Raw genomic sequence first — 72,089 nt, 5'->3', positions numbered from 1 at the left:
TAATGACTTTTGAATAAAGAACGACCGCCGGTTAAAACCTTCAGAATATTAATCAGGGGTAACATCTTCACAACATACATCAATAACACATTTGTGCAAAGGTGGGCCCTTTTTATGCATAATTACTATTTCGTTATCATGAGATTTAAAATAAAAATATTTTAGACAATAGCTGTATGGTTTTAATGGGGGCATAAGATGACAATAATTTAATCTTGAATAATTTGCAGATAATGTGAAAATAAATCTTTGATTTTTTAAATAAAATCCTCTATTTTTATTGAATATTCAGATATTGTTCCAAAAGGAAAACTTCGAGTTCATGGCAGCCCTTTTGCGTACTGAAAATAGATAATAAAATAATGTAACACATACATTTTCCGCGGAAAATCATTTTTTCTAAAGTTTTTACGTAAAAATAAAATCGGCAAATATTGCAATAAACGAAACAACGAGACCATTTTGACCTTAATATACAGGGTGTAACTGAAAAAGCGCCCACGGAGCAAGTAGTGTTATTCCTGATTAAAAATCGAGTCGAAAAGTCTTGAACGATTTTTTCCTATAATGCTTAATAAAGCTGTAATTATTGAGTAAAGTTGCGTCAATAAGCACCGACCTTTAGCCTTCTTATCGAAATTTTTTTTAAGGAAACGCTTTTGACGGAAGAAATATGATTTTTAATACAAATTAAAGTTTTTCGCATTATTACATAAGAATATTGCACGATAATGACATAACATAGCGCCGAAATGGCGGAGCGCTCACGCACACTGCCAGGTGAGCGGCTCACTGACATGTGCTCGTCTAAAGACGCTCGGTGCTTTACCGCCTTTTCGACTCGATTTTTAATCAGGAATAATTATTTGCTATTTGCTCCGTGGGCGCTTTTTTAGTTACATCCTATATATTGTTAAGGTCATCATTCTGAATAACACTCAAAAGATTTTATTCATCCCTCATTTTTTATTAAAAAATTATTAACAAGAAAGGTAAATAAGACACCACTTATCTGTGGTGTCACCACACAATTGAACCTTGCATCGCGTGGAAAGTCACAAACCCATGTGGAACGTCGCTTCGAATGAAAAAGTGTATGCGTGGACACATTGTGTTCCGCTCCCTTGCGGGGGGCTCCACTATCAAAAAATTAGACATATAGATTCCGATTGAACTTTGCTTTCCGTGGAAAGTCGCAAACCCATGTGGAACCTCGCTTTGCATGGAAAAGTGTATGCCAGAGATTCCGGCCTTTCAGTAGCATGCGGTAGCATGGAGGGGATAATAAAAAAAAACAAAACATGATTCTCTCTTACGCTTCTCTGTGAGAAAACAGCATGCTACCGCATGCTACTGGTACATGCGAAAGGTCGGAATATGGCATCTCTGGTGTATGCGTGGACACAGTGGGTTCCGCCCCCCTGCGGGAGGCTCTACTACCAAAAAACTAGACACATAAGTTCGGGTTGAATCTCGCTTTGCGTGGAAAATTGCAAACACGTGTGAAACCTCGCTTCGCGTGGAAAAGTGTATGCGTGGACACAGTGGATTCCGCAACATACTCACAAATATATAAAATATAATAATTGGGTTTAGTTGAGATTTTTCTTTTAAGTAAAAACTTTCGAAAAAATGATTTGTCGCAGCTGAAGTTTTGTATGTTACATTATATTGGTATCTATTTTCAGTATGCAAAAGGGCTGTCACGAACTCGAAATGTTCCTCTCAGAACAACAGCCGAATATTCTTATATTCTTATTTCGAGTGTTTCTTAAAATACTATAATAAAGAATTTTTCTCTTAAGCACTTTTCCAATTATAAGACTTGAAATAATTTCTTATTTTATTTAAATCATAAACTATCTTCTAAAATATTTGATGAAATTACTTCAATACTTTTATACACGAAATAATGAGAGGAATTAATTGGTGTAAAAAAGTTATTTTTAAGAAAAAATATGTAACTGATAATTACATATTTTTTTCTTAAAAACAATAGTTTTTTACATCAATTAACTTTTGTCATTATTTTATGCATAAAAATATTCACGCAATATTATGGCAAAATGAATATTTTATCGATATTTTACGAGATATAGTTTGTATAAAGTTAAAAAATTATTTTAAGCTTTATAACTGGAAAACTTGAGAGGAAAATACTGTACTATAATGTTTTGAAAAGCACTCGAAGTAAACTATAAGAATATGCAATGAAGTATAGGAGGGTGCCATTTAAAAAATTAAAGGTGATCTTTACGTGATCTCTAAATTAATAATCTCCAAGGTCAAATTATTTCGAAGAAATTATTATATCGAAGAAAAAATATGTAATTTGCAATTAACAATTACGTATTTTTCTTAAAAATAACTATATGTTTTCTTTACACCAATTGATTCTTCTCATTATTTTGTACATAAAAGTATTAAAGTAAAATAATCGAAAAAGGAATATTTTAGTAGATATTTTATGGTTTATGCAAAATTAAGAAATTATTTTAAGTCTCATAACTCGGAAAGTGCTCAATGAAGAAATACATTATTATAGTGTTTCGGAAAGGCCTCGAGATAAGCTACAAGATGTAATAAAAGAATATGTAATAAAAAATAGCTACAAGATGTAATAAAAGAATATGTAATAAAAAATAGGGGGCATACAAAAATCCCATTTAAAAAATTCTAGGTGACTTTGCTCTGACCTTGACAACGCCACCCAAGGTTAAACTCACAGTGCTAATAAATAGATCTTTTGAAATCCTACAACTTTTATCTGAAGCATGTTTTTCTGAAATGCTTAGTTTTTGAGATATTTCATCGTCCCGGTACTTTTTATTCACCCTGTATGTATATACATACATTGTATGTTACATATATTGTATATGTATATTGTATATATATATATATATATATATATATATATATACAATATATATATATAATTTTAATTGTATATTCATATCAATTTTTCTCTCATGTACATATATATTATAATTAAAAAAACATTTGTAATATTTATATTATGAGTGGTTCTATTTTTTCAATTTTCTAAATTTTTTTGTTTTTCATTTTAGACAAAAATATTTTAGATACAAATTGAAAAATTTTTAGAGAGTTATATTTTTAATCTAACTGAATATTTTTATAAATAATTAAAATAATTAAATAATTAAATAATTAAAAAAATACAAAATATCTTATTTTGATATAAAATACAAAATAAATCGCTGAATTTTTAATTATTTTATTTTTATAATTTTTTATGCAAAATGTTATAAAGAATTTATATAAAACAATTAGGATAATTTCATTTCAAATATTAAGTTATCTTCCGAATTTGCGAAATTTTTTATTTAGGAAAATTTAGTTTAATTCATTTTAAATCGCCCTTCAACTTTTGTCACAAACATGTTTTTTCAAAATAGAAACAAAAAATTTTAGGCTGTAATCGATTAAAATGGAACACTATATATATATATATATATATATATATATGTATATATATGTATATAATGTTTTTAATTATAAAAATTTATGCAGTTTACAAGAATGTAAACATATTTTTAAATTTATTTTATTAAGTGTAGTTTTTTCAACAATTCTATAATATCATTCATATATTTATAATTTAATTTTAATAATAAGACATTTTAATTATTGAAGCAAATCTCTCGACTGTTGAAGATTTTTTAAATCTTGAGCCTAGTGGTGATTAGTCCTTTCTCTATTTAAAAGCTTTACTGCTTATATATTTCAATGTGCAATGATTCTTAAAATATTCTTGAATGTAATCGTTTCTTATAGAAAAAAGTAAAGAAGAATAAAGAAGAATTTCTTATTTACTTTTTCCTTTTTTTATACATATTGTACATATTTTATACATATTTGTATACATATATCTCCATACATTTAATTAAGAGATTGTTTTAATCACGAAATAAACTATGAATATATAATATTATCTTTTGTAATGTTCCTGGAAAATTACTGTAACATTTCTCATGAAATATTAGAATTAGATGTTACTTATATGTGTACAATATTACGTTGCAAGATTGCAATATTGAAAAGTTCTGTATTGTATGAGGTTTAATTTTGTTAACATATTAATGCATGTGTTACAGAACAGTTCAATCGATCACTAATGATTATTAAAGTACAAATCTGCTAAGATATATTATTTATATCCAGATAGCAAGCACACGTCTTTTTGATGTTCTAAACTGGTCATTTTTGGTCATATGTCGTCAAAATGACTAATTTGCCACATAACTTTATATTGACGTCTTGATATAACATTATTTTAACGTTATTTCAGTCATGAACTGATGATTATTTTATTATTAATGTGATAGTTAGCACATTGATCCCATAAAAAAAATCTTTTAAAATTTTTTATATAAAATGACTTTCGTGATTAGACTTTAACAACTTTTCTTTTGAGACATGTGTTTACCTGTACACGACTCATGTTGCACTCAAGTGTTCATTAAATTAATGTACAGTGAAAATATTAACTACATCAATCGAGTGTAATTAAAGTGATAAAAAATATATACATTTTTTTATAATACAGTTGATTGGCAAAATATATTTTTATAAAACGCTGACAACGAAAGACATTATTTGTTAAAATTTTATATGATATTAGATGTAAGTTTATTTACGTTTAAATAAAATAATAATAACAAATATAAAACTTGAGACCTATTTTCTTACCATATTTGCGTTTTCCAGCGTTCTCGAATAAAGCAATTTAATCAATCCGAGACTCTTCTGAAGAATAGAATGACTTTAATTGTTCAATGATGCATTCGAATCGGTTAATCTGCTTGATTTGACAACGCAATTATGTTAAAAACTTACATTATTATGTTAAGAAAAAGATGTGTACATTTTATGAAGTCAAAATGCAGTATATGTCATGATATCAAGAATCTGTGACATTAGACCGTTATTTTACTACGTCATAACGTCAATTCGTGACGTCAAGAATAGTCAGTGAATGACCAATTTGAAACATCAAAATGACGTGTGCTTGCTATCTGGGTAATGCCTATCATATTTGTGTAATATTTTCAGGATATTTCATTGAGAGCCAAAGGATCATGCTCTATTAAATATATATATATATATATATATGAATATAAATAAATATTCCAATTATGAATGTAGAAACATTGCTATTTTCTTTGGATATTAAAACATGATGCAATTTTATAGCAAAAAATATTAAGAATATAAGAGAGAGAGAAAAAGATAGAGAGAGAGAGAGAGAAATAGAGAGAGAAAAGAAGAAGAGAAAGAGAAAAGAAGAGAAAGATCAATTCAATTCACATAAGAGAAACTTCAATAAATTACATTTCTAATATATTTTAATAATTATAATTCAAAGAATCATAATTTTGGAGTAAATTGTAAAATATCAAAAAATTGATGTTTTATAACAATTCGTAATAAAAAAGCGCTATCTGCAGAGATATTGCTATTGCTTTATGTATGATGCCTGAATTTTTTATTAGTATTTCATTCGATAATGAAATTCATCATCATAGAGTAAAGGAGAAATGGCGAATTATGATATTCCAATTAATATTCAAGAGACAAGTGTCTGTCATTATATATTTCTCTTCTGTCAGATTAAAAAGAAGGCAGCATTTTGTTAATTTATCGCCTATAATTCTTACTTGACAAGCAAGTGAAAGAGGAAACAAAGGATATCATATTGAAATTTTCGACTTACCTCTTCGGCAAATTCGAAATCCCCGTCGAATTTTCTCTTGCATTTCACTCCTATGGTTAAAAGCAGGAGTACCGTGGCTGTGAACATCCACGAAAACCGCATAGCTCCTGCCATCATTCTATCTTTTTTTATTCCTGAATGATCACTTATTTCATCGGGAAACGCGCGCGCGAGATCAGCACACTCGATATTACACACTTATATTACGCACGTAAGGAAAGAAAAAGAGAATATCTATGGACTGATTATATATATGTATGCGTTCGCGTGTATGAACGCAGCCGATGCACGCTCACGCAAAACTCAAACTCGCCGTATATACATCACACTCGACACAAAATGAAAACACGTAGCTCAATAGCCGAACAAGTTGTGACTATGCGAAGTGAGGCGACACCACTGCTGTTGTTGCACTATTACTGGCGCGCGCACATTTATTGGTCGGATTCCGACGAACGACGCGCGCTCGGAACAGTGCTTGGGAAGCAAGAGAAGGGGTCCGAGCGCGTGCTAGGTATAGACCGAAGAGCCGCCATCTCACTCAGCTGTTCTCGGATGTTTCCGCTGTTCACTGTATATCTGTTCGGCTGTCTTCGGCATGGTGGCGAGCAGGATTAGCGAACGGGTGGTACACTGCACCAGTCAATACCTCTAGCTGTTTAGTTCATCTACCTATCTCTACCTGATGTAGCTCACGGCTTGACAGACCAAGAGAAAAAAATGACTTATAGAATTTATTAGAGAAAAGCACTAAAAAAATATCTAGTCTTATTCCGAGAACTTCGTAATTAATCTTGTCATTCTTCTTAATTCTGATACAATTATCATATCGCTATTATAATTATGTTGTGGACTTATTATATACTTTTTTAAGAGAAAAGAGAGAGAGAAGCGATAATATTACATTACTTTCTCTTCTTATTAATCAATATAAAATATCAAAAGTCTCAAATATATTAATCAATATTTCACACACATATGCTACAATAAATTATTTATTATTTCATCTTACAACATTGACTCGTTTTGGATTCAAATACTAAATCAACTCAATGTCCCGGATTTTGAGAAGCTTTAGATATATTATAATATAAAATTAAAAAAAAAACATTTTTTGTAAGTATTCAATTTCATTTTAAGGCACTCACTTTAAGACATTATCTTGAAACAAAATCATCAAGTCTCTCAAAATCAAGTCTTTTTGTAAATATCAAAATGATTTTTTTAAAAACTTAGAAACAATTAGGAACACTTCTACATCGCTATATTCATCCTATCTGAGTAATCACATAAAGATAATTATGAAAATAGATTTGATAGTAAATAACTTAATATCAAGATAAAAGAGAAAATAGAAGAGGTAAAATATTTTTAAGCATTAGAAATAAAATCGTATATTTTCGATCATATGAATATCTTTCACAAGATTATATTATAAGTTCACAAGTAAAATGTGCACAAGTAATAAATAAATGTAATAATAACTCAATACAAAATCTATACAGCAATATTGAAAAAAAATAATAAAACAAGTACGTAAAAAATATGTTTAAAAAATTCGCTAATTGAAAATAAAAAATTGCACTCAATGTAAGATTAAATTTCTTTACATTATCATGTTCAACATTCAATGAAGTGCAAATGTAGTAAAATTGTTGTATGTTATACTTGAGTATATTTATGTATCTGTATTTGAATGATTGAATATTATTACAATATTTATGAATGTGGAATTTATTTTTAAATATATTTTTTTAAACTAAAATCTTTAAAGATATGATAACATCATATATATATAAAAGAAAGTAATTTTAAAAAATTAAAGAAAATTTAATGCATAATTATAGCTACAATATAACTATATAATTAGTAAACCAAGTGCCCTTCTTGGCTATTGTAAAGCTGAAGTGAACAAAGATATATATATATATATATATATATATATATATATAACTGTATAATTATATTTTTATATAACTATATGACTATATAATTATATTTTTATATTCATTGTGCTATTAAAAATAAACCTATTTAAAACAAAAAAGTTATTATATACCTAATAATTATTTTTTGTATATATAAATACAACAGAATTGAATATTGCAAAGATTAACACATAGCTATCAGTAAGCTATTGGTTAATTATAATTTCATACTTATAAATGTATATAACATATGTATAATATAATATATAAATATAATATAACACATATTTCTTTGTTATATATAGTTACATAGAACACGATTAAGTCAAAAACTCAATTAAGCAAATAAGATATAAACTAAATTTCTATTTAATTCATAATACTCAATATTTAATTTATAAAAAAAATAAGTTTTGATTTTTACTTCAAATAAGCAGTATTAATTAAACAATTTTCCTTTCTCAATTTTAAACAATTTGTTTAATATTTTAAATTCTCATAGTTAAGATTGTACCAGAAAAACTCAATAAAAAAACATATTACTTTAAATCTTATGATAATATCCGTTCTCCTTATAGGCTTTGTATGCATTCGTGACAGAAAATTAACAGTTCTTGATTTCGCCCCGTAGCAACACAAGCAAAGGAATACATATAAAATAATATTATATTCCAATAATATTTTATTTCAACATTGTTGTAATATTGCAAAATAATACGTATAGTACATTTCTGTATTATAAAAGTAACTTACATTATATAATACAGAATTGTACTAGACATATTATTTTGCAATATTACAACAATGTTGAAATAAAATATTATTGGAATATAATATTATTATATATGTATTCCTTTGCTTGTGTTGCTATGTACGCGGCGAAATATTATTTGTTATTATTATTGCAACACATAAAATATGTTTACTATAAAAGATAAAAAATTATTAAAAATAATAAGTATTTTATTAATTAATTAAGGTACAATAAAATATATGAAAATTATTACGTAAAAATATCATGAAAAAAATCTATATTATAATTACTCTGATAAGACACTTTGGCAATAAATGCACAATTATTGTTTCTTTCTATTTAATAGTTTCACAATAATTGTTGTAAGATAATTCTGTAAAATGCATATCTATTGTCAAAAAAGAATTTTGTATTTATAAGTTATAAATTATAAGAAAGTTTAAAAATAATTATTTTGCCTAATTATTATGACATTGTATTAAAAAATTAATTTCTCAATTTATACAGCATTTAAAAAGAAGAAATAATATTTCAAAACAATTATTTAATAACTTTGAAAATAAATACTGACTATTTAATAACTTTGAAAATAAATACTGATTTTTCAATAAAAAAAAAGATAATTTGTTTACCAAAAAATTCAAAAAATCAAATAAGAATATACATGCCAGCCAATTCACAAGTAAAAAAAGCGATTTTCAATAAAATTAGAATATATTGCAATACAATAATTTTATTCAAAATTGTGCTTTTCTATATACAACTAGCTGGAAATTTTCTCTATTGTCTTTTGAATTATTTTTTATAAATATATAAAAATAAAAAAAAATATATCATCGTCAAAATAGTAATCGCAATGTCAATAGTTTATTCAAGAATGAACTTGGTCAATAGCTTATTCAAGATGAACACCCAATACTGAGAGAATATAAAGAAAATGAACATGTATGAACGTATTATTAAGACGATTCGAGAAATCATTGAATAGTCGATTTTTGCATATTTATACCCTAAAATAAAAAAACCTTATAAAAGTAAAAAAATATGTCAAGTACATAAAAAAATCAAAAAATCTAAAAGAATGATAAAAATAAAATATTTAAAAATCGATATGAGGTCAATACTATTAGCCAAGTACATTAAATTGTGTGATATTAATTCGTAATCGATACTAAATGAGTTAAGATTACTTTAATTTCTAAAGCATTTTTTACATGATGTATATAATTTAAAAAAGTTTTACACAAATTCTATATCGCATAAATGACCTTCAGGTTGAAGTAAGATATGAAAACTTGGTGTGCCCCGTATTTAAATCATATAATTTAAAACAGGAAGAAGCTAGATTTTTGATGGGCCCAATGTAAAATTTGAAATTACACTACGGACCGCGCAGGCGCCCAATGTAAAATTTCGAACTTATATATCTTGTCTCCTCTGTATTACCTGGAAATCATCACATAGAGATTAGGCAAAGTGAAATCTCCTTTTTTTATGAGTTTTTTTATTTTCTCTGCAAGTAAAGTTTGATTGTTGTAAGCCGGATTGAAAAGCTTCGCAGGTCGTTTCTGGCCCACAGGCTGCCAGAGGAAAATTCGTAGTTTAAAGCTTATTTTATAAAAATGTAAATTGTACTTACTAAAGGAAAGAATTAACAAATATATATTGTATATATGTATATTGTATAATCAAATTTTTTATTTTATTCAAGATATGTAAACGACAGAACAGGGGGAAGCACGCCAAGTTTTCATATCTTACTTCGACCTGAAGGTCATTTATGCGATTTAGAATTTGTGTAAAACTTTTTTAAATTATATACATCATATAAAAATACTTTAGTAATTAAAGCAATCTTAACTTATTTAATATTGATTACGAATTAATATCACATAATTTATTGTACTTGGCTAATAGTATTAATCTCATATCGGTTTTTAAATATTTTATTTTTATCACTCTTTTAGATTCTTTTATTTTTATGTACTTGGCTTATTTTTTTACCTTTATAAAGTTTTTTTTAAAGGATCTCATTGCTTTTTGTAAAAATTTATATTATTTCTGTACAAAATATATGTTAGATTTTTGAAAGATATTTTTTTATATAACGTATTTAACGTATTTTTTTACTTTTATAAGATTGTTTCTATAGAAGGATATTACCCCCTTTTTGTAAAAATTTATATTATTTTTGCAAAAAATATATATGCATTTTTAAAAATCTTTTCTAAAAGTAAGTCACGTATTTTTACAAGGCTTTATTTTTTAGATATTAGAGTTCACTCCAAAGAGGTGGTTTTTAAATATTGTTATAATACGATAAATTAGAAGTCTTATCTAACGGCACAATTTTTATATTTTTGTGATACCATCTTCGAAATAGATTAGATTTTACTCTCAAAAGGTTTTTGAAATTTGTTATGTGATAAATTAATCTCTCACACGTATATACACATATATACACATATCACACGTATGTACACGCATGTACATAAATGGTTTTGTTTCTTAAAGCATTTTTGCACAATAAAGCGAATAATCATATATGCGCGGTATGAACGCAACTTGAGGGACAAAATCGCTTTAAATGTGTGCGTGCGAAGATATGTTCATGAGTCTGAACCTTATTATGAAGGAAAATAAAAAATGTCACAATTCTGACATACGATTATCATTTCTCGGGATTGATTGCACCGATTTTCAAACTTACAATCGAAAGCTTGTATTCACATTATATTAGAAAAATGTCATTAGATTTTTAATTATGGCTTTAGTTTCTGAAATATTTCAATCAAAAGTTTATTTGACGTCAATTTGACGTAAAATTCCGGATAAGCTACTTGGTAGCGCCGCGTCGAGAACAGTGACTCTCAATGGTCGGATCCAATTTTTTATCAGTTTTTTACGTACTTGGCGTCGCGACGCTACCGCGTCACTTGATGTATATGTTATATATACATTTATTAATTATCTATAGAGGATATGGACCTTCATGTAGATATTTAGACATTTATTACATATTAGATAAATTTTTCCGTGAATTTTCAGAGATTGTCAGTAGCATCATAAGAATCATTTTTTGCAAATGAACCTGGGGTCGGAAACGTGTCAATACATTGCTACGGCATACGGAGTGTTAGAAAGAGTCGGGACTTCGAAATATTACAAATAATAGAAGTTTTACAAAAAATTGTTTCAAACAAAAGTTGTAGGGTGTAAAAAGGTCTATTTACTGGTGCCATGTGTTTGACCTTGGATGGCGTCGCTAAGATCACGACAAGACCACCTTGAATTTTTGAAATGGAACCCTCCACAATGGTAAATGATGGTGGATCTACTATACCTATATATCTTGAATAAAATAAAAAATTTGATTATATAATATACATATATACAATATATATTTGTTAATCCTTTCATTTAATAAGTACAATTTATATTTTTATGAAATAAGCTTTAGACTACGAATATGCAACAGACAGCCTGTGGGCCAAACGACCTGCGAAGCTTTTCCATCTAGCAACAATCAAACTTTACTAGCAGAGAAAATAAAAAAACTCATAAAAAGGAGATTCCACTTTGCTTAATCTCTATGTGATGATTTCCAGAGTAATACAGAGAAGACAAGATATATAAGTTCGAAATTTAGCTACGCGCGTGCGCGGTCCGTAGTATAATTTCAAATTTTACATTGGATCCATCAAAAATCTAGCTTTTTCCTGTTTTAAATTATATGATTTAAATGCGGGGCACGCCAAATTTTCATACCTTACTTCAATCTAAAGATCATTTATGCGATATAGAATTTGTGTAAAACTTTTTAAATTATATACATCATATAAAAAATTCTTTAGGAATTAAAATAATTTTAACTCATTTAGTATTGATTACGAATTAATATCACATAATTATATTGTACTTGACTAATAGTATTGATCTTATATCGATTTTTAAATATTTTATTTTTTTCATTCTTTTAAAGTATTTTTTTATCTTTATAAGATTTTTTTTAGGGGATATCTATATCCACTAAGTAGCTACCAGAAATATCCACTAGATATATACATGTTATTATATTTACATTCACATACAAAAAATACGGGCCTCTAAATTTTAGCACAATTTTTTAACATCTTTTAATAACAATAAATCAGCAAAAAATCATCGTATTAAGACGAAACAAAACTCAAATTAAAGCCTGAACATTTTTTTAAAAAGCAAGAACACAAATTTGATTTACAAAATATATTTTACAAAAAATATTTTAAAATGATGGACATTGAAGATAGACTTTGAAAAATAAGAAACAAATTTTTTTTTTTAACTAGTACAAAAATTTTACAAAAATTTTTGTTTTCTGGTACAAAAATATATGGATTTTTAAGCTCATTTATTTCCTAATAAATTTCTTAATCAATTTTCTATGATCTTTTTTGATAAAGTTAGATCGTTTTGAGGAAAGATTTTAATCTGACCGTTTATCTCCATCAAGCATTTTGGATCGAGTTTAACACTTTAATTTCTTTAGTTTTCCATGATAATTTGTTTCTAAATTGCAGATTTTACGGAAAGATTTTAAGGAAAGTTTTATTTTATATCATTTTCTTCAATATGGTTTAACTTTATAAAAAGAGGTTGTAGGAAATTTATTAAAATATTTTTGTTAAGAAATAAATAAGCTTAAAAACATTTTTGTACCAGGGAGCCGATTTTCCTGAGCAATGCAGCACTTTAAAAAAAAATTTGTTTTTTATTTCTCAAAGTCTATCTTTAGCATTGGTTATTTTGTAAAACATTTTTTGTAACTTAAATTTGGTTTTTTTAATTTTTAAAAGGACTACTTAATTTGGACTTTATTTCATATCATTACGGTGATTTTATGTTGATTTGTTGCCGTTAAGAGATGTTAAAATATTTTGCTAAAATTTAGTGGTTCGTTTTTTTAAGTGTGAGTATATCCACCAAGTAGCTACCAAAGATATCCAATGAATATTCATATATAATATGAATATTCATATTTCCATGAGTTTCACGCCTTGTCGCTAGCTGGCGAATAGGAAAACGCCTAACTCGAAAGTGGGATCCATCTAAGACAGTATACATATAAGGTTGCGGCACTGGTCCCGCGAGTCATGACATATCGGTTAAAGAGCGTATTATCTCGAAGACTATTATAGCCGTATCTCTTCTATCTTTTGTGAGACTCCTCTCACAAAGCTCCCCAGAGCTCCAAAAATTAACCGCAGACGGATAAATTTTTTTGCCGAATTCCGTCATATATGTATCATAGAAGATAGAATAAATATAATAGAATAAATATCCATGCAAAAATAAATATCAATACATAATAGTAAATGTATCTATATTAATAATAAATGTATCTATGTAAATATCCACTGAATGTTATACGGATATCTACAGGATATCGGTTTATATATCCTGTAGATATATATGTAACTTCGAATTGCGAACATTTGGATATCTACAGCATCTTTAATGACTGTTTTTCTTATATTCATGAATCCTTATATTCATATCCTTAGTGACCATGAAGAATATCTAGTGGATATCTAATACTAATTATTTTCCGTATGGATAACTATATATCATATATTATAAACTTATGATTATGTGTACTTTTTCTCGGGACATATCAATAACGATAATATTTTAACTATTGCAATAAAAGATATTATCATTAATAGCTAACATATTTTATTAATGGATTTAAATATATGAAATTATATAAAATATATAAAATTACTTAATAAACATTGTTATATTAATATTATATACGAATAATAAGCTAGAGCAATGTTACAAGTAATTCTTAAATATCACTGGCAAATTATTGATAATAGTTAATTGTAATTTTTTACTCATAAATGTAACATGTAATATAATATATATCATTGTTATATTTAATTATATTCCATATAGAATTAATATAAAATATTGGTATATTACATAATTATTATAGTATTAAAAAATGAATAAAATAAATTATATGTATTTAATTTATAAAATGTAGGATTTAATTTACATAGAAATTTTAATTTTTATCGAAATAGATAATAGATTATTTTTTATATACTCGTTCAATTTCAAATAATCTGTTCCTCACACAGCACAAATGGCTATTTGCTGACTGATAGTCGATATTTTTTAGTCAACTCGAAGTTGTCTTTTTAAGTCGACATTTAGTTAACTATTTCTAGTAAGGTTTATTGTCGAATTTAACTATCGATTATGAGTCGACTTAAGATCGCCATTTTCAGAAAATTAAAAGTTGTCTTTTGGCAAAGGGAAAAGTCGATTAAATTAGGCATTTTAAAAGATTTGGTTGATTTAATTTCATTATTCTTTAATTGTATTATATGTAACAAAATATTATATAATTAAAGTATAATAAAACTTACACGGAAAAAATTCCAATAAATATCTAATAAATGTTTAAATCTCTATATGAAGTACATATCTTCTATAGATAACTAGTAGATCTATATATATCAACCACGTATCTACATTCATACACAAAAAATACGGACCACTAAATTTTAGCACAATTTTTTAATATCTTTGAATAACAAAAAATCATCGTATTAAGATGAAATGAAATTCAAATTAAAGCTTGAACATTTCTTTTAAAAAGCAAAAACAAATTTTAGTTACAAAAAATATTTATAAAATGACGGACGTTGAAGATAGACTTTGAGAAATGAGAAACAATTTTTTTTTACTGGTACAAAAATTTTATAAAAATTTTTGTTTCCTGGTACAAAAATGTATGGGTTTTAAAAAGCTCATTTATTTCATAATAAATTCATATTTTAATCAATTTTCTACGATCTTTTTTGATAAAATTATATCGTTTTGAGGAAAGATTTAAATCTGATGACTGTTTATTTCTATGTGAAGCATCGAGTTACACTTTAATTTCTTTTTTGAAAAAGCTTTCCATGATAATTTTTTTCTAAACTGCAAATTTTACAAGAAAAGTTTAAATTTATAACTTTTTTTCAAAACGATATAACTTTATGAAAAGAGATCGTAGAAAATTTATTAAAATTTGGATTTGTTAAGAAATAAATAAGCTTAAAAACATTTTTGCACTAGGGAACCAATTTTCCTGAGCAATGCAACAGTTTAAACAAAAAAATTTGTTTTCTATTTTTCAAAAGTCTATCAGCATTTGTCATTTTGTAAAACATTTTTTGTAACTCAAATTTGGTTTTTTAGTTTGGTTTTTAAGAGAACTGTTTAATTTAAGCTTTATTTTATATCAATACGGTAATTTTTTGCTGATTTGTTATCATTAAAAGATGTTAAAAAATTTTGCTAAAATTTAGTAGTCCGTTTTTTTGCGTGTGAGTGTATATTCATCAAGTAGCTAGTAAAGATATCCAATGGATAAATAGAAATATTCATATAGAAATATTTATACTTCCACGAGCTTCACGCCTCGCCGCTAACTGACGAAAAGGAAAACGCCTAACCTGAAATCCACTTTCCTAACGTGAATTTTACATTCATCTAAGGCCGGTATTCATAGCTGCATTGTAACTATTTGATTGATTGAATGAGAGTTCTTAAGATGATCTTAAATGTAAGACCAGACTATGACTGAATATCGGCCTAAGACAGTAATATAAGGCCACGGTACGGGTCCGAAAATCATAGCTTATCAGTCAAAGAGAGCGAATTATTATAGTCGCATCTCCTCTAGCTTTTGCAAAGAGTTCCAGTTCTCTTTAAATAATTAACCACAGACAGTTAATTTTTTATGAATTCCATATATATGTATCTATATGTAGAACATTAAATGAATATCCATCCAAAAATAAATATCAATATATACGTAATAAAAAATATATTTATATATAATAAATATTCACTGAATGTACAGATATTTACAAGATATTAGTTTACATATCCTGTAGATATTTATGAAACCTTGAATTGCGAGCATTTGGATATCTATAGCATCTATAATAGCTATTTTTCATATATTCGTGGATATCCTTAAGCTAATGAAGAATATTTTGTCGATATCTAATATCAATTATTTTCCGTTGGGAATTAAATCGATCAAGTTTTTGAGAAATGACATTAAAATAAAATTTAGCAGTTAATGAATATGACATTAAATTATCTTATAATTGCCATAAAATTGACTTTTAAATTGACTTATTAGCTGATTGACAGTCGACTGTAGTCAGGTCATTTGTCGTTAATCAACTTTAAGTTGACATTCAGTCTGACTTTGAAGTCGACTTTAGACTTTTTCTGCCGATTGACAATAAACTAACAGTCGACTTGATGTTGTTTGGATTAATATTCTGAATCTCTTGTTTAGGTTGCATTAAAAATTAAATGGATAAAGAAGAAATTTTAGTTGTAGCATGTTAATACCTGTTTTTTGTAGGCTTTATATCCATTTCATAATGACAAATTGAATACGAATTAGTTAAATCTTTTGCCGCATAACAGTAAGTGTAAGAAAAGGAAAAAAAAAATATATATATATATAAATTAAATATATATTATATATATATACATATATATATATATATATATATATATATATATATATGTGTGTATATATATAATATATATTTAATTTATATATATATATATATATTTTTTATATATATATATATATATATATATATATATATTGCGACGCTTTTTTCAATTGAAATTCAAAATGAATTGCGACACTCCCCGAGATGTTGGACGGGAGCGTGCGCGGGGGAGCGAAAACGCCGTCAAAAACGATAACGAAATTATTATACTCGCGTTCGGAGGAACAGGGGTGGAGGACGTTCTCGCGCGAGCCGCGGCGGAGCGGAGACCGTATCGATATATCGAAAGCTGGGCGCCAGATGCGATCTTTCACGCATCAGTTTTCGCGAAAAGCCGAAAGATGTTAAAAGAAAACGATAGCCTGCTTCGCCACAGGCCGACTAGCTCGCCTAACGATAGAGGGGAGGGGTTATTAGAGAAAGTTAATTGATTATGCGAGTCTTCGCGAAATTAACGGACGACAGACAAAACGACAATCGACAACCAAGCGAGACGAACACTTAAATAAATTACGCGGTTTAAACAAAAAAAAAGATAACAAGTTTATTACTAGAAAATTAAAGTAACACTACGAGTGAATAATTAACAAATCAATAACATGCATGGAATCAGTTTTGAACAACGCCTCAGCAAACAATAATAAGCGATAATTGAACTGAAATTAACCATTTCTTACAAAGATATTAGTTCGCTATTAATTCCGAAAGAAAACGAGAACGAATCATACAAATAACCCAGAAAACGACGCTTCACGATAAATTCGGGCGAAATACGGAAGCGGAAAAGACAATATAATTAATCCTGGTACGAAAATTGCGACGGTATTCTGAGCGAGTATCGGCTCGAATCGACAACGAAGATGAGAGCGCTAATATTATCCGGTTATTTGTCCGAGCCCGCTTTTAGGGCCGGAGCTCGCAGGACAGAGCGAGGCTTTACGGAATAATCAGAATTTTCGGTACAAAAATAGTCGCGGATATCATTCCAACGAGAGCATAATTTCTATAGCCAGATCTACAACTTATCGCAACGGAATTTTCCCCGCAATTTCCGAATTCGCGAAACAAATCGACAGCTTACTAATTCAACATCCTACGTAACCGAAGATACTGAATACTTTTGCGAAGACGGATCATATAGGCGATAGGCGAATGATACTCTTAAATTTCAATAGCCGACGGTACACGGAGAATCTTCTCCGCCGATATCTCGCCTTTTTCTTCCGCGCCAATCGCTCAATTTTTCTCTCTATACTCTGGCGATTATTTCACACCACACTCTATAAATTCGGCCGACGCTACATATTATTCATTACGCGCCATTCGACAGCGTAATAGGCGCGACAAAGACGACCATATTTTATTACCCGTTGTTACGCTCTTTTCGGCGGCGTAATAAGCGCGCCGATGACGCAATTACTTTCACGCTCACTCTACCAAGAAATATCCAAAAACGCTTGCACGCACTCTTACATTTAACGACGACATACACGCAATCAGACATCCAAAAATCGCCCGGAGATACGTCCCGGGATATTCTGCGCGGTGACAACAGCGGTACGACAACCCGGGCGGTATTCGCTTTCACGATCCTTCGCGCACGCGATCGATATTCGCCGGTCGATAGCTTCGCGTATAGAACACCCGAAACCCGGAGAGAGACGAACGTTGCCTTATCAATTTATCGCCGACGTTACAATGGTCCTTCCTCGGTCGCTTGTCTCCGGTCGCCCGACAAATTCACGAAATATCACCGTCTCGGCAAACGGCTCGAGCGGTCGCGAAACACGAAAAAGATGGCGACGGCGGCAGAACGGCCGGCACGCGGACGAAATCGCGTACGTGGCTTACACAATGGATGGGCAACCTCACCGACAACGTTTCCTCTTGCAGGGGATGGTCCTCGGCCTCGTCCTCAATTCGGTCTCGCTAGCGGCGACAAGCACACAAAAGGTTCTCACGCGACAATCAATTAAACGACTTTATTCGCTCAGCGTCCGCACCAGAATGATCCTGGGATCTCGCGGCCCGGGGTCGATAGCGGCGTCAATGACCGCTTAGTGGGGTGCGCAGCCCCGCGGCCAATCAGGATACGGCACGCGAGAGGTCCTAACGCCTCGCGAGATCCGCGGCGCTTTTAGCGCTTCGCGCGTAATTAATTCAATTTGAATTATAGATTTATTGCTGCGGGCCCCGTTACAAGGGCCCGTTGGAGGCTCCGCTGTCGTTTGTCCTCCTCGGAGGGTAGCGTCGATCGGACTTCCGTCCTCCTTCCTGGGACGTGGGTAAATACCCGTGGTATCGTCCTTTCATCCGCTATTATCTCCTTCGTTCGCTGTCGTTAAGCGTCTTGCTGCAATCTTCCTTGCTGTGCTTCCGGTTCGCTGGATCTTCTCCGGCGAGGTGCCCGTTGTCGTTTATTACAAACAAAGAAACATATCGATATAATTAGTAAAAATCATTACAAAATACGATATCGCTCGTCTCTCCGGGGAGTGTCCGAGAACGCTCTCTCGAGGTTGATTCTGGCGCGGCCGCTCGGCCTGCGTCCCGTAAAATCTCGGGGCGGATGGACGCTATTAAAGGACGGCAACGTCACACCCCCCCATGCCAAGAGAGAACGTATCGGCTTCGGTCACCCATTGCCACTAATCGTACTATCACGCATTCGGGCGACCAAATTCCCCGGAGCCGAGGAAGACATAAACACAAAATATCGACACACACAAAGAAATTGGGTAACGTCTCACTGACGCCAACAATGCTAATTAACCAGCTATCGCTAGACGCGACCCTGGTGCGCGAAGCTGTCTCTCGCTGGGGTTCGCGGTTCCCATGACCTGGGTCCCGGCGGACGAAATCGCGCCGCGACACGCTAACGGCTAACCAAGGGAACTGAGAGGTGAAGCTGTGAGAAAGAAAGGGAAAGAAAAAAAAACACAGAACTAGAAACGAAAACTAGAAGGAAAAGAAAATTAGGTTTATTCGTTCCCTATATTCTTACATAAGGAGCCTATTCAGAAGACGACAGCGAGAAGGGAACAGACAGCGCGAGATAGGCATGATAGAGAGCGAGAAGAGGGAGAGCTCTCTCCGACAGCCGCTAGTAGGGGCGTGGGCGGGTGACTCCTCTTGCTCGGCGTCCTCGAGGGGGGTCCGGACCTGGGTGGCCTCGGCCTTCCTTATACGGCCCCTGGGCCAACCAACCCGAGCGGCAGTGTGGGCAATTCTTCACCGTTACCCCCGGTGTGCCGCAGCGAAAGCAGTAAATTCGCCTCTCTTCTCGGGGGCAAGTTCTGGCCAAGTGGGTGCTGGCGCCACAATTCCAGCATCCCCTCGGCGGATCCGGTAGGCTCAGCGGCGGTGATCCCGTGGGAGGCATCGGCCAATCGCTTATCTCGAGAGCTTTCCAAAACACTATAATTAAATACCTTTTCATTAAGTACTTTTTGAGTTATAAAGCTTGAAATAATTTCTTAATTTTACATAAACCATAAAATATCTAGTAAACCATTCATTTTTCGATTATCTTACCTTGATACTTTTATATACAAAATAATGAGAGGAATCAATTGGTGTAAAGAAAACATACAGTTGTTTTTAAGAAAAAATATGGAATTATTAATTGCAAATTACATTAAACCAATGTTCCTTTGCGTACTGGACGTGCTCTACACAAATTTCAAAAAGTTTCTTTTTTACATTTTGCCAATATCTCTTGTAATATGAGTTTATTATTTTAAGCTGAAGAGCGATAATATTCAAAAATGTATCCATTGGTCTTGATAGCCATTCTACTTCAGGTTCATCTTCGTTTTCGTGTACATACTTATATAGTTGAATATAGATTTCATTTTCGTTTGATCTTTCCATCGGTGTTTTTAAATTTGTTTGACGGCAGCTGTCGCATTTTGTATTTTCGTAGCGAGTAATGTATCCTGCGAAATATGCAATTGTATTTCTTTCATATGTTGAATTAAAGTTTTCCTCCTCGGTCATATTCATTAGATTATCGGAATTCAGAATATCTAGTAATTTCTTCAAAAGCTATCGCGATGATATTATCATAGTCGTCATTATCCATTGGATCCATTTCAAAGGTAAATTCTTCTTGTAATGGAATATTGTTTGTTTCCATTTCATCACGGACTATTAATGTATCATCATCGTTAACGAAGACGTTTTTTGAAAATTACGTTGCCTCTATTATTTCCCATTTTATAAATATTCCCTTGATAAAATATGGCGCAATGTTAACCGTACCATTCTGGCAGTTGGATTATGGTTGAATCCTCCACGTCCTCCAACTTTTCCGAATGTATGTTTTACAGAATTCTGGTTACACAATGCAGTGGCAAGTTTGAATTCTGGATTGTGTTTTGTTTGATAGAACGATACGTTGATAGAATTGCTTGTACAGTCGTAATCATTTCATCAAAGCACGGAGGTCTCGACATCTTGTTAAAAGAAGTACTCCACTTCGAATACATTCAATAAAAGATGTTAATAACTCTTCAATCATTATATTGGCATTTCATAATAGTCCTTTTTCTCCTATCTAATTATTGAAATGATATACATTCATAGCATCTATTATTTTACAAACTTCAAATTCATTTTACAAAAAAATCTGCAAATGCTTTCCATGAATTCCAATTACTTTTCAACACGCTACTTTGGCCTGTCAATATTGCTGCAACAAATCTCGTGCTTAACATTTGAAAAGCTCTTTTGACATTCATGGCTTCAAAATTGTTTGAATAAAAGTGCGTACATGTAATGTGACCCAATAAATGTGAAGTATTTAATTTTCTATCAAATTGCCACGTTGCAAAGAAGTCATAAAAAAGACAATTATTTCGCCATTCACATAAATATACTTATGCGATCTCAACTAGCTAATCAATCGCTTGATAAGATGAGGCCAATCAAAGGAAGCAAAATAAGTTTCATTGTTTAATGAGAAAAATGTTCATATAAAGAAATTTTCTAATAACTGTAAGTTTTCCTGTTTACTCCATCTTGGTCACATGTAATTAATTGTACATTTGCCCCTACCCAGTAAACGCTAGATATTCCTGGAATATTCATAAAATATTCCTAAAATCCAAAATAAACATCCCAAGAATATTCTAAAACATTCCGAAATATTTACAGAAAATACAAGGAATATTCCAATAAACGCAAAATGTTCCATTGTTTATCCATATTTGGAATATTCTTAGGACATTCATAAAAAACATTCGAAGGATATCTCACGTATATTCCACATATATATTCAGAATGATGATACAATACATTATACATAAAGATTAATTTAAGAAAACGGTTTCATAAAATTATTTAGACGATATTTCCTTTATAAATATTGCTCATTTATTTACAAATATATATAATATACATTCAAAAACATACGTACAATATAAAACACAAAACACTGTTTCTCGAAATAAAAAATAAAATTCAATTATACAATTTTCAGTTCAAATAATCTCAAACTTGAAAAATAAAATATACAGGAAAAGCGAGCCGAATATAACGAACAGAAAAGCTTTTTTCTATAATTCTTTAATAATAAAAATTATTTCTAAAATAAATCTATAAGGATTCAAAATAAACTGAAGATATAACTGAAAATAATAATTCATAATCTGAAAATATAACTGAAGATATAACAATTCATTAACTAATAACTACACATCATACAATCATTCGCACTCAATCGCTCAAATCGACAAAAATAGAAAGTTTTATGTATGTTCGTTACTTGAACATTGTATTGTTTCGCTACGAATAACTTTATCTTTAGCTCTGATAAGCCACTTTTCAATAATTTTTTTTACTTCTACTTGATTACTATGAACTTTTCTTATCACGGCTTCTGTAAAATAAATTAATTTTTCAAACACATTTGTTGTACATTACGTTATATTATGTTTATAACTAATTATTAATTAATAAATATAATTAATTCCCTGCTATTAAATATTATTATTACTTACTTTCTATTACTTTGCAGATTCTTAATTCACCAAAATTGCCTTTATGTGCTCTTTTTCCTTTATTTCATACACAATTTTGAAATGAACAGAGTATTCATAACTCTGCGAGTCATTTTTGTTATTGTAGAGCCATCAATTTCTTCCAATATCTACAACTGAAAAAAACATTTCGAACTTATGTTAATTTAAATATAGCGAAGTTAATTTGTAATATATCGAAAAATCTGACAAAAATGAAAAGTGAATTTTATAGATAATCTAAGGATAAGCCTCTCTCAATAACTTTTTACAATTTTGTAGCGGTTTTTCACATAATGATAAATTTTTCTATTTCTTTTAACATTTATTATATTTAAACTTACCAGTTTTTTTTCATTTTTCTTTTCCAACAAGAAATGCTCCATTTTTAAGATGTTCCTCAGTGGCTAAAGGTAATCTATTAATAATCTTCATTATTTTCTGTTTCTACTTCTTGATCTAAGCTGAATCGACGATCCAATTCTGTTAAAGTTTTAATTGTTTTCTCATTTTCAATTATTAATCTGATTATTTTATGCGTAAGTTCTTTCAAAATTTTTACAATATCTAAAACTATAAAAAGTTACTATATATAACTGAAACAAATATATTATTTATGTATAAATTTCTTGTATTGTTATATATAAATTTTTAAATAAATCTCTCACTAGTGTACATTTCTTCGTTAAATTGACTATTGTGTTCTATTTCACCTGTAATAAAAAAATATCAGTTTTATGTAAACAGAAAATTGATAAGATAAAACATTAAATATAATATCCTCATTAGAAAATTATACTCATAAAACTATTTACTTTTTGTATAATAACATTACTTTCATCAGCATTATCATTATCAGATATTAATTTCATATCCATGTCAATATCAGCGATCTCAATAGTTTGATATTCCATATTTTCTTTGTCGGACTATAAGCATTAATATACATTGAAAAATATTAGCGAAATTATTTTAAATTTAAAACATTTTTATGCTTGTCATTATTTTATATGCAATAGTCTTACTATCTTGTAAATTTGTTATACTGATTATAAGATTAACTTTTTCGATTTTATTGAAAAAAATTTTAGAAACTCTTATAACTTAATTGAAATAAATAAGACAGTTCTAGAAAATAATATGTTCAAATTCTTTAAGTAAAACATATATTACCATCGGTTGTTCCTATATTTGCATGTCTTACCTCCTCTAATTGTGTATTCATGGAATTTGTTTTTGGACAACTGTACATGTGTTCCATTTAGATAACAATGGAATTTCGTTTCCTCCATCAGACGATGTAAAATTAGCATCTGGCAATTTTTTAACACGTTCTCTTTTCTTTGCTTTTTCTATATCTGATTCTTCAGATGAGATGTCAGATATGTAACGCGCCTTCAGCAATTTTTTCCATGCTTTATCGAAATCATCTGCAATACATATTAAATCAAAAATATTACAAAGAGAAATGTTTGATATAAGATTAAAATAATGCACATAAAATATTATTTTTTATAAAAATATCAAAAAGGGCCATTCAAAAACTGAAAAACGATAGACATTCAACATAACAAACATTACACAAAAATGCTAATGATGTATCATAGTTTTAATAAAAATTTTCTAAGAATCTGGAATCGTCGACATTTACAATATGCAATTTAGTAAGAAAAGAGAAAAGTATTATTTCTATTTCAAAAATACATAAACACTTTAGAAATAAAATTCATTAACGAGAATTAATGACATAAAAATTAAATTTTCATTATCTCTTGCGACCGAATTTTTATGTACTAATATCCGCGAAAAAATACTACAAATTGAATATTACTATTATTATTAAATTTAATACTATAAGTTTAATAATATTTTTATATAAAATTACATATTTTTTAAAAAATATGCATACCATCAGATCTCATGATGCGCAGAACTTGATAGATGTCCCATAGTGAATTATCTTGTGGAATTTCCTTGTTTCTTACAGCTTTCATTATTCGAGACTTTGTTTTGTATGATGGAAAAATTACATTTTCTAAAGAATTAGGCACGATTTGAGTACAAGTTGTAAACCCGTGTCAAACAGACATATGACAAAGTTTTTTATTTCCTTCATTATATAATCTGCAAAATAATGTTTTAAATTAATGTTTTACGAATGTTTTTTGAGACATTGAGGTACAAATAAATGTACAATATATTTGTAAATTTTAATTTTCATGAAGTTACTAACAATAAGCAGGAAACAAATTAAATTTATTTTATAACTTTAATTTGTTTTCTGCTTATTGTTAGTAACTTCATGAAAATCAAAATTTACAAATATATTGTACATTTATTTATACCATGCAATGCAACGATAATCATACAATACAGGGTGCATAAATTTTTAATGTTATTACAATATTTTAGTTTCAAAATAGAAAATGCTTTGATTTTTAAAAATAAAATTTTTATTTTGATCATAATTATTGTAAATATAGTTAAATTGTTACAAATATAAGAATGAAATATAGAATAGGACAAAACGTTACGCATTAGTTCAAAATTTATCTTTCTTTTCCATTGGAATAGAAAGAGATAAATTCTAAAGTACAGTCAGGTCAGAAATAAAAAACAAATCCTATAATTTCAATTTCCTTATTTTATGTCAATTATACAATATAGTTGCATTTCCTTAGATTATATTCATCATATTCATTATATTCATAAAAGAATTATTTATTTAAACGCTAAAATATTATTTATATAATATCATAGTATCTTCGAAAAAGAGCAAGAAACGTACATAATATTTATATTTTTTAGACTCACCATATAATCTGAAATGCGAATTCTTTATGAAAATGCTTTATTTTCTATATGTAGAAGAGGAAATCCAATAAAGTTATTTAATTTTGGAAATAATATGTATTTTCTTCTTAAATTTTTGACAGACCAACATTGAAGTTCAGAGATATTGAAAAAGATATACACATTAATAATATAAGCAACTTCTGGGATAGACAAAAATTCTTCTTGGTTTCTAAAGTATTTGCCAATGATGAATATATCATTATGAATGTCGCGAGTAAAATATTCAATTTGCACTACAGTATTATCTATTAATTGACAATAGCCGTTCGCATTGTCTTTTCCTTTATATGTCACTCCATTAATTATTGCCATCCAAAATCCCTCACTTGAATATTCTGTATATTGGTTTGTTACACGACAAATGGAAACTTGTTTTGTTTCATTCTTCTTTTGCACTCTAACAAACATAATCTTGGCAAACATAATCAATCTCTTGATATCGTCTGCATAACTACTACAATCGCTGTGAAGCTTTTCTAATTAGTTTTTTCAGTTGTTGTAAATAATTTTCAAATTGGAAGGCACTGAAATTATCCAAAACACCGAAGATTTCAGCATCTGCAGTCAAATGTATGAAATTATGCACGTTGTATAATACTAAATAATCTCCATATATCATTTCGAAATCTCGAACAAAAAATCTTAACAACTGGTTAGCATAATAACCCAGTAAGCAAAATGTTAGCAGTCTGCCAGCAGCATGCGAGCACATTCAAATAGAATATTGCGGCAGATTGGCATCAACTGCGTCCGCATTAAGCTTGGGTTCTGCTAGCAGAATCTGTCAGCATAAACCGACAACAGATTGACAGCAGAAATCGAGCAGGATCTGTGCGTGCAATTTGATGTTAGATTGTCAGCAGAAATCGAGCAGAATCTGCGCATGCAACCTAATGAAAAATTGACAGCAGAAACTTCACAAGATTTGCGCTTACTTTTATTAATGTTATATAAATGCAACAAAATGGATTATTACAGATGCTAAATAACAATATTATCGGCAAGTTAAGGGGGCAAACCACATTAGACGGTTCAAAAAATCGATTTTTCTTTTATTGCATAAATCGTTAGTATAACTATTCAAGATTATGTTCCCAAAATTTCAAAATTCGAAGTCCTTCCTATACTATGAGTATAAAAGGGAGCGCCCCTCAGTTTACTGCTGGAGCGCACAGCAGGTAGAATGGAGCGGTCGCTCAGGTTGTCCCTTACTTACTTACTTGGCTCAATATGACACATGTACTATGGGATATTAGAAGGGAAGGGAGGATATTTTTCCAGATGTTTTTGTTTGTAAATGCTCACTATAGAGGGCTCGTGTAGAAGCGTCGGCATTATTTTGAATATATTTTGATAGAATCGGATGGGACCATCCACGCGTGTGCTGAAAGTTACAAGAGAAATATGTCTTCCCATCTAAAAGATGACCATTCTAGCACTTATCGAGTTAGTAGACCACGTAAGAGATCATTCCATGGAAATCAGCATTCTAACAAAGGAACAAGTTTCACCGAAAATGAAAGTGCTAGCGCAAAAAAACTGCAGAGTGCTACCAGTGAGATTGTGAATTCCTTGTTTTGTTATGATGCTTATGAAGAAGAAGAAGGATTGCTATTGGAATCGCAGATTAAAAGGTAAGCACTTTATATAATTTACTACTGTCTCGAATTTCTAGTTTTCGGTTAATTTTTTGTTCAAACGCATTTTTCTCGAAACGACTTTTTTTCGACTTGCGTGCACTCTAGCTCAAAAAATTATTGACCGATCCTTATAAAACAAAGTTGTGGTTATTATTTATTAAATTATCTATCAATTGAACCAACTTTTGGGATGATATCATAATTTAAAGTGTATTTTTTATTTGAAAAAGAACTGAAAAAAACTTTGAAAATTGAGATTTTTTTTTCAAATTCCCGTAAAACATTCAATTTTCAACGTTTTTAGCTGAAACCTGGTTCACCTAATAAGAAAACATGTTAATACTGTATGAAAACCTTTGTTTTGCTTTCAGATCAAAATTGTGACCTCCACATTGCACGCAAGCAACTAACGACTCTGACGACGACTTTCGATGGGTGGCAGCTTATAACTTTGACATTTCCGTCAAAAACGACTTGAAAAAAATCTGAGATGTAGAATATGTATGAATAAAATGACCTCAAAGTTTAAATAAATTCTAATTATTTTTTCCGTCTCAAAAAAATTCACAAAAAAGCTTAAAAATCAGCCTCCTAATGTAGTTTTCCTCCTTAATTAGAATTTTCTTAGAAAATGACATATATATAATATGTTATATCGTAATTATATCTCATATAGCGAAGGACTAATTCAATTTAATTAAATTAATAATAAAGTAAATGATAAAAGTAAACTTGTAAAACTTGAGATGTAATTTATTTAGAATTAAATTCTTGCTTTATGCCTCAAATAGGCAGTACATGAATAATTTTCCATTTATCATTTGATTCCAATCAGTTTAATATTCTGACTCTCATTTGCTTGTATCAGATATCAGAAATTAAAGTGATAGAAATTAAAATGATAATTACTATATTTTTAGTCTTTTATTCATATTCGCGACTTTATATATATTTCTGACAGAAATTCAATTACGAGAAAGAACAGCTCACGTAGCGGTAAGTGAAGGAACTATCGAATCATGCAAACCTTGTTCAATTTCTGCCACCAATCTGCTATGATAATTTTAAACAAATCCTGTTCAGTTTCTGCTATCAAATTATGTCAGCAGGTTTTGTAACATTTCTGCCGACATTCTGTTATCATTATTTGATATAACAAATTTTTTATACAATTTGCAATCATACTGTCGACAAAAATTTGTAGCAGAAATTGACAAAATTTGTTTGAACAGACTTTGCTGACTGGGAATGTGATACTAGTTGTGGCGAATATAAGATTCTTATAGCTAAATGCAAAAGTTTATGTATTGCTTGTCAGACAAAATATTAGCCAAAACAAAACGTCCAGTAAATAATAAAAATTGTCTGAATTCTGTCGCTTTCCAGAATTTAATATACTCTAAGGAACGAGGTTTTCTGCAAAACTGTTTTGGTATACAAGGCTTAGCTACTTTATCTAATACATCAGAAATAGTGTCGATAGCAGTTTGTTTCAAATGATTTCTCCCAAAAAGCCAAAATAGTAACATTTTTCGCATAACTCCTAAGCATACTAAATGCATGTAGTCAAGAGGTACATTAGAAATAGGACCAAAATGTCGAATCAATGTTAACAGCGAAATGCCTTTATGATGTTCCACTTGAGTTTGTATCAAGAAATCTCTATTCGATCTTAAAGTTGCTTGTGTATTCATAAAATAAGTTCGATACAGCTTGTTAGCTCCTTTTACAGTACATTTTGTGCAACTGTACCCTAGTAGCAGAATGACGTTAAATGACGTCTTAATAACGTCTTAATGATGTCATAGACAACTTTAAGACGTCTCTAGACGTCATCTTGTTACCTAGGTAGTAACCAGTATACGACATATTTAAGACAGCTGCTTTCGCTGGAGCATCACAAATTAATTTATCAATTTTAATATTATACGTCTTTCCTCGGCAATGATAGCCGGTTGTAATTAAATCTATTGTTTCATCTACAAAGTCTTTTAAAAAATTATTAAAATCTTCAGATTTTTTATACCCATAATAACATCCGATTAAAAATATTTGTTGAGAACAAGGAATTGAACCCAAAATAGGATATAAAGAACTACCAGATGATTTGAATAACGGAACTCCGTCAATATGATAGAAAGATATAGAATTTTCAAAGTTTCATCCGAACTAATTTCTTCAGATAATTTATCTAAACATGTTTTCAAACCGTTATGCCAATAATAACCTGGTTCAACAGATCTAATTAGACCGTTTGTAGGATTTCTCAATAATATATTGGCTTTCGCCGGTAATTGTGGATCTATTCGATTTTCTCAAGACTTGTAATAAACGTTCCAAAGAAGCATGAGTATCATCATGTACTGCCATGTACTGCCGTACCATCATGTATTGCCCAATTAGCAATATCATTACAAATACTATTTTCAGCATTTTTATCCTCACTACAGGATTCCTCAGAATTTTCTGGATCATAATCAAATTGTACATCAGAAAAAAGAAATGTATGTCTCGTTGTAACACTTGTTACATATAGAATGTGTAGTTTGTAATGTCATCAATCGCTCTCTATCAATATCATTATTTTGAATTATTGAAGTCGATAATCCATTATCTTTAAATAATTCTTTATGAACAGTATCAACATTTTCTAATACTGCAATATATTTTGCTGCATGTCTATTTTTACAAAGTGCTGTTGTAATTGTCATTAAAGCTGCTCGTTTATTAATCAATAGTTTTTCATGTGATTTTGAGTAATCTCGTATATCCTTCCTTCTTAACATAATTGTATTTAATACGTAAAAAAAAAAATAATACGTGATATAGAGCTGTAAGACTAAATATCTTATTAATTCTATATTTTCTATAAAATTTATGAAAGATTACATTTTAAATTATTATAATATAATACAGAGCAATCAATATCTTTTTGTAAATAGGAATTATATGAAAAATATAAATGGCACTTTATCATATACTTTATCGTACAAAATATGAAGAATTTTGTATGGAACGCATGCCTAGTCAATTGAAGAAGATACGTAGACATTTTGGATTTATCTGATAATTTTACATAAAAATAAAACATTAAAAATGTTTATACATAAATACATACATACCTACGTATGTACATACGTACGTACCTACGTACATACCCTATAAGACACAATCTTTCTAAAATATTGTATAAATATTATTAATAGTTAATAATATTTATACAATATCCTAGGAATATTGTGTGCTTATAGAGTACGTACATACGTACATACGTACGTACGTATGTATATATATGTATATATATGTATATATATGTACATATATGTATATATATATATATATATATATATATATATATATATATACAGGGTGGGGAAAAAGTATGGAAGCAAACAATTATTTCCGAAACTATTCATTTCTCGACAAAATGTCTTAGACATAATTTTTATGGTATGAAAAGATGTATTATGTGGCATAGACGGCATGACCTTGAAATGACCCTTACGAGCTGCATACAAATAACGTAAAAAATTTCAAATGGAACTCGTCAGTTTTTGTTACAGATTCTTGTAGCTGATGTCGAAACGTTTACAAAACACTGCATATGAGCCCCATTCCCTTAAAAACACTCCCAGTTACGAAACAATTGTGATACAAACAATTTGTATGCACATTGACATTGCTTACTGATTTCGCATCATGACGTTCAGTTGCGTCCACTAATAACATGTAATTGTACCTGTTGTCATATGATACACTGTCTATGAGTATTCATAGAATTTTTTTGATTTCTTGATCATCGCTACCTTATTTATTATTATCATTTATTTTATCCTTAAAAAAGTAGTCTATTTCTATTTCTATCTGTCTATTTTCAATTTCGTCGATACGAATTATCACAATTGTTTCGTAACTGGAAGTGTTTTTAAGGGAATGGGGCTCATATGCAGTGTTTTGTAAACGTTTCAACATCAGCTACAAGAATCTGTAACAAAAACTGACGAGTTCCATTTGAAATTTTTTACGTTATTTATATGCAGCTCGTAAGGGTCATTTCAAGGTCATGCCGTCTATGCCACATAATACATCTTTTCATACCATAAAAATTATGTCTAAGACATTTTGTCGAGAAATGAATAGTTTCGGAAATAATTGTTTGCTTCCATACTTTTTCCCCATCCTGTATATATACATGTGTGTGTGTCTGTACATATGTATACAGGGTAAGCCATTTTAAGTTACTCACCCCAGTAACTTTTTTATTTTTGAATGTACAACAAAATGTTTCAAATAATAGTTGCTTGACTTCGAGGGGGACAGAAGATGGTGGCAAAAATTTGACCTTGGATAGTCATTTGAAGATCATGTAAAGATCACCTTCATTTTCTTGAATGGAACCTACTATTTTTCATTGCATATTCTTGTAGCTTATCTCGAAAGCTTTCCAAAACACTATAATTAAGTATTTTTTCATTGAGTACTTTTAGAGTTATGAGGCTTGAAATAATTTTTTAATTTTACATAAACCGTAAAATATCTTGTAAAATATTCATTTTTCGATTATCTTACCTTAATACATTTATGTATAAAATAATGAGAGGAATCAATTGGTGTAAAGAAAACATACAGTTGTTTTTAAGAAAAAATATGGAATTGTTAATTGCAAATTACATATTTTTTCTTAGAAACAATTATCGCTTAATATTTTCTGTATTATCTTCGATAAGGTGACAAATCCCGGCATCTCTTGGCTCCATGGCGTTTTTTTTAATACGTAATTTTGTATGGTTTATAAAATCTTCTTTATTAAAACGATCTGCACATCTGAAATTCTGCCTTTCTGATGCTGGAGACCACTTAAGTAAATTTCATTACCTGTATAAATATTAATTTACAATTTATATACTGAAAAACATCACAATAACCAGTAGCAGATACTTTTAAATACTCTTTCAAAAATGTTTTTAAAAAAGTTTGGAAAATCTTTTTAAAAATATTATCGTAAATTGACGCGTAATCCGATTTTAAGAATCTAAAGTTTCGATAAAATTGTAGTTTCAAAAAAATCACAAGATTTTCGGCAATTCGCGAAAATTGTGTGCTTTCTCGACGCTTTCCGTTCGCGGCCGGCGACTGGTTTTCGATTGTTGCAAGTGTTTTTCGTGAATCAAAATAGACGATAATGTGAAGAAAATGATATTAGACAGATAAGCATTATATTCGACAGATAAGCATATAAAAAATGTAATTTCAAATTATAGAACTGTAAATTGTTTCGTTTTCCACAGAAGACTGATAAAAGATTTTGCATTTAAATAAGAAAAAATATTTGATGATAATAAATAAGCTAAATTTTGTAAAAAGAAATAGCTAAGTCTTAGAAATTTCAAATAATTATCTTCAATAAAATTTAATTAAAATTTTTTTAAATACACTGTAATGTGTAATAAGATAACAAACATATAACCTGGAGAAAATTAAACGCTTCTCGAAGTGTCAAAGAAGCATAAACGAGCAGAATAAACGCTTCTTAAAAGTTTCATTGACTTCCCATTAACTCTTCGCGATTTTAAATCTTCATGCATATTTCTTGAACGCTCCATAAAGTATGTACAAAACATTCCCCGTTACGTTTCCCTTACGCTTTAATATTTCATGTTTTCCTTTACGTTTCCCAAACGCTCCATAAAATGTGAACGAAGCACTCAGATACGCTTCCCATACACTTCATTAATTGACATTTAGAAACTCTTCATTTACACTTCCTAAACGTTCCATAAAATGTGAACAAACACTCCAATACGCTTCCCGCACACTTCAATGATTGACATTTTAGGAATTCTTCATTTACCCTTCCTAAACGTTTCATAAAATGTGAACGAACCACTCCAATACGCTTCCTATACACTTCAATGATTGATGGACTTAGAAAGATGGACTTCTTCATCCACATTTCTTCAACGCTTCTTCTTCTTCTTAGGTTTTTATGGCCTCTTCTGATCTGGTGACGATCAAGAAATCCTGGCCAACAACGGGTTATTAGTAAGAGAATGATAGGAGGTCAATTAGAGGATAGTGTGCCAAGAGGAGATGTTTTTCAGATGTGCAAATCGCAAGCTTTTAAGAAGGAAACTAGGGCATGAATAACCCCAGAGAGAGGATTAATTAAAAGTTCTGAAATCTTGTAGGGGCGTGATAGTCCTTTGAATCTTGAGAGTCGGTTCAAGAGAGATGTCCTGTGGGCTGCGTATAACGGGCAGTTCCAAAATATATGATCCGCGTCTTGAATGATGTAGCCGCATTGACAGTGGGAGTCTGAAACGAGTTCACAACGTTTAAGGCTGTAGTTCAAGGCGTAATGGTCGCTCCTAAGCCTGCAGCAGGTTACGATACTTTCTCTGTTTATTTTGAGTTTATGGAACCAGGGTTTTAATGTAATTTCCTTAAAGGACGCAAAATATTTTTTTCCTTTAAAACTGCCTTGAGTCTTGAGGAGACGAGAGGAGCTTTCGATGTATTTTCTCCGAGGGATAGAAAAGAAGTCAGAGTAAGGAAGTTGCTTTTCAGATAATTTCCCTGAGGAGATGGCTCTTTTCGCCAGAATGTCAGCTGTTTCATTTCCCAAAATGCCGGTGTGAGCCGGAATCCAGACAATAGTGTTATCCAATCCTTTTGCTTTTAAATCGTAGAGTCTTTGTTTGATGGCAAAAATTACATAGTTGTAGGAATGCGCCAAATTGACAGAAAGAAGAGCTTCGGTAACAGATTTGGAATCGGTGAAGATGACGGAATTTTTGATAGAATGAAGTGAGATGTATTCGAGAGTATAGAGGATAGCAAGAGCTTCACCAGTAAAGATGGATGAATAAGACTGAGTTTTGTAGAGTAGTTGTAAATGAGGAGAGGGAGAGTAGATTGCAAAACCGACATAGTCGTCGGATTTATTTTTAGAGGCATCGGTAAAAAAACAGGTGGAAGAGGATATTAATGTATTGTAGATTTCCATAAAGGGTATCTGGGGGATGGGTGCATTTTTGATTTTCTCTACTTCAGAAGGAGGCGTGATGATGACAGAAGGGAAAAATATAAGAGAATCATAACTTATAGAGTAAACTGCTGGATAATCAAATTTTGAGATGTAGATTTTGAGTCGAAGATAGACATTAAAGGCTTTGAATAAAATAAATTTTTCGGAAGGATTGCGTTTGCGGGATCTACGTGTATACCAAAGAAGAGCAAAAAGTTTGTCGATGAGCGGATGAGAATCAAGAGCAAATGATTTTAAAATGTATTTAGAGGTGAGAAATTCGAAACGAAATCTTATGGGGCCCTCACCAGCTTCCGCAAGGACGATGTTAGTCGGTGTGGTTTTGCGGAGCCCCAAGCAAGAACGCAGTGCGCGCAATTGAATACACTCTAAATGACGCATGAGAGAGTGATTATTGTAAGGAAAAGTAAGGCATCCGTATTCCATAGATCCCCTTATTAAAGCTTTGTAGATGTTTAAAAGAGATGAAGGTGCACCCCCCCACCAGGTACCTCTCAGCATGTTGAGGATATTCAGGAGCTTGGAACACCGGGTAGAGAGAGAAAGAATGTGATTGCGGCCAGAGAGGCGAAAGTCAAGGGTAATACCGAGAAATTTATGGGAATCGGTTGATTCCACCGTGTGACTACCGAGCTTGATGGAAAAAGCGAATGGATTTATATGTTTTTTGGTGAATATAACTAGAGAGGTTTTAGACGGGGATGCTGTGAGTCCTCTACCAGTGAGATGTTTAATAGCTTTGTTCGCGGAAGATTCAAGTTCGTTAAGAGCTTTATCTACCTGGGGAGAGCTAACAAAGATAGCAATATCGTCGGCGAATTGTACTATCTCACAGTCTTCGCCTATGTGTTTACGCAATTTAGATATATAGATGTTAAAGAGGATAGGGCTTAGGATAGAGCCTTGTGGAACTCCTTTGTAGGAGTAGCGAGTATCTGAGAGCTCGCTGTTGATTACGAATTGTAATCTGCGAAAGTGGATAAGTGAGTGAACAAATTGGCATAGAGTCGGAGGCATACCAAGATCTATAAGGTCAGAGATGAGTATAGAAGGAATGACGTCATCAAAAGCGTTGGAAAGGTCTAAGAAAAGGCATGCGGTGAAGGTGCCTCGGATGAAGCTGGTATGTATTTCTGTAGTAAGTATAGAAAGGTTGTCTTGACAAGATCTAAATTTACGAAAGCCAAATTGAGAGGAGGGTAGTTTTTCGTACCTTTCCATCCACCAGTCGAATCTGAGGAGGATAAGCTTTTCCATAATTTTGAGACAACAAGAGGTGAGTGATATAGGGCGAAATTTTCCTGGCGAAGATTTTGGAATTAGAAAAATCAGTGAATGAGTCCATGAATCGGGGAATTCTCCCGTGAAAAAGAGGCTGTTTAGAATAGTGAGAAAAATTGAGAGGTAAGATGTGGGAAGGCAAGAAAGCGTAAAATAATCTATCTGATCTATTCCGGGAGAAGAGGATTTATTTTTGAGAGCGGAGATGACATGATGGAGTTCGTCGAGCTGAAAGGGAGAATCAAAGATGCGACAAGAGTAATAGTAGTTCGAAAAGAGGTGAGTAAGAGAAAGCTTATGAAGACATGAAGGAGGGGAGATAGAATTAATAAGATCAGATATTTCAGGTGAGATGTCATTTGAAAAGGGAGAGGGAGAGGGGATAGTATTAAGGAATCTGTTCTTGAATCTTCTAACAAATCGCCACAATGTGGAGATACTGGTAGAGGTAGTAATAGACTCACAGAAGGCCCTCCAGCCCATGCGTTTTGATTGACGAAGGATTTTTCTTGTGGAAGCTTCCTGTTTTTTGAGGTTAAGGTAATTTGAACTAGAGGGATTTCCACGAAAGGCACGGAGCGCCTTTTTTCTGAGTTCAACAGCTCGAGAACATTGGTCGTTCCACCAAGGTGCAGGAGGGCGAGTGAAGTGAGACGGATGAGATTTGGTAATCGAGGAATTTTTTTGTTGATGCTGAGGTGAAGTGAGATTGGAAGATTTGCTTGCTGGAAGTAAAGAGTTTATAGTATCGACTAAAAAGCTGCAAAAGGTGTCATATTTTTCAGATGGAGAAGAGGCTAGATCAATACTTTCCGAAAGAGAAGAGAAAGAAAGCGAGAAAGCGGCAGAGAGAGTCTTGCGACCAATCTTAGAAGAAGGAAGTTTATGAGAAAAGAAGGAGCGAGATTGAAAAGGTAGATTGAGAGATATTATGGTTGGTATATGATCACTACCCATCGTGTCGTCAAAGGAGTTCCAAGTGCAGAAGGGAGTTAAACTCGAGGAGACAAAAGTTAAATCGATTACAGAGGAGGAATGAACAGAGTATGAGATGTAAGTAGGGGTACCGTCATTGATAGGGAAGAGAGAAAATTCTTGGGAAGAGTTTGACAGGGAGATGCCCACAGTGTTATTATGATTACAACCCCAAGAGACATGGTGAGCATTAAAATCGCCTGTTATGACGATATGGCCAGGAGATGGAATAGAATCAAAAAGATTTTCCCAAGTAAAGGAAGGAGAATTTGAGGGGTGTCTATAGAGCGAGATGATAGATAAATCGAAATGTAAAGAGGAAATTTTCGCTCCCACCGTCTCAAGGGAATCGTCTAGATAAAATAAAGAGTTAAGCTTTGTGAAAGGAATCGTATTTTTAATGGCGAGGAGAACACCGCCTGATTTATTAGAAGGACCGTCTCTCCGAAGGATATGAAAATCTTTAAGAGAAAAAGTTTTATCTGGAGAGAGCCATGTTTCGGACAGCGCAAGGATGTCGAATTGCTTACAGACGTGAGAAAGGAAGTCAATTTTATTAAGAATACCATGGCAGTTCCATTGTAGCAGGGTGAGATCATTATGAGAGGTTGTGCGATTCATGTTATGTGGAAGGGGGAGAGGAGGGATTGTCAGAACTAGTAGGGAGATTACGAATAAAATGTATGATAGAAGGGACAAATTCAGATAGATTAGAAGAGGAGAGTAAGGGTAAAAGTTCCATAATAAGGCGGATAACGTGCTTGAGGGCATCTTGGGGAGGAATAGGGGGATCTGAGAGAGGAGGGTTAAGAGTAGGGGAAGATTTGGATGAGTGAATGAGGGGGGGGGTTGTAGTAAAGGGAGGGGATGCCGAAAATGAAACAGAGGGATTGCAACGCGGAGGATAATAAGGGGGGGAAGGAGTCTGAGGATGCTTGTGTTTCATGTATTTATTTGAGTGAGGATGGGGAAGGGAGGAGGCAGGAAATTTAGGAACAGTGGACTTATTACGGACTGGAGGATAAAGAGAAGGAGAAGGAGGGTTAGTAAGAGAAGGGAGATTCGCAGCTTGAGCATAGGAGAGGTGAGGTGAAGTAAGATCAAGCGGAGCGGAATAGGCATGTGAAGTATGATTAGAAGGGTGGATAGAAAAGCGGGGAGAGTTTAGTGAGGGAAAGTCCTCAGAAGAGGAGGAGAAGGAGGGGGGAGTTCTGTTACCTTTGAAGATCTCTTTGGCGTCAATAAGGGAAATATTCCTGTAGGCTGCGTACTTCCTTATTTCTTGTTGCAGAATGAATTCGGGACAGGATAGTGAGTCCGCACGATGTTCCCCCAAGCAGTTAACACACTTGGGAAGTTGACGTTTCTGAAGGCAGTCTTCTTCTGAAAAGATGTGGCCTTTTTCTGCGCAATGCTTACAACGAGGTTGGCTCTTGCAGTTGATTTTGATATGTCCAAATCTAAAACAATTGTTGCATCGTGAGGCTCTGGCAACATAAGGAGACACCGGATAACTAACATGAAACATGTATATGTGTTTAGGGATTTTTTGTCCTTCGAAGGAGAGCGCTACAGTGTAGGATGAAGAATAAGAAGCTCCTGAGTTTGAATCATGTGCAGAGTCAGATTGAGAAGGCGTAGAAATTCTACGATTCAGTCTGTTAGCTGCAACCACTTTGAAGGGACTGATAATGTTATCTATAATTTCCTGTTCTGTGAGCTCAAGTGGCACATGTCGTATGATGCCTTTCCTTGAGATGCGAAATGGGGGGATAAAAGCTTCCAGATCTTTTGAGGATAGCTTTCTCTCACTAACAAGAGCGTTTGCGGCTTCTCTTGATTTGAAAAAAATAGAAGCTTTGGAAAATCCCACTTTTTTAATTTCGAGGATGTCATCAATGTTTAGCTCGCAAGCTGCTCTTCCTACTTGTACGGGATGAAGTTGTGCTTTGGGATTAGATATCCGCTGCACGTGGACATCGAATGGCCCTGCGTTATTAGAGGAATATCTATTGTTCCTGATAGTATCCGTTAGAGATGTAACGGATCCAGAAATCGATGGCTGGTGAGACGGAATGCTGCTCTCTGTGTTTGATCGCGATATTTTATTAGAAGATGACGAAGATTCTTGATCGTTAGGCCTCTTGCCTAAGATTTTCGTATGGGAAGTAGCTGCGGGTCCGGACTCTGAGATTAATGACGCAAGAGCAGCGGACATTTCAGGGTCTTCTAAGTCCATTTTAATAGACATTTTCGGTAGTAAATGCAAGACTAAGTGTACTTACAGGCAGTAAGAATTCAGTAAAAATCTTCGACTGTTGCGTGGATGAAATCCTCTCTCCAGGAGGAAGAGGTGAAGGAAAGGAATTGGCGGAAGGCCAGCGGCACAATGGCCGAGGCTCGAGACAAAGGCGTGATAACGTCCAGAAGAGTCGAGTGATAATATTTGCTCAAACTTTATAGGGCCGCCAAAAATTTTTCGCGTCCAGAGGAGGCACACAAGTATCAAAGCAAATGAGACTAAAACTTAGGCTCGAGGTAGCCCAGAAATGGGCTGATTAATAAAATTCTGCGGAAGCACTCAAATATACGTCGCACTAGTCACAGTACCAAGATGGCGGTCCCTCGACAGTACTTCAGATCAGGTAACTCCTACATCTCGGAGCATAGACGTATTCTCTTCAACGCTTAAACACTGCACAAAACATTCAGAATGTTTTGAAATAGAGCAATGACTTAATTGAAAATTTACAAGAAATATAATTGAATACCCATTACTATCATTGGCGAAATTATTATGTAGAGTGTCAAGATTCGAATTATAATAACAGCTAATACTTATTGACGAGACGAACAAACTTCAGGAAATTTTTAATAAAATTATTCTATAATAGGTATTCATAGTTCGGTCTTATATTTAAGATCATCTTAAGAACTCATTCAATCAATCAAATAGCTACAATGCAGCTATTGATTGGTGGAATAAGTTCTTAAGATAATCTTAAATGTACGATCGAACTATGAATACCGGCCAATATATCTATAATCTTTCTGTTATGTCTTTCATGAAATGTATTAAATAATTACAATTTTATTGAAATTTGTTAAATCAAATCAATTCATAAATATTTTTAATTATAAATATATATATATATATATATATATATATATATATATTGTGACGTTGCCGTCCTTTAAAGCGTCCATCCGCTTCGAGATTTTACGGGACGCGGGCCGAGCGGCCGCGCCAGAATCAACCTCGAGAGAGCGTTCTCGGAAACTCCCCGGAGAGACGAGCGATATCGTATTTTGTAATCATTTTATTAATTATATCGATATGTTTCTTTGTTTGTAATAAACGACAACGGGCACCTCGCCGGAGAGGATCCGGAGGACCGGAAGCCCATCAAGGAAGATTGCAGCAAGACGCTTAACGACAGCGAACGGAGGAGATAATAGCGCTTGAAAGGACGATACCAGGGGAATCCGCTTGCGTCCCAGGAAGGAGGACGGAAGTCCGAGCAACGCTACCCTCCGAGGAGGACAAACGACAGCGGAGCCTCCAACGGGCCCTTGTACCGGGGCCCGCGACAGCGATTATATAATTCAAATTGAATTAATTGCGCGTGAAGCGCTAAAAGCGCCGCGGATCTCGCGAGGCGCTAGGACCTCTCGCGTGCCGTATCCTGATTGGCCGCGGGGCTGCGCACCCCACTAAGCGGTCATTGACGCCGCTATCGACCCCGGGCCGCGAGATCCCAGGATCATTCTGGTGCGGACGCTTGCTTGATAGTCTTATCGTTTTGATTGTCGCGTGAGACCCTTTTTGTGTGTGTCGCTGATATTGAGAGACCGAGCAGAGGACGAGGCCGAGGACCACCTCAGCAGGAGGAAGTGTTATCGGTGAGGTTGCCCATCTTTTCGTGTAAGCCACGTACGCGATTTCGTCCGCGTGCCGGCCGTTCTGCCGCCGTCGCCATCTTTTTCGTGTTTCGCGACTGCTCGAGCCGTTTGCCGAGACGGTGATATTTCGTGAATTTGTCGGGCGACCGGAGGCAAGCGACCGAGGAAGGACCATTGTAACGTCGGCGATAAATTGATAAGGCAACGTTCGTCTCTCTCCGGGTTTCGGGTGTTCTTTATGCGAAGCTATCGACCGGCGAATATCGACCGCGTGCGCGAAGGATCGTGAAAGCGAATACCGCATGGGTTGTCGTACCGCTGTTGTCGCCGCGTAGAATATCCCGGGACGCATCTCCGGGCGATTTTTGGATGTCTGATTGCGTGTATGTCATCGTTAATTGTAAGAGTGCGTCTGAGCGTGTTTGATATTTCATAGTAGAGTGAGCGCGAAAGTATTTGCGTCATTGTCGCGCTTATTACGCCGCCGAAAAGAGCGTAATAAAGGATAACAGAATATGGGCGTCTTTGTCGCGCTTATTACGCTATCGCATGGCGCGTAATACATAATATGTAGCGTCTGCCGGATTTATAGAGTGTGGTGTGAGATAATCGCCAGAGTATAGAGAGTAAAATTGAGCGAGTAGCGCGGAAGAAAAGGGCGAGATATCGGCGGAAAAAATTCTCCGTGTACCGTCGGCTAATGCAAGTTAAGAGTATCGTTCGCCTATCGCATATATGATCCGTCTTCGAAAAATTATCCCGTATTTTCGGTTAATTATGTTGTCGAACTATTAAGCTGCCGATTTGTTTCGCGAATTAGGAAGTAGCGGGGAAAATTTCGTTGCGATCAGTTGTAGATCGGGCTATAGAAATTATGCTCTCATTTGAATGAGATCCGCGAATATTTTGTGCCGAAAATTCTTATTATTCCGTAAAGCCTCGCTCTGTCCTGCGAACTCCGGCCATAAAAACGGGCTCGGATAAATAACCCGGTTGTATTAGCGCTCTCATTCTCGTTGTCGATTCGAGCAGATCTTTGTTCAGAATACCGTCGCAATTTTCGTGCCAGGATCAATTATATTGTCTTTTTCGCTTTCGTATTTCGTCCGAATGTATTGTGGACCGTCGTTTCTTGATTTGTATAATTCGTTCTCGTTTTTCGGGGAATTAATAGCGAACTAATATCTTTGTCAGGAATGGTTAATTTCAGTTCAATTATCGTTTATTATTGTTTGCTGAGGCATTGTTCAAAACTGATTCAAGGCATGTTATTGATTTGTTAATTATTCACTCGAAGTGTTACTTTATTTTTCTAGTAATAAACTTGTTATTTTTTTTTTGTTCAAATCGCATAATTTATTTAAGTATTCGTCTCGCTTGGTTGTCGCTTGTCGTTCGTCTGTCATCCGTTAATTTCGCGAAGACTCGCATAATCAATTAACTTTCCCTAATAACCCCTCCCCTTTACCGTTAGGCGAGCTAGTCGGCCCGCGGCGAAGCAGGCTATCGTTTTCTTTTAACGTCTTTCGGCTTTTCGCGAAAACTGATGCGTGAAAGACCGCATCTGGCGCCCAGCTTTTCGATATATCGATACGGTCTCCGCTTCGCCGCGGCTCGCGCGAGGACGTCCTCCATCCCTGTTCCTCCGCACGCGAGTATAATCATTCCGTTATCGTTTTTGACGGCGTTTTCGCTCCCCCGCGCACGCTCCCGTCCAACATCTTGAGGAGTGTCGCGATTCATTTTGAATTACAATTGAAAAAAATCGTCGCAATATATATATATATGTATATACAGGGTCTACCAAAAGTGTGGAAACCCCTAAATATCTCGGAAAATATACGTTTTACAGAAAAGTGTTTCCAACAAAAGTTGTAGGGTTTAAGAAGATCTATATACTGATTCTATCAGTTTGACCTTGGATGGCGTCGTCAAGGTCAGGTCAAGGTCACATTGACTTTTTTAAATGACACCCCCTACATTTTATTGCATATTCTTATAGCTTAATTCAAGAGCTTTCCAAAACACTATAATAATGTTCATTTTTATTAAGTACTTTGCGAGTTATGAGGGTTGAAATAATTTCTTAATTTTACATAAACCATAAAATATCTAGTAAACCATTCATTTTTCGATTATCTTACCTTCATACTTTTATGTACAAATTAATGAGAGGAATCAATTGGTGTAAAGAAAACACATAGTTGTTTCTAAGAAAAAATATGTAATTTACAATTAACAATTCCATATTTTTTCTTCGAAACAACTGTATGTACTTTACACCAATTGATTCCTCTCATTATTTTGTACATAAAAGTATTAAGGTAAAATAATCCAAAAATGAATTTTTTACTAGATATTTTATGGTTTATGTAAAATTAAAAATTACTTCAAACCTCGTAACTTGAAAAGTATTCAATGAAGAAATACTTTATTATAGTGTTTTGGAAAGCTCTCGAAGTAAGCTACAAAAATATGCAATAAAAAATAGGGAGTTCCATTTAAAAAATTCAAGTTGACCTTGCCCTAAGTTTGGCGACGTCACTCAATGTCAAATGGATATTACAGTTAAATATATCTTTTTAATCCTTACAACTTTTGTCTAAAGCGTTTTGTTCTAAAATGCATTCTATGTGAGATATTCGACTGTGTCCAGACTTTTGGGACACTCTGTATATATATATATATATATAAGTGAAAGAGGCTCCTATCTAAATAAATTAAACAGTAATCGGGCTTAAGGAGCTAATATTATGCAATAATGTTAAAGTCAATAAATAAGAATAAATTTAATAACGTTGCAATACATTTAAATTAAGTAACTATTAATGACTGTGCGCATTATGTGATGAAATGTATAAGTAACTATTAATGAATATGCGCATTATATGATGAGATGTAAACGTACATTTCTGTCCTCAACTGGACTCTCTTCAGTACAATAAAAAAAAAAAAATTGTTAGGAAAATTAAAACTTAAAAATTACAAGGATTACGCTTATCGCATGAATGGTATCCGAGTGGACCGTATATTCGGCTGTGTAATTAACTGTGCAAATTCTGAGCAGTATTAGATGTCGACCACGTGGTGGATGTTTCCAGGACGTCTCTCCTCCCCTCATATTCTCCGTACAGTGTCTTGGCAAAGACATGCAGAAAGAAACAAGCAAAGAGGCCGTGATTGTTCTAAATTCAGATTAGATCCGTAAATCTATTAGTTGTCTAACTATAACTCAAAAATTAAAAATTCTTTGTCAAACACTCACCACATGAAATCGACCGAATAAAACGACGCAATAAAGCCACAGTACAGGATAATACATTCGTCTCGAAGAAAGACATTAAATAGATTATTAGTGTCAAAGTTCAAAGATAAACAAAGCGTCCAAAATCAAAACAAAATCATGACGTTAAGTATAATAAAATCTTTGAATCGGAAACAAAGAAAGTACGTTGATTTGATTAAAATTTTTTGAAAGTTTCAATGATCGGTAAATAGGAATTATGTAATAATTCGGTGTCTTCTTGTAAATTAAGACCTGCAGTCTGTCTCTTTATGAATAACATTTCAGATGTCCTAAAATAGCATGGCTCATTGTCAAGAATCTGAACGCCCTCCCAATCAAAATCATGTTTATGTTGGAGTCTATGTTCGGTGATAACAGAATTTTTTTGAGTGCAACTATTTATCTGGTTGCGATGCTCTGCAATTCTAGTTTTTATCAATCTTTTAGTTTGGCCGACATACGAGGCCTCACAATCCTTACAATTAATGCGGTAGACAACATTATTCTTAGAAAATTTGGGGAGAGGATCCTTTAAAGCTCTGATATATGGTTTTAAATTATCCAGTAGTATAAGCGGGTCGAAAACCGGCTTTCTTCGTAAGCGAATTAAATTTTTCGGATACTGATTTTATATAAGGTAGCAAGAAAAAGGGTCGAGGGTCTGCAGTCTTGTTTATTTTAGAATCTAATAAATTATTCCGGTTGAGTAAATATTTTAGACGGGAATTGATTGTGTCAAATATAAAATTAAGCGGATAACCATGAAAATTTCTATGATAAGGGTAACATTTTTTTGATGAAAAGTAGGATCCGACAAAAGAAAAACCCTGTCTGTAAGTCCAATTATCGTGCCCTTTTTTTGACATGTCGGATGGTGTGAGAAGTAATTTAAGTAACGTCCAGAAAATGTAGGTTTATGATACCAGTCAAAAATAAAATGGCCATCCTGCACGATGATAGTACGTCTAGAAAATTCAATCTGTTATTGTCACCTATTTCTATCGTAAACTGTAATCTGGGATGGAAAGAGTTGAAAACATCTAACACTGATTCAAGGCTATCGCAAGGAACCATTAATGCTATATCGTCTACATATCTGATATACATCGGGATCGTGAACGGCAAACTAGACAATGCCTTATATTCTAAATCCTGCAGTACAATGTCCGCTATGATAGGTGACAAAGGAGAACCCATCGGTGTGCCAAATGTCTGTTTATAAATTATATTGTTGAAAGTGAAATAAGTGGAGTTTAAGATTAAATCCCCAGCCACAATGAACTCATGTAACGGAATGCTTGTATTCCCTGAAATGAACTCCCATCTGTTTTTTATTCCTTCTATAACTAAATTATGTGGAATTTATATATTTATTTTATATATATATATATATATATATATATATATAACTATTAATTGTTGTTAAATACATATATATACTGTATAACACATAATTCTTATTATGAAGTGATCAATACATATATCAACTTTTTTCTCCATTTTATCTTTCACAAATTACTGGAAAATTAAGTTATATATATATATATATATATATATATATATATATATATATATAACTATTAATTGTTGTTAAATACATCATATGAATACTAATATCTTAAGTACTATTTTCCACAAAATATGGTGCTATACATCCAATAAAATAATCATCTGTGTAAGTTATAATATTTAGTTTCATTTAAGTATAATTTTCATATTTTAAAAAATCAGAAATTTTCCTTAATTCGCTTTTATCAATTAAAATACGAAGCAAACATGTAAAAAAATATATATATATATATATATATATCTCAAATACGTACTTATAATATATATAATATATTTGATAAGAATAATATAAAATGAAATAACTTATGGGAATATAATATACATCTATATTCAAAGGCCAGTTTTGTTTATTGTTATTTCTAACAAATTACTGCACAAATACTGAGGAGGAAACAAACCGCATGTCCCATTCATTTCCCATTTTGCTTAAAACAATTGCATCACAACCCATAATGAGATATATTTGTTTTATAATTTCAATGTATTATAAATGCAATATTACAAGAAAAATATATATGCGAAACATTTGAAAAAGCTTACAGTTCAGTTTTTATAACTAATTTATCTATAAATGTTGTTTACACATTAAATATATCATTGAAAAAGTGTAAAAAATTATAACAAAAAATAATGATAAATAAGAAATTGAATCTTTGTTATTGTATCGCACATATATCACAAATTACTTAAATGCTATTTGAGATTTATATTTAAATAAAATATCGATATTATAATGTCATAAAACTTGAAAATGATTGGGCAAAACTCCATGTTGAATATGAACAAAATAGATGCCAATTCGATATAGTTGATTATATGTAAATAAAGACATTTTCACCTTATCTTCATTTAAGATGTATATAATGCCATTTATCGACTGAAATCATATATTATAATCATATATTATATTTTAGTAATTAAAATATAAAAAAATAATTAAAAAACAACAGTAAATAAATAAAACTTTTAATTATGACATGCAAATACAGAAATGTTACATAAATATAATATTTAATTTAAAAAATGCTATCGTATAACTGTTATAGTTATAATATAACTCCTGTTATAGTTTGGGATGTATAAAATAACATTTGTTAACTATAAATAAATATTATATCATTACAAATATGTATGTATAAAAAAGTTTATAAGTATAACTAAAAAAAAGTAACTAAAAAAAATTATTTAATCTAAATAAAATTTTTTATTTATTTCTATCGCTATTTATTACTTTTATAACTTACCTATCGGTTCTACAGATTGAGGTTCTACTAACTCAAATTCTTTTCCTAAAGTCTCTTTAGCAACTTCTGTGGTAATCTTAAAAGGACTATCCTCCACTGTTACATTAGAACTGTAAAAATAACATATATGTACATATATATATATATATATATATATATATATATATATATATACATATATACACACACAAACACACATTATTATTATTATTATCATTATCATTATCATTATCATTATTATTATTATCATTATCATTATTATTATCATTATTATTATTATTATTATTATTATTATTATTATTAGCGCGCGACGAAAAGAGACTCACTATTACGTGGTTACTAGGTGCACAATGAAGGGCTTACAAATGACAATAACTACATACGAATTATGTGTAACATTAAAGTTTCAGCAGCTGTATAACAATGCTATTTTTTTTCGCGTACGAATTGGTCGATCTTCTTAAATTAATTTCTTATTAATTATTATGAAAATCGTAAAATGGTACAGAATTTTTATTCAATTTAAATGGTTCTACCTGTACGCGAGAGGTGATATTTTTACCGGGCACTCTATGTATGTATATGCGTGTGGATGCGTGCATGTGTGTATATGTGACTCAGATGCCAAGTAGTACCCCAACAAACATCACATATACATGTGTTATATAACGGATATATTGTTGAGTGAGAAATTACAACTAACAGTTATATAACTGTTGCTTGACATTTGCTGAAATAAGTCCAAAATATAAAAATTTGAGAAATAAAGATTTTTACATTTACTTTTACCATAAATAATTTAACTAGCTTAATCATAGCTATCCGGAGTCTATCTGCCACTGTTTTCCATCTCTCAGCACAGTTGATAATAAATAATTTAACTAGTTAAAACTTTAACTGCAAGTTTTTTAATTGATTTGGAAAACAGATCTGTTATATTAATTGATAATATATTGTATTGTTTGCATTCTCAAATGTATTGATAGTATCGAAATTAAATTAAGGTGGATTTATACTACTTGGCATCTGGATCCTTGCCTCAACCTATATACTCATATTATATATAAAATATATAATTTGCAACAATTAATTATATATTTTTCTTAAAAACTGTATTTGATATCAATTAAAATTAAATTTTTTTACACTAATTGACCCCTCTCATTAATTTGTGTATAAAAGTATTGAAATGAGATCGTCAAAAAATGAATATTAGGTAAGATATTTTTTATAGTTCATATAAAATGACAAATTAAAGTAAAATTATGTAAAATTAAAATGAAATTCTAAATCTATAAATCTCTAAATTTAATTTTTTTTTCTTGTTTAATTTTTTAATCACTTTATTTTTATAACTTTTTATGATGAATATTGCAAAGAATTAATTTCTGTGAGAATCACACGGATACTATTTAAAAAAATTAAATTTTCATAATGTTGAAAAAAATCGACTTAAAATTCAAGATCAAGATTTTTTCTCCCTCAAAATTTATAAATCTTGTTCGAGGCTTTCTTTGTATGTCAAGTTTAGAAGATATAGAGAGCTGCTTTTGTTACAATGAGATATTCCTTCTATCTACGTATTTGTATATATGCATGCATGCATGTATGACATATTATCATTAACATATTATCTTGCTTGAACAGTATAAGATGTAACTATTGTGCAATGATGCAATTGCACTTTCAAAAGTAAATAAAATGTTTATGTTCAAAAATTTATTTTCGAGAAAATTGATTTTAATAATTTATCAAAAATATATTTGACTAAATTTGAAGAGTCCATTAGGTACTTCTTCTCTTAGATTTATATTTCAATTCGATTTTTAGATTTCTAAACATTAACGGTATGTTTTAATTTACTTAATTAAATGTAACTGAATTTCAATTTCTATAAAAATATAATAGTACAAAAATACAGCATACATATATCATTTTGACATTTTGACATACAGGATGGGCCATTTTAAGTGATCCACTCAAATATCTCTTAGGGAAAGCCTGCAATTAAAAAATGACCTCAGTAAAAGTTGTATGGCTTGAAGGGGGCCATCAGATAGTGGCAATAATTTGACCTTGGAGAGTCATTTGAAGATGACGTAAAGGTAACCTTCAATTTCTTAAATGGAACTCCCTATTTTTTATTACATATTCGTGTAGCTTATTTCGAGAGCTTTCCAAAACACTATAATAAAGTATTTCTTCATTGAGTACTTTTCGAGTTATGAGGCTTGAAATCATTTCTTAATTTTGTATAAACCGTAAAATATCTAGTAAAATATTCATTTTTCGATTATCTTGCTTTAATACTTTTATGTACAAAATAATGAGAGGAATCAATTGGTGTAAAGAAAACACATAGTTATTTTTAAGAAAAAATATGTAATTTGCAATTAACAATTACATATTTTTTCTTTGAAACAACTATGTGTTTTTTTTACACCAATTGATTTCTCTCATTATTTTGTACATAAAAGTATTAAAGCAAGATAATCGAACAATGAATATTTTACTAGATATTTTACGGTTTATACAAAATTAAGAAATGATTTCAAGTATCTCATATTCAAGATTCTCATAACTCGAAAAGTACTCAATGAAGAAATACTTTATTATAGTGTTTTGGAAAGCTCTCGAAATAAGCTACACGAATATGTAATAAAAAATAGGGAGTTCCATTTAAGAAATTGAAGGTTACCTTTACGTCATCTTCAAATGACTCTCCAAGGTCAAATCATTGCCACTATCTGATGGCCCCCTTCAAGCCATACAACTTTTACTCAGGTCATTTTTTGATTGCAGGCTTTCCCTAAGAGATATTTGAGTGGATCACTTAAAATGGCCCACCCTGTATATGATTTTAAAAACTTGTTTTCAAATTCAATTTTTTCGAAAATAATCTTGTATGAAATATTTTATTCTATTTTTGATTTATCTTTATGTAAAAAAATCACTATTTGCAATTGTATTAAAATTATCGTCATATATAAAACATAATTTATAAAAAAACTTATAAACCATATTATTCCAGTTGATGCTTCCTGTTTTACTAAATTTTGCCAATGTTGATGCACTTCATCAATAATGTGCAGTGCAAAATCTCGTGGTTTTGCTTCACCATTAAATGCAAATTGATTTTCCGGCTTTCCATCTGGGATTTTATATATCTTAAACCATTCAATCGTGGCTTTTAGTAAACCTGGACAATGTTTCTCGATATCATTTACATCTGTAATAATTTTTATTAGATATTAGATAAATAATAAAAAAAGTTTTTATACAACTATATGTCCAAAATTATTAGGCATTCTAAATTCTTCTCAGTGTGTAAGTCAAAATAAATATAACTCTATCAATTTCAATCAACTGATTATATAATGGTTGTCATTGAGAAGATATCCAGAGGACATAAAATATCCTCTGTCCTCTAGATATTTTATGGACGTCTTTTGGACATGATGTGTTGTTAGGGAAATTCTTGCAAATTCAATAATAAAATTTGAATTGTTATTTACTTTCACTGAATTTAAGACATTCTAATATTTTAAAATATTACTAAGACAAATGTAACAATAAAACAAATAATAGCAGAATAATAGAAAAAAAGAGTATAATAAAAGAATATAAAGTTTCTACATAGCAAGAAATAATTTAATACATATAGCTTTACTATTTTAAAACTGATTACAATAAATAACTTAAAAAATAATTAATATGGTCATGTTCGGCGGATAAAGGATAACAGACTGTTCAAACAAGTGCTAGAGTATAGCTACCATCGGGAAGGTGAAGGAGAGGAAGACCGAAGTGGATGTGGATAGAAATCAATGAGTGAAAGAAATATCGCAGAGGTACAATGGAAAGACCGAAAGGGATAGAAACTAGATGTCAGACAACTTCGAAAGATGTTCTGAATCGAATACATATATATATATACAGGGTGTCAATTAAGTCCCGGGACGGCTGAATATTTTCTCATGTAAGGTATTTTTGAAAAAGGTCAAGGTCATTTCTGAAGTAATTTTCAACGAGGAATTCAACGGTGACCTTCAATTTGACCTTGAGCTTGACCTTCAAGGTTATTTGAAGGTCAAAGTGTTTTTTTTAAATAGGAACCCCTATTTTTGATTGTATATTCTTATAGCTGACCTCGAGAGCTTTCCAAAACACTATAATAAAATATTTTTCCCTCAAGCATTTATCGAGTTATGATGCTTCAAATCATTTCTTAATTTTACATAAACCGTAAAATATCTTGTAAAATATTCACTTTTCGATTATTTTACCTTAATACTTTTATGTACAAAATAATGAGAGGAATCAATTGGCGTAAAGAAAACATATAGTTGTTTTTAAGAAAAAATATGTAATTTGCAATTAACAATTCCATATTTTTTCTTAAAAACAACTATATGTTTTCTTTACGCCAATTGATTCCTCTCATTATTTTGTACATAAAAGTATTAAGGTAAAATAATCGAAAAGTGAATATTTTACAAGATATTTTACGGTTTATGTAAAATTAAGAAATGATTTGAAGCATCATAACTCGATAAATGCTTGAGGGAAAAATATTTTATTATAGTGTTTTGGAAAGCTCTCGAGGTCAGCTATAAGAATATACAATCAAAAATAGGGGTTCCTATTTAAAAAAAACACTTTGACCTTCAAATAACCTTGAAGGTCAAGCTCAAGGTCAAATTGAAGGTCACCGTTGAATTCCTCGTTGAAAATTACTTCAGAAATGACCTTGACCTTTTTCAAAAATACCTTACATGAGAAAATATTCAGCCGTCCCGGGACTTAATTGACACCCTGTATATGCAAGTATGTATATGTTTGCGAGAGCGCGAGAATAGATCGGGAAGTGAACGCGGCACGAGAGAAAGAGAACGATAAATCCCAATAATATACAAGGTATATCAAAAATTTAAGGAAATATTCCTCACACCTGAAAAAATAAAAAAATGTTATGTGGACATAGGTACGGAAATGTTTATTTCAGGAGTTATGTTGAAAATACAGTTAGATGTATTATTTATACAAGGAGAAATTTAGGATTAATTATTGTAGACGACAATCTTTTAATTAGGCTTATTTACATTTGGTTTTAATGCGACCTTGAGTATGTTACAATAAATGTTGAAATGCCTGGTACTCCGTACAACGGATTGTCTCGCAACCTGCAGTAATACAGTCACAAAGATCTTAAATATCACGCATTGGTGGCATTTTTGAACGTGTCCGTGAATTATTGCGTCGACGTGTCACTGCTTGTATTCAGGAAAATGGTGAACATTTTCAACATTTATTGTAACATACTCAAGGTCACATTAAAACCAAACTCCTAAAATAAACATTTCCGCACCTATGTCTATATAACATTTTTTCATCCTTCAGGTGTGAGGAATATCTCCTTAAATTTTTGACATACCTTTTTAGAACACCCTGTATATATAGAGAGTGTTTCATAAGTAGTGGGAAAAATTTCAGGAATGGATTCCTCATGTTTAGAGAAAAAAAAAGTTAATCAACATAGGTCCGGAAATGATTAGTTTTTGAGTTATTAAGATTTTTGTAATACAAAATTTTGTCTCATTTCTCGTCTTAGAAGTCCTTTTACAGGCATCAACAATGTTGCCGAACTTGAAAAACAATCGAATAGTCTTGAGCCATTTTTTATTTAAATTTTCCTTTTGTCTTTATATGGTGTTGAAATTAATTAATGCCTATTTATATAAATCATCTTGTTACTTTTTAACTCTCTGCTCTCATTACTGCCCGACTTCACTACTTTCCGTTATAGGCATACACTGATTAGCTAACTTTAATATCTTATAAAAACGAAAAAAAATTCAAATCAAAAAATGGTTTAGGACTTTTTGATTTGGATTGTGTTGTATCTGATGTGTGTTTCATGTTTGTTTAGTTACACTTTCAGTTCAATTTGGATTGTTGACTCGTATATATTTGCTCTGTGTTCTTCATATTCTATGTCTATTTAGTTATATCCTGTATTAATCTTATTAAGCTAATTTCAAAAAATCATTAAAATAAATATTAATTCATTATATTTCTTCGAAATATGCTAATAAAATGGTTAATAATTGTGGACATAGTTACATGTGTATATACATACACACATACATATCGCATACACCTACATACATACATACATACTTGCATATTTTAAATTGAATACGTTGATAATTCAGAATCGCATACAGAATACGCATTATCAAGAAAAATATTTTAGGTAAAAATTTTAAGATTTCAAACAAGACATAATAATATTATTGATTTGATCATATAGACTGCCACTGTCTTTTCAATATCGGTTGCAATGTTCCAAAAACGAATTTCCATTTTTTATTGTATATTTATTGTATATTTATATAGCTAATCTCGAAACATTTTCAAAATAAATAAATCTCTTATAAATCTTTTTGTTGATTAAAAAATTCCTTATAATGATAAATAAAATAAAGAATTTCCTTATAGTGTTAGATTTATCAAAATATCATTAATTAATATATATTAATATATTAACTTTATTCGATATATACTATGTAAAGATTGGCCGGTACACTTTTGTATACATGAAAATTTTTGTCAGATAGCATTATTATTTTTGAAATTCTAAAAATTTGTCTGAAATATTTTTTTTTGATAACACTGTTTCGAATTATTAACGTTTTTAATGTGAAATGGAACATTATAAATACACGCATGTATACACGAACGTCATCATTTTTTGTGTGCAAATAGAACCGGTTAAATCAAGTAGGGAAATTCTATAGTATTTTATGATTTTCACAATAATTAAGTAAAATTAATTTAAAAAAATAAGAAAAATTAATTTAAAAAAATAAGAAAAATTAATTTAAAAAAAATCGGTCAGATTGCGCGAGTATAAGTGCGTGGCGAGAAAAACCAACTCTGCAACATTTTACGTGGTTACTAGGCATGCGACGAAGCATTAATAACACAGATTTAAATATATTATACTAGACCGCTAAATGGTTTTACACGTAATTAGTTTTTGTTCGTAATCATAAGTTTGTAAGAACTGATCATAGTTGATTATTTTTTCACCACAAGAAAACCATAATTTGGCAGTTTTCTTATGTAGTTTTGTTAAGGTAAAAATGCTAAGGTAAAAATTTGTTAAGGTTTTTACACGGCTAAAAGTTTTTCGATCAAACTCCGATTAAATTAATCGATGATTAACTTTCAGTATTATCAACAGTATTTTTGCTAAATAATAATTTTTCTTTTTCTAAAATATATTTGATTTGTTGTAATTCTGTTGACTAAATTAATCAATGATTAATTCGAAGTTTGGTCGAAGTGGTCCTAAGTTTCATGATGTAAGATCAGTCATTTCTATGATCATCGACATATTGGCATCGAATTCTACAACACCTAGTATTTTGCTGTCAGAGAGAAATGGCTGATCTTGCATCATGAAACTTAGGACCACTTCGAACAAACTTCGAATTACATTATATATATGCAAGGTGTTCCATTTTAACTTTGCCATCGAAATATCTCGTTTAAAAGATACGAAAAAATGTTTCAGATAAAAATTGTATCCGAGAGGGATATAAGATGGTGCCGTTAGTTTGAGCTTGAAGAGTCACTTGAAGATCACCTCCAACTTTTTAAATGGGACACCCTATATGCTTTAACATATTCTTGTAGCTCATCTCGAGAGCTTTCCAAAACATTATAATTAAGTTAGTTTTCACTAAGTACTTTCCGAGTTCTGAGGCTTGAAATCATTTCTTAATTTTACATAAACCGTAAAATATTCATTTTTCAATTATCTTAATACTTTTATGTACAAAATAATGCAGTTAACAATTACATTTTTTTTCGAAACAATTATGTGTTTTCTTTACACCAATTGATTCTTCTCATTATTTTGTAAGTAAAAGTATTAAGGATGTTTTATCTATTTTCAAAATATTAAGAATTTAATGAAAATTGTACAGAATGTCCTTACATATGTTTAGAATCTTCAGTACAATTTTTAAATCGATTCACTAAAGCGTTCACAAGTTATAAGGATTTAAATTTGAACCGAATTAATATGTGTTTTTATGGAAAACGTATAACCACGTTGATTTAAATGACAAAAACACATGGAAATAATATTCAGAATTTGTTTAAAATTTGCAAAAGTTTAGATACAGAGGAAATATTTGGTCAAATAATATTATAACTATCTATATATATAACTATAATATTATAAGTATATATATATATATATATATATATATATATATATATATATATAATATTATACAACTACTAACTGGTTAAAAAGATATTAAATATAATTCATTGAAGTTAGCCATGTATCTATCACAAGGCGAAATTCTCTGCCAAAAGTTAATCATTTCGATTAACAAAATTCGGAATATTTCAGTAAAAACACAATAAATATTTAAAAAATCTCTGCACTGTAGTTAAGATTAAATTGTAATATTCCATACAATTTCTTACTCAAAATACACCAAAAGTGGATATATTCGTCAATATTGATTTTCAGCTACTTTTTGCTGGGATTGTACATACAAAACATTCTTAAGGTAAGATAATCGAAAAATGAATATTTTACAAGTTATTTTACAGTTTATGTAAAATTAAGAAATGATTTCAAGCCTCATAACTCGGAAAGTACTTAATAAAAACTAACTTAATTATAGTGTTTTGGAAAGCTCTCGAAGTCAACTACAAAAACATGCAATAAAAAATATAGTGTTGTAGTGCAATAAAAAATGTAGTGTATAAAAATTGTGACCTTCAAATAACTCTTCAAAGTCAAACCAATGGTATCCTTTTATGATCCTCTTGAAACTGTACAACTTTTGTCTGAAACATTTTTGTCTTAAACTTATGGATTTTGAGATATTTCAGTGCGTAGATTAAAATGGCCTACCCTGTATATAACACCTAACACATATAATAAAAATATAATAAACATGTAGATTAGACTATATATTTACCATTCATTTGGTTTGCCAAAGGATCATTAACATCAATTACAATAATCTTCCAATCAGTCTCACCTAAAATAAAATTTCTTTATAATAAAAAATATGTATATATGTATATATGTATGTGTGTATTACAAAATTTTATTTGTAAATTATTTTAACAAATATATTTGCAACACGTATTTTATCTTGTTTATTTACCTTCGTCAATGAGTGCTACTGTTCCAAGAATTTTTACTTTTAATACTTCACCTCGCTTTGCAACCTATATAAGTGCAAATATTTTTTTCAATATTTATTATGTGGTGAATAAGATTATATAAAGTACATTGCTGCAATTATTTTTCTCTCTTACCCTATAACCTATTTCGAGAACATCAATAGGATCATTGTCACCTTTGCAACCTGTTGCTTCATCCAAAACTTCAGGATTTTCCCATGTCTGTTAATTATATATTATTATTACTAGCAGTCTGTTAATTATGTACAGGATGAGTTTTATTTTCTGTCAAACTTTTTATCATACGAGAGATTGCCGATTGCAATTATAATAAATTGATCGATACATAAATGTCAGTTATTTGGATCGATCATATCGATCCATATAATATATGTACAAGTTAAAAGTTGAACCAAATTATGTGGTATGGATTTATTATTATTATTATTAAAGCTACATATTATTATTATTAAATATATATATATATATATATATATATATATATATTATATTTATTATTATTATTATTATTATTAAAGCTATGTATTCCATATATTAAAGCAGTAGAAATATATATTTAAAAATTCAGTTTCAAATTTAACTTAAACTTTTTATGTAAAACTTTATTTCAAAATCTGCATTTATTTTTCTAATAAATTTTCATTATTGATTTATACGTTAAAAGAATGCATCAAAATTTTCTTCCTTCTTAAAATAAAATTACGTAATTGTTCCATAAGAAATACATTCTTAACAATATGATTCACAAAACTAATTATAGACCTTAAATTATATTTGTACATATATATAATGTGTGTGTGTGTGTGTGTGTGTATGCACAAGATATATATGGAACATAATAAGAGATTACATATAGATACATACTTATTGTAAATTAATACAATTGCATATGTTTCTTTCACATTTCAGAAGAAAATTAATCATCTTTAAATTATAAATATTACAATGGAAGAAATAATAATATGCTATACAAGATAACAATATAATTATAATATAACATACATTATATTATAAATGTTATATCTATAAGTGTGAAATTACAAATTATGTATATTATATGTAACACACATGTTATCCAACAATTATATAGCTGTGTTTGCTGGGAAATATTTAATGTATATACTATATATGTATATAAATAAAAATACATTATTAAAATTTTTACCTGTGGTAAAGCTCCATAATTCCATATATATCCATGATGAGGAAAGCAATTAGCAACAAATCTTAATTTACCATTCTTAACATCTTGCTTGATAGGATTCAAAGTTTCTTTCAGACAGATCTCCATTTTAGCATTTGTCCATCTAGGTATTTCAACAATCATATTCATTATTTTATTCTTTTCATCTGCATAAAGAGGAATGTCATGCATGGGCGAGATTGGTACTCCTAGATCATTTTCTGTACATAAGAATAAAAATATATCTTAGAAGAAAGATATTGCTAATGTTAAGAATAATATATATTTTTATATAAATGTCTCAAACTTTTCCCAAATATGGAAAAAATATGACTTGAGAAAGTATATACAAATATACACATACACACAATATAATCGATAATTTTCTTATTCTTTTCCATTATACTTTCATATAAATAGTAGTAACATACAGTATTACACATTATAAGCTATGTTAACATTAAAAATTTTATTAATGTCTAGCTTCTAAAAATCATTTGTAGACATTAAAATCTGTGTTCTCTAAAACTATATAAGCAACAGAATGGAAACAAACTTGGAACGCCTGATCAAATTATTGTTATAAAATCAGGTCTGTTATAGACATATGTGTTATGAATTTAATTCGATATCAGAATATTAAATTTAACACAATTACATGTCATTCGTGAATTCGCAGAAAAGCAGTATTGGATTATATAATACAATACATGAAAAATATCAAAAACATATTACGTGGAAATGTACTTGACCTCGACCTTATGAAGATTATACATAACTTTCATCGCCGACTTCCGTAATTGTCAGTGTTGAAATTACATCAATTACATTTACTCACTGAAAAATATCCTGTAGTCTGTGCTGTTGAGCGCACCCTTCTCAACAATTGTGTACATATTTTGAAAAACTTTTGCAAACGTGTTAAGCTGCTCCAACACAGATCTGTTGATTGGTATGAATTGCGAAGTAACGCGTTTCAGTATACCCTGACAACGTAACATGTGCAGGCTATCTAACATGTGCGACAGTATTGTTAGACGGCCGGATTTTTTTGCGCATGCTTGACGCAACGATGACGTCACACGTATCACGTATATGCGATGGGCACACGGAACCCCTCAGTTTTGACGAGATCACAGAATGGATTAAATATATTGTTACATACGCGTAATTATAATTAATTTGCATATATTATAATACATATGCATATAATATATAATCTTATTTGATACTTTTAATTAATCCAAAATTTTTTAAAAATAAATTAAACGCTGGCAATGTAGGATCTGATTTCATACGATTGACTACGGCTGCGGTCAAGGGGACGCTGAAAATGCTTTAAAGCGTTTTGAATCAATAAGCCCATAACCATAAGCATAAGGAAATTGATTGGTTCACAAGTATATGCATAAGAAAATAAACCAATCAATTTTCTTATGCTTATGGTTATGTGCTTATGCAAAAGTCTGTGCTCCCCGCTTAAGGGCCTATCCAGACAAACTTGCATAGGTGCATATGCATAACATAAGACCATATGGACCAATGAGCATCGAGTATTAAGTCGCCATATTGACTTAAGGTGCAATTTCATTGACGCTAAAAAGTAGCGTCAACCATTGGTTAAACAAAGAAGTAAGTAGTTGCTTCATTGTTTAACCAATGGTTGACGCTACTTTTTAGCGTCAATGAAATTGCACCTTTAAGACCATACGCACTACGAACAAGCCTTTAAGCGGCCATATTCGTGAACGGTTTCGTCTTTTGTCGTCATGTGTCGTCATGTGTCGTTAAGTGTTTGGCCATGTTTGCCATGTGCTTTACATGAAATGATAGCGTTTTAATTAGAGGTAATTATCTTTTTTCTTTTATTAATTTTATTTCATCAAAAATTAAATAAAACTTAAGAATATTTTTCTATATATTTTTAGTAATATTTTTTACATTCTTTTAACAGTATAAATGTATTTCAGTACATTTAAGGTTATGCTTGAAGAAAATCACACAAAATGCATACTCAGCAAACACCGAATAATAATTATACAACTATTATTTGATGTTTGCTGGGTATATTGTATCTATTTATTTTCTTATTCTTCATGTAAAATTCTCTTTATTACAGTGTTCAAGCATCTATATTCTAATATTCTTTTTGAATGATTACACACTGGGTCATTAGAACACGAAGCATAAAAGTAAGTATAAATAAAAAATTACTTTATTAGTTTATTTCTTCTTTTTTTCACTTGTCATTGGCTGCGTTTAGCAGAGAAAGTTATTTTGCAACTATTGTAAAATTCGTGAGCCTGATTGATGTATGTTCTTAATTTTGACTGAATCTAAAAGCATGTACCAATCAAATTCACGAATTTTACAACAGTTACAAAGCAGCTTTTCCTGCTAAACGCAGCCATTGCCAGAAAAAATTCTATAATTATTCTTATACACTTAAAAGAAAATTTGTTTTACTTTAAATGTAAGTTGCTTGAATTTTGTTTCAATTTCAGATTTTGGTACAGCCTTATATTATATTATACTAGTATTATTTTTAAAATTTAATAATGCCTAAATGCAAAAAAAGTCGTATTTTTTTGCAATCAATTACAGTAAAACATCATGAACAAGAAAACGCTCCACATCATGAGTTACCTTCTACTGGTTACAATAAATCTTCATTTGAATCTGTAAAACCATCTGATAATCTACATGGTAATATTATATATTACATTCTATTTTTATTTTTACTAAAAGATATTTGCTAGATGTTATGTATTTTTTCTTCAATGTACATTATAATGATAGTTTACACTAATGTTTGTTATACCTGAAAATGCACATTCCTAATTGTAAAAAATGTATGTTTATAGAAATACTTTGTTTCAGATAATAATTTCAAAAGACAAGTATTACGACAGTTGCAAATAATTAATCTAAGACAACAACAAATTTCAGAGGATCTGAGCGTTTTATTGATGAAAGCAAATTCTGAAAAAAAATGAACCAATTATATCAAATGAAGAATCTGTATTTAAAAATTATAATTTTCCTTTAAAAGAAATAGAAGAATTAGAAGAATATCTATAGAAGAATTTCTAATCGAAGACAATAATTTCAAAAAGTTTGTAAGTAAATTTATTTACTGATGCATTTTTATTGTACTTAGAATTTATATAAATTTAGAAATTTATAAATTTGTATTTTAGGTAACGGAAATTATTAAAATTGGAGGAACATCCTACAAACAAATGGTGAAACGCGTGTTAACAAGAATAATGTCTAATGATTTGTCTAAGACTTATAGTTGGATAGGTTTTAAAGGAAAATGTAACTTTTCTAATCTTCGAATTTGCTCAGCAATATTATCTGCTGTACAAAAAACGCATAGCTGCTCGGAAGCGATGATAGATGCAGTAATAAAATATTGGCTTGCAAAATCTATCGAACGACAGAAACAGTCAACAAAAGAAAAAATTCGTAAGATTTAAAAGTACAAAAAAATTTTATTTTGAATGCATATTCGCAAGTAAAAGATAATTTTATTTTAAGTGCAACTTAAGTGCAATGTTAAGTACCAAAGATAAAAAATGACTTGTTTGAAATTTTTTAAAATAATTATTGTTTATTTCTAAAACACTTCAAGTTTTTAGAAATAAACAATAATCATTTTTTTCTAGTTTTCTCTTTTGTTGGAATGTATAATTATTTTTATAAATTATTTTTTTTTAAGTCAAGTTTAAGATTCATGTGTATACTTAAATATTAGACACTTAGACATAATCTTCGGTAATTCTGTTTTATTAAAAAATTTTGATTTTATGAATTCTAGTATTAAATTCAAAAGTATTATTTCCATTATAAGTATAATATATTTTATATTTATATGATATTTATATAAATATTATGAAATATTAATAAATACGTGTATATGTATTTTCATAAAAATATGTGTAAAAACTTTTAAAAATTATTTTTTAAAATAAAAAAATGAATTGAAAATTACTTTATGTATTTATTAATTACGTAATGTAAACATATATAATCAAATAATCAGTTCTAAAAAACATGAAATTGTTTATTTTCAAAAGGGCAGTTAAATTCTTTTTTATATAAGAACAAAAATTACTTAAAATACAAAAGAAATTAATAATGTGGAAGTATTAAAATTAAGAAACAGATACTATCAGTTAATAGAAAAAATTAATACTTTCACATTCTCAACTTATATTATTTTTTATTTAATTTTTTGATTTTTTTTTTTTCGTAAAAAGATGAAATTTAGCTGTTTTTGAAAATAATAATTTATGTTTATGAAGAGACTATTTATTTTATTCTAATGTAAATACATAAGTCCATATTCTGAATCTTCTTTTATCGATAAAAGTGGCTTATAATACTTCTAAAAGTGGCTTATAAGACTTTTCATTGACTATAAGCCACTTTTAGAAGCACTTTTATCAATAAACGAGAACTCAGAATCTGGGCTATAGAATATTCTGTGTAATATATAACGCATGAAACGGTCCACCTTTCTCGACGCTCCGGAACGGCTCGTCGGATAGCCAGGATTCGAGCGAAGGAGGGGAATAAATCAACCTGTGCGAACATTTTCTTAAAACTAGAGTTGTCTTTATTGTATGGGGAATGAATTATTGACAGTGTGTATATGCGAGAGTATAAATGTCGGTGTGATTGTTCGTGAAATAATTAAACTCGAAAATAATCCGGTGTACAAATAAAAATGGTAGGTCTGGCGCGGGTAGTAATATACAACGGGCGTACGGGAAACGCGTGTAACTGATAACGGACGATCACGGAAACGTGGACTTAAAACTACGGAAACGGAATCAAGACGAATACTCAGGTCGGACTCGGAACCTAGGACTAGTGTTGTACCGTCGACGGGGCTGATTGTCAGGACGGCTCAGAGATGCCGGTGACACCCCGTGCAGTTGGGCAATGTCTCGACTGAGACTGCGTACAGGGAAACCGGAGATATCCGGTGGATCGGACGACAAGTCGTCTCGGACTGGATCCGGAAAAAAAAACCGGAGACACCCGGCGGATCGAGGAACGCCTCGACCGGGATGGGATGATCGACACCGGAGATACCCGGTCGAGCCGAAGATCTCAGCCTGGGCGAGATCTGATCAGGATCTGGCCTCGAGGCACTGGTCGTTCCGGCTCTTATATCCGGTCGGAGATCCCCTGGCGACGCGCTCAGGTGGGGCACGACTGCGAAATACGCGAATTTTCGGACAGAGCGAGAGAGAGAGAAAGAGAGAGAGAGAGCGAAACAGCAAGCGCAAAGCGATGAGAGCAAGCGAGACAGCGAGCGTGCGAGCGAGGAAGTGTACGGGCATGCATGGTTGTGAGCGAGATAGCGGGAAGTTAGCGGGTGCGATTAAGCAAGCGAATAAAGAAGTAATTATATTTTATTAAATAATGACAAATAGGAACGAGGCACGGGCGCATCGTTACACGCACATTTATAGAACATTCTATTAGGACATATATGGAATATTCTATGAATATACATAAAATGTTACATAGAATATTCGATAGATTATTCTAGTCACATTCAAAAAACATTTAAAATAGTGCCATTTGAATATACTTTAAACATACTATAAATATAGAGAAGAGAAGAATGTCTTATAGAATATTCGAAACATTCTTAAAGAATATTCATAGCACGTTCATAGAAATGTTTAGTACTATCTAGGTATGTATAAATGGATATGAATATATATATATATATATATATATATATATATATATATATACAGGGTGTCCCTGAGCATGTGCTCACTCATTTGTAAAAAGGTAGAGCGCAGTAAATTAAATAAAGAAATCCTATTATATGTAACGATTTTTGTAATAACAATCGAAATATTAATTATTGAAATCGGACGAATGAGAGAAGCGCTCGAGCGCTCGAGCTATAGCACGGCCCACCGTGTCAGATATTGCCTGCCGGCACGCGGCGGGAGGAGGGACAGCGCGCCAAACAATGCCAGAAATGAGACGCGAGAAGCGAGTCTTGACGCGATGCAATGAAACGTGAGAATGGCGATAGCGGTAACCACGGCGCGCTGTCCCTCCTCCCGCCGCGTGCCGGCAGGCAATGTCTGACACGGTGGGCCGTGCTATAACTCGAGCGTTCGAGCGCTTCTCTCATTCGTCCGATTTCAATAATTAATATTTCGATTGTTATTACAAAAATCGTTACATATAACAGAATTTCTTTATTTAATTTACTGCGCTCTATCTTTTTACAAATGAGTGAGCACATGCTCAGGGACACCCTGTATATACAAGGTGACCCATTTTAACTTAGGCAGCCAAATAACTCGAAAAATAAGCACACTACGAAAAAATGGTTAGAATCAAAATTTCGTCATTTCGAGGGGGACGTACAATGACGTTAAAATCAGCCCCCCCACCCCTCCCCCTGGGCGGTGAGGGGGGGCAAGTTTGAAATCTTAAATGGAACCCCCTATTTTTCATTGCATATTCTTGTAGCTTATCTCGAGAGCTTTCCAAAACACTATAATTAAGTACCTTTTTATTAAGTACTTTTTGAGTTATAAGGCTTGAAATAATTTCTTAAATTTTACATAAACCATAAAATATCTAGTAAACCATTTATTTTTCGATTATCTTACCTTCATACTTTTATGTACAAAATAATGAGAGGAATCAATTAGTGTAAAGAAAACATATAGTTGTTTCTAAGAAAAAATATGTAATTTGCAATTAACAATTCCATATTTTTTCTTAAAAACAACTGTATGTTTTCTTTACACCAATTGATTCCTCTCATTATTTTGTACATAAAAGTATGAAGGTAAGATAATCGAAAAATGAATGGTTTACTAGATATTTTATGGTTTATGTAAAATTAAGAAATTATTTCAAGCCTTATAACTCAAAAAGTACTTAATAAAAAGGTACTTAATTATAGTGTTTTGGAAAGCTCTCGAGATAAGCTACAAGAATATGCAATGAAAAATAGGGGGTTCCATTTAAGATTTCAAACTTGCCTCCCCTCACCGCCCAGGGGGAGGGGTGGGGGGGGCTGATTTTAACGTCATTGTACGTCCCCCTCGAAATGACGAAATTTTGATTGTAACCATTTTTTCGTAGTGTGCTTATTTTTCGAGTTATTTGGCTGCCTAAGTTAAAATGGGTCACCCTGTATATTGTGGTTTATTCAAATAAAAATTATCGGTCATCGTTCATTAAATGATTAAGATATATCTATTTTATTTAATAAATAACAATGACCGTTGCCGGTGAGCCTGAAAAAAAGATTAATATTTATTTTCAACACGGATAATTAAAATATGGAAATAAAAAAATCGAAAAAAAATAGATCCCATCGTTATCCCATAATTTACTTAGGCTTAAAAGTTGTGGAATGAATGACAGTTTTTTACAAAAAATTTTTAAGAAAATCGATCAGTACGTGTTTTTGGTAAATCAACAATTTATATTTAAAACTTGAAAATCTTAAAGAAATACGGTTTGAAAAATTTTTTCGATATTTTTTATCAAAAGTGCGTTTAAAAAGAAAAATTTCAAAAAAAAAAACGTCCCATTTGGCCCATTTTTCGCAAACTAATGGTCGTCTAAAAAAAAAGTAACGTAATTTTTGAAAAATCGATATCTTGAAAACGATTCGACAAAAAAAATTGAAAAAAATCATGGAGGCCTCTTTCAACCAATACTAAAACATAAAAAATTTTCAAAAAAATCGGCGATGCAAAAGTTAAATGGTGTCCGATTTGGTGTGGAACGCCCCATATATACAGGGTGACCCATTTTAACTTAGGCAGCCAAATAACTCGAAAACCAAACCCAGGAGAGAAAAATGTTTCAGACAAAAGTTGTTTGGTTTCGAGGGGGCCATAAGATGGTATCATTGGTTTGACCTTGAAGAGTCATTTGAAGGTCACATGAAGGTCACCTCAATTTTTTTAAATGGCACCCCCTATTTTTTATTACATATTCTTGTAGCTGACCTCGAGAGCTTTCCAAAACACTATAATAAAATATTTTTTTGTTGAGTATTTTTCGAGTTATGAGGCTTGAATAATTTCTTAATTCTACATAAATCATAAAATATCTAGTGAAATATTCGTTTTTCGATTATTTTACCTTAATACTTTTATGCACAAAATAATGTGAAAAATCGATTGGTGTAAAGAAAACACATAGTTATTTTTAAGAAAAAATATGTCATTAGCAATTAACAATTACATATTTTTTCTTTGAAACAACTATGTGTTTTTTTTACACCAATTGATTTCTCTCATTATTTTGTACATAAAAGTATTAAGGCAAGATAATCGAGAAATGAATATTTTACTAGATATATTATGGTTTATGTAAAATTAAGAAATGATTTCCAGCCTCATAACTCGAAAAGTACTCTGTGAAAAAATATTTTATTATAGTGTTTTGGAAAGCTCTCGAGGTCAGCTACAAGAATATCTAATAAAAAATAGGGGGTGCCATTTAAAAAAATTGAGGTGACCTTCACGTGACCTTCAAATGACTCTTCAAGGTCAAACCAATGGTAGCATCTTATGGCCCCCTCGAAACCAAACAACTTTTGTCTGAAACATTTTTCTCTCCTGGGTTTGGTTTTCGAGTTATTTGGCTGCCTAAGTTAAAATGGGTCACCCTGTATATATATATATATATATATATATATATATATATATATATATACAGGGTGATTCAAAATAACCCCTGTGTCCGTGAAATGACACATTGCTGAGTCAATTCTAAGACGATTTTTCCTTTTGCAAAATTTCGTCCGAAGCTTAGTTTTCGAATTATTAAAGAAAATAGTTAACACATGACGGGTCGGATACAAGAGGCAGGCAAGAGTGACGCGAGGCCCGTCAGACGCGGGCGCTTACGCGGGGCGCCTGCTTCGATCAGCTGGTCGCTATACACATACAGACACACATGCGAACACATACATTCTCTCTTTGTCTGCTGTCTGTTTGTCTGTCTGTCTCTCTCTCTCTCTTTCATTCGCTCACTCACCTGTATTTTATTTTATTTTTTTTTTTTACGAGAGAGGGGAACATGCATTTTATGCATACCCACCGGTCGATCCAGTGAGTTACGAGGGACTCGAGTACCAAGTCGAATTACCAACTCGGTATTCCCTACCCACTAAAAACTCCTCCCTTTTCACGAATTTTCTTTGACACACTGTCCCTCTGTCCTTGCCGAGATCCGTTTTCGCATAATGTCAAAAAATAGTTATTATTACCTTGTTCATTGACTTCTGATGTATTGCTGTAATTGCTTGAAGAAGAAATGAATTTTCCGATAGATCGTACGTTCTCGGATTTAACGTAGATATCACGTTGCACAAGAAATCCACACTAAATTATTAACTGAAAGTTTTTCTTCTTCCATGAACTGCATTCTTTTATAAACTTTAACATAATCACATTTATTTACTCACTCGACGAGACGAGAAATTTAATAATGACTGTATCACTAATCACTATTAATCACTGTCAAATAATAACTGGTGACGATTAAAAATCACTCGATAAAAAAAACACGCACGGTTACTACACGACGCGACGACGCGACAATGCGACGATAATTACTCGGCGACTGCAAGCAGTTTTTTGTCATAGTAGGTTGCAGTAAGGTACTACTGGCGCTATCGAACGCGATCATGTGTTCGATTGAAGAATGCGGTAAACATAAACATTTAACATATTAATATTATTACTACCGCAATCTACTATGACAAAAAATTGCTTGCAGTCGTCGAGTAATTATCGTCGCATTGTCGCGTCGTCGCGTCGTGTAGTAACGTGTCCGTGCGTGTTTCTTTTATCGAGTGATTTTTAATCGTCAACAGTTATTATTCGACAGTGATTAATAGTGATTAGTGATAGAGTCATTAGTAAATTTATCGTCTCGTCGAGTGAGTAAATAAATGTGATTATGTTAAAGTTTATAAAAGAATGCAGATCATGAAAGAAGAAAAACTTTCAGTTAATAATTTAGTGTGGATTTCTTGTGCAACGTGATATCTACGTTAAATCTGAGAACGTACGATCTATCAGAAAATTCATTTCTTCTTCAAGCAATTACAGCAATACATCAGAAGTCATTGAACAAGGTAATAATAACTATTTTTTGACATTATGTGAAAACGGATCTCGGGAAGGACAGAGGGACAGTGTAATAAAAAAAATTCGTGAAAAGAGAGGGGTTTTTAGTGGGTAGGGAATACCGAGCTGGTAATTCGACTTGGTACTCGAGTACCCCACATAACTCACTAGATCGACCGGTGGGTATGCATAAAATGCATTTTCCCCTCTCGTAAAAAAAAAAAAAATACAGGTGAGTGAGCGAATGAGAGAGAGAGAGAGAGAGAGAGAGAGAGAGAGAGAGAGAAGAGAGAGAGAGAGAGAGAGAGAGAGAGAGAGAGAGAGGAGAGAGAGAGAGAGAGAGAGAGAGAGAGAGAGAGAGAGAGAGAGAGAGAGAGAGGAGAGAGAGAGAGGAGAGAGAGAGAGAGAGAGAGAGAGAGAGAGAGAGAGAGAAGAGAGAGAGAGAGAGAGAGAGAGAGAGAGAGAGAGAGAAGAGAGAGAGAGAGAGAGAGAGAGAGAGAGAAGAGAGAGAAGAGAGAGAGAGAGAGAGAGAGAGGAGAGAGAAGAGAGAGAGAGAGAGAGAGAGAGAGAGAGAGAGAGAGAGAGAGAGAGAGAGAAGAGAGAGAGAGAGAGAGAGAGAGAGAGAGAGAGAGAGAGAGAGAGAGAGAGAGAGAGAGAGAGAGAGAGAGAGAGAGGAGAGAGAGAGAGAGAGAAGAGAGAAGAGAGAGAGAGAGAGAGAGAGAGAGAGAGAGAGAGAGAGAGAGAGAGAGAGAGAGAGAGAGAGAGAGAGAGAGAGAGAGAGAGAGAGAGAGAGAGAGAGAGAGAGAGAGAGAGAGAGAGAGAGAGAGAGAGAGAGAGAAGAGAGAGAGAGAGAGAGAGAGAGAGAGAGAGAGAGAGAGAGAGAGAAGAGAGAAGAGAGAGAGAGAAGAGAGAGAGAGAGAGAGAGAAGAGAGAAGAGAGAGAGAGAGAGAGAGAGAAGAGAGAGAGACAGACAGACAGACAGACAGACGACAGACAGACAGACAGACAGACAGACAGACAGCAGACAGAGAGAGAATGTATGTGTTCGCATGTGTGTCTGTATGTGTATAGCGACCAGCTGATCGCAGCAGGCACCCCGCGTAAGCGCCCGCGTCTAACGGGCCTCGCGTCACCCTTGCCTGCCTCTTGTATCCGACCCGTCATGCGTTAACTATTTTCTTTAATAATTCGAAAACTAAGCTTCGGACGAAATTTTGCAAAAGGAATAATCGTCTTAGAATTGACTCAGCAATGTGTCATTTCACGGACACAGGGGTTATTTTGAATCACCCTGTATATATATATATATATATATATATATATATATATATATAAAGAAAAGAAAAGAGGGAATATTTTTTTCAGAATTCTGTATATAAATATCCTATACAGGGTCTACCAAAAGTGTGGAAACCCCTAAATATCTCGGAAAATATACGTTTTACAGAAAAGTGTTTCCAACAAAAGTTGTAGGGTTTAAGAAGATCTATATACTGATTCTATCAGTTTGACCTTGGATGGCGTCGTCAAGGTCAGGTCAAGGTCACATTGACTTTTTTAAATGACACCCCCTACATTTGATTGCATATTCTTATAGCTTAATTCAAGAGCTTTCCAAAACACTATAATAATGTTCATTTTTATTAAGTACTTTGCGAGTTATGAGGGTTGAAATAATTTCTTAATTTTACATAAACCATAAAATATCTAGTAAACCATTCATTTTTCGATTATCTTACCTTCATACTTTTATGTACAAAATAATGAAAGGAATCAATTGGTGTAAAGAAAACATACAGTTGTTTTTAAGAAAAAATATGGAATTGTTAATTGCAAATTACATATTTTTTCTTAGAAACAACTATGTGTTTTCTTTATACCAATTGATTCCTCTCATTAATTTGTACATAAAAGTATGAAGGTAAGATAATCGAAAAATGAATGGTTTACTAGATATTTTATGGTTTATGTAAAATTAAGAAATTATTTCAACCCTCATAACTCGCAAAGTACTTAATAAAAATGAACATTATTATAGTGTTTTGGAAAGCTCTTGAATTAAGCTATAAGAATATGCAATCAAATGTAGGGGGTGTCATTTAAAAAAGTCAATGTGACCTTGACCTGACCTTGACGACGCCATCCAAGGTCAAACTGATAGAATCAGTATATAGATCTTCTTAAACCCTACAACTTTTGTTGGAAACACTTTTCTGTAAAACGTATATTTTCCGAGATATTTAGGGGTTTCCACACTTTTGGTAGACCCTGTATATATATATATATATATATATATATATATATATATACATATATATATATATATACATATATATATATATATACATATATATATATATATATATATACAGCACAATCTTGCAAAATCAATACCTTGCTTAGTAACAAACAATATACTATCATTATATTACTGTGACACATAATTATAAATATTGTAATATAAAAAGGACAGAAATAATATTTTTGCAAATATATCACCAGCAGACGGAGGCAAAATAATTGGCTTACATGAAGCTGGATACAATAAAACTGAAATAAAAAAAATAAATAAATTACTGTATAAATTAATGTATAATATATATAAATTATAAATTAATGTATAATATATATATATATATATATATATATATATATATATATATATGTTTTATTTTTTCCAGAAATTTAGCAGAGAAAGAAACGCATAGTTTCTCTTGTTCTGAATTGACTAGCTATCCATGATAACTTCATTTAATATTCAGTAATATTCATGATATTGCATATTGTTACATAGTGTTACATCTGTATACATATATTATGTCTGTTAATTATATTTTTTTTTAATTATAAAAACATTTACTTATTAATTTATATTTATTTATTATTGTATACAAATACAAATAATAATTACAAAAATATATATATTTATCATATTTTCATTATACTTTTTCTCTTCCTTTTCTCCTTCCTTTTTTGTATTTTATTTCTGACAAGTTTTTATATTTGAACACCAGTCGCTCATCCTCAAATCTGTGACACACAATAAAAAACTGACATTAATATGTGTAATTCATATCACGCTTTATATTTTTTATATATTTAATGTATTTTATTTTAATATTTTATATAATTAATGTGCATTACTTACTTTCTAACCATATACATTTTGACATATTTGACATATAACCACTTTTTCAGATATATCACACATTAGTTTGAATTTTGTGTAAAATCGCTTTGAAACATCGTTGCCAGATATTAAATAGTCATGATGCACAATTATAATAGAGTGGAAGTACGTCCGAATATGCCTTGACACGGGCAAATTCAGGTATTAAGGCATTTTGGTTGCCGAGTGTACTTTTATTATAATAATTATATATACCTTCGATAAAGTTTAAATTCTTTTTTATTTACATATTACATTTAAAGACAGTGTATTGCAAACGATTTTGAAATAATTCAATGTGTTGATATAACTGTTTCTCAAATCGGTGCTCATTTGAATTATTTATATTAACATTTTTCATAATTAATTTGAATAATATTGTTTTTTTACATTTCTATTATTTTTTTTACATTTCTATTACGTAGCATATCTGATGTATCTTCGGGATTATTTGCAGATATTTAGGGGAGGGGGGGGGGGTACAATGCCGAATATGTATACATTTATCAAGAGACTGCGGAACAGGTGGAGGGGGAGGGGGTAACTGATTATTCCGAATCACTGCCGTGCGTGACTTGCAGACCATTTATAAGTATGTTGTTACGTCAAATAAATGCATATATCATAAGAGAATATTTTAATGTAATTTATCACTATGATTCTGACAATGTAATTATAATTATGATTGGATTTTATGGATTTTATATATAAATTTTATATATAAAAGTTAATTCACACATTTAATATTGTATACAATTCTTTTAATATCAAACAAAGATAAATTAAACAATTTACGTTATCTCGAATAATATCAAAAGTGTTTATTATAAAATTATAAAGTATTGTCCTATTTTCCTTAAACTTTTATATAATTTAAATTAAACAATAAGATAAATCCATATACGAATTTATTGATATGAAATTTTACTAAATTAAAATTTTCTATGTCCAGTTTCACCAGCGATAAATGAATCCGTAAAAGGCTGATTGGAAAACTTTAACGGTCCAGTGAGATTGGTAAGTTATGGAAAAGGAATAGTACAAGTGTTTTATAATAATCCATTTGCTTTTGACAACTATATACTAATTGGCTGTTGTTAAAGTTATGATTGTTACGGCATAGAAACGTGGCGTGATGAAGTACGATAAATTGCATTCTTATAAATTATTTTTTTATTTGAGAAATATAGTTGTAGAATATGTCGTATAAAATTATTTAATATGTATTATAATATAATTAAATATTATTAAAAGTATATTTAAAATAATTCTTCTTTTTCTTCCAATGGCATCACAGCTCAGGGTGAGCCTTAGCCTGTAACACTATGCTCTTTCACACATCTCTATTCCTTGCCTTCCTTTTTCAGTTGTCAACTGACATCCTCCTCAAATCATTATCCACCTTCTTCTATTAATGAGATCTCGTGGAATAAAATTAAATATATCTTTTTTTAAGAAGGAAAACTTGTCAGATATATGTTATTACATTTTACCTTTACAGTCTGTGGAAG

At 31.3% G+C, this 72,089-nt stretch overlaps 2 protein-coding genes and 3 long non-coding RNA genes across 10 annotated transcripts; 1 reads left to right on the top strand and 4 right to left on the bottom strand.

Annotated features, from left to right (window-relative positions):
• Positions 1–22,617: 22,617 nt before the first annotated feature.
• LOC105256830 lies at positions 22,618–23,604 on the bottom strand. Its single transcript, XR_889621.3, has 3 exons — positions 23,369–23,604; positions 23,007–23,161; positions 22,618–22,885 (listed from the first exon to the last, which is right to left on the bottom strand). It is a non-coding gene; the product is annotated as an uncharacterized LOC105256830 (long non-coding RNA).
• A 76-nt stretch (positions 23,605–23,680) lies between these two features.
• On the bottom strand, positions 23,681–25,879 carry LOC105256827. Its single transcript, XR_889620.3, has 5 exons — positions 25,839–25,879; positions 24,934–25,148; positions 24,229–24,454; positions 23,840–23,953; positions 23,681–23,737 (listed from the first exon to the last, which is right to left on the bottom strand). It is a non-coding gene; the product is annotated as an uncharacterized LOC105256827 (long non-coding RNA).
• A 7,113-nt stretch (positions 25,880–32,992) lies between these two features.
• LOC105256826 (nucleic-acid-binding protein from mobile element jockey) lies at positions 32,993–39,518 on the bottom strand. The gene is made up of 2 exons (XM_025406059.1): positions 38,043–39,518; positions 32,993–33,835 (listed from the first exon to the last, which is right to left on the bottom strand). The coding sequence occupies exons 1-2, from the start codon at positions 39,073–39,075 to the stop codon at positions 33,618–33,620; spliced, it is 1,251 nt and encodes a 416-aa protein (XP_025261844.1). The 5' UTR covers positions 39,076–39,518; the 3' UTR covers positions 32,993–33,617.
• Positions 39,519–46,222: 6,704 nt separating this feature from the next.
• Positions 46,223–58,378, bottom strand: LOC105254354 (inorganic pyrophosphatase). 4 transcript variants are annotated; one of them, XM_025406056.1, is made up of 8 exons: positions 58,094–58,377; positions 57,238–57,476; positions 56,187–56,273; positions 56,033–56,096; positions 55,841–55,903; positions 49,845–50,055; positions 46,827–46,936; positions 46,223–46,459 (listed from the first exon to the last, which is right to left on the bottom strand). In XM_025406056.1, the coding sequence occupies exons 1-8, from the start codon at positions 58,272–58,274 to the stop codon at positions 46,428–46,430; spliced, it is 987 nt and encodes a 328-aa protein (XP_025261841.1). In that variant the 5' UTR covers positions 58,275–58,377; the 3' UTR covers positions 46,223–46,427. The 4 variants fall into 4 exon arrangements, with proteins under 4 accessions (XP_025261841.1, XP_025261840.1, XP_025261842.1 ...); XM_025406055.1 differs by lacking the exon at positions 46,223–46,459 and adding an exon at positions 46,615–46,680 and having other exon boundaries at positions 58,094–58,378; XM_025406057.1 differs by lacking the exon at positions 46,223–46,459 and adding an exon at positions 46,615–46,680 and having other exon boundaries at positions 57,238–57,379; positions 58,094–58,253.
• Positions 58,379–58,995: 617 nt separating this feature from the next.
• LOC109610215 lies at positions 58,996–60,698 on the top strand. Of its 3 annotated transcripts, XR_003122402.1 has the most exons (6): positions 58,996–59,102; positions 59,375–59,447; positions 59,760–59,765; positions 59,860–59,961; positions 60,136–60,374; positions 60,456–60,698. It is a non-coding gene; the product is annotated as an uncharacterized LOC109610215 (long non-coding RNA). The 3 variants fall into 3 exon arrangements; XR_003122403.1 differs by lacking the exon at positions 59,760–59,765; XR_003122401.1 differs by lacking the exons at positions 58,996–59,102; positions 59,375–59,447; positions 59,760–59,765 and having other exon boundaries at positions 59,775–59,961.
• Positions 60,699–72,089: the final 11,391 nt, after the last annotated feature.

The sequence above is a fragment of the Camponotus floridanus genome, unplaced genomic scaffold (assembly GCF_003227725.1).
Source record: "Camponotus floridanus strain SB8 unplaced genomic scaffold, Cflo_v7.5 scaffold130, whole genome shotgun sequence".
Classification (NCBI taxonomy): Eukaryota; Metazoa; Arthropoda; class Insecta; order Hymenoptera; family Formicidae; genus Camponotus; species Camponotus floridanus.
Note: the sequence above shows the minus strand (reverse complement) of the source record. Positions and strands in the feature narration are given on the sequence as shown.

Excerpts from the sequence above, each read along its gene's own strand:
- LOC105256826 (XM_025406059.1), bottom strand. The coding sequence starts at position 39,075 with ATGTCTATTAAAATGGACTTAGAAGACCCTGAAATGTCCGCTGCTCTT. Across the intron at positions 33,836-38,042 it reads CGCCAAAGAGATCTTCAAAG|ACTCCCACTGTCAATGCGGC; the intron begins GTAACAGAACTC and ends AACTCGTTTCAG.
- LOC105254354 (XM_025406055.1), bottom strand. The coding sequence starts at position 58,274 with ATGTTAGATAGCCTGCACATGTTACGTTGTCAGGGTATACTGAAACGC. Across the intron at positions 56,274-57,237 it reads ATTATGGAGCTTTACCACAG|ACATGGGAAAATCCTGAAGT; the intron begins GTAAAAATTTTA and ends TATAATTAACAG. Across the intron at positions 56,097-56,186 it reads TTCTCGAAATAGGTTATAGG|GTTGCAAAGCGAGGTGAAGT; the intron begins GTAAGAGAGAAA and ends GCACTTATATAG.